The 61,299-nt window shown below is 37.6% G+C and overlaps 4 protein-coding genes across 5 annotated transcripts; 3 read left to right on the forward strand and 1 right to left on the reverse strand.

Moving 5' to 3' along the window:
- Positions 1 to 4,572: 4,572 nt before the first annotated feature.
- LOC136668016 (potassium channel subfamily K member 4) lies at positions 4,573 to 10,147 on the forward strand. Its single transcript, XM_066645262.1, has 6 exons — positions 4,573 to 4,773; positions 5,688 to 5,805; positions 5,952 to 6,112; positions 7,866 to 8,052; positions 8,905 to 9,047; positions 9,515 to 10,147. The coding sequence occupies exons 1-6, from the start codon at positions 4,573 to 4,575 to the stop codon at positions 10,145 to 10,147; spliced, it is 1,443 nt and encodes a 480-aa protein (XP_066501359.1).
- Positions 10,148 to 19,432: 9,285 nt separating this feature from the next.
- Positions 19,433 to 42,113, forward strand: esrra (estrogen-related receptor alpha). Of its 2 annotated transcripts, XM_066645597.1 has the most exons (8): positions 19,433 to 19,764; positions 23,584 to 23,681; positions 28,827 to 29,213; positions 32,693 to 32,809; positions 32,966 to 33,079; positions 33,878 to 34,045; positions 35,347 to 35,616; positions 37,522 to 42,113. In XM_066645597.1, the coding sequence occupies exons 3-8, from the start codon at positions 28,832 to 28,834 to the stop codon at positions 37,773 to 37,775; spliced, it is 1,305 nt and encodes a 434-aa protein (XP_066501694.1). In that variant the 5' UTR covers positions 19,433 to 19,764; positions 23,584 to 23,681; positions 28,827 to 28,831; the 3' UTR covers positions 37,776 to 42,113. The 2 variants fall into 2 exon arrangements, with proteins under 2 accessions (XP_066501694.1, XP_066501695.1); XM_066645598.1 differs by lacking the exons at positions 19,433 to 19,764; positions 23,584 to 23,681 and adding an exon at positions 24,014 to 24,178.
- Positions 42,114 to 45,858: 3,745 nt separating this feature from the next.
- On the forward strand, positions 45,859 to 49,934 carry prdx5 (peroxiredoxin 5). The gene is made up of 6 exons (XM_066645591.1): positions 45,859 to 46,138; positions 46,644 to 46,778; positions 47,378 to 47,509; positions 48,251 to 48,289; positions 48,451 to 48,515; positions 48,699 to 49,934. The coding sequence occupies exons 1-6, from the start codon at positions 46,046 to 46,048 to the stop codon at positions 48,805 to 48,807; spliced, it is 573 nt and encodes a 190-aa protein (XP_066501688.1). The 5' UTR covers positions 45,859 to 46,045; the 3' UTR covers positions 48,808 to 49,934.
- Positions 49,785 to 60,724, reverse strand: nxf1b (nuclear RNA export factor 1b). The gene is made up of 21 exons (XM_066645590.1): positions 60,466 to 60,724; positions 59,357 to 59,570; positions 58,875 to 59,046; positions 58,659 to 58,742; positions 57,281 to 57,385; positions 57,020 to 57,100; positions 56,804 to 56,873; positions 56,285 to 56,373; positions 55,980 to 56,087; positions 55,348 to 55,457; positions 52,676 to 52,712; positions 52,504 to 52,575; positions 52,360 to 52,415; positions 52,157 to 52,264; positions 51,760 to 51,818; positions 51,476 to 51,591; positions 51,347 to 51,389; positions 51,186 to 51,258; positions 50,887 to 51,069; positions 50,065 to 50,125; positions 49,785 to 49,977 (listed from the first exon to the last, which is right to left on the reverse strand). Exons 1-21 carry the CDS (start codon positions 60,497 to 60,499, stop codon positions 49,936 to 49,938), a joined length of 1,917 nt encoding a protein of 638 aa, XP_066501687.1. The 5' UTR covers positions 60,500 to 60,724; the 3' UTR covers positions 49,785 to 49,935.
- Positions 60,725 to 61,299: the final 575 nt, after the last annotated feature.

Raw genomic sequence — 61,299 nt, forward strand, 5'->3', positions numbered from 1 at the left:
CGGAACTAAGAGTGGAGGTGTAAAAGATGAAATCTTTATGTACAAGCCATTTAAAGGTGTACAGGTCATTTACAAGGTCTTTAACAGTTGTTAGGGGTCCTGATCTGTCTTATGAATTATCGACTAACTAGAAGTTAAATTACTGAGGGGTGGACCCAGATGTTTGCACAGTAAAACAATGTACAAGTGACCTTCAACTAAGGAAAGCAAATGAAACAAATTGTTGTTATATTAAAATTACAAAATAGATGCAGTTGAATAATCATTTTCAGATCAATGCATTCCTGCATTTTTGCAGACTTAATTATTACCTTTCTGAATGGGAAGGCTGAAGTTCAGGTCACTTCAGTTTAGTTCAGTCAACATTAACTTCAGTGTGTGAAACAGTTCATTCACTTTGCACAGTAGCTGCTGCTGAACCAGTGACTGCTCATACCATATGGTGAATGTACGTTGTACTAAGACAGGTGTTTTCCCCCACACAAAGCTGTTCCACAACATGGCTCTAAAAAGGTGTGCTGCACATGTCCTGCATGCTTAACTGACTCAGAGCTGCCAGGCTGACCACAAATTAAAAGGACAAAAATATACTTGTTTACTGTCAGTTTGGTATTCATGGCTGGATACTGAAAATTGTTTCCAGTGTATTGAAGTATGGTAAGCTGGAAACGTTTTAAATAGATTTGATACCAGGTAATGATATGGGGCTGATGTCAGCAGAAAAGGCTCTATCTGAAAAATTGAATGAATTTGATAGAATCCAGTAATTAATTAGTCTTGAATATCACACCTTCACATCTAGATAGGTAACAGTTTACTCAGGGGAAAATAAGGCTACGCAGCAGCTGCATATGCTTTTAATGCCCTAAAGACACACTTCGAGCTTCAACCACTGGCCGACTATTCATTCCCTCTTCTAATCTTTACAGCTTAGGTGACTGATCTAGCAGTGAAACCCACTGCCTGCTTTCAGGTCCCAACTTAAAACTCACCTTTTCTCGCTTGCATTCAAAGGGCAACACACACACTCACACATTCACTCACACTTCAACAATCAACACTTCACAAGGCAACACACACACTCACACCTACAGACACTTTTTGAGTCACCAATCCACCTACCAACGTGTGATTTTGGACTGTGGGAGGAAACCGGAGCACCCGGAGGAAACCCACGCAGACACGGGGAGAACACACCAACTCCTCACAGACAGTCACTCAGAGCGGGACTTAAACCGACAACCTCCAATGTCGCAGTCACACAGCTCCAGGATCCTGGGGTTGTGGGTTCAAGTCCCACTCCAGGTGATTGTCTGTTAGGAGTTTGGTGTGTTCTCCCCGTGTCTGTGTGGGTTTCCTCCGGGTGCTCCAGTTTTCTATCACGTTCCAAAAATACACGCTGGTAGGAGGATTGGCTGGAGGTGTGAGTGTGTGAGTGAATGTGTGTTGCCTTGTGAAGGACTGGCGCAACCTCCAGGGCGTGTTCCTGCCTTGCAGCCAGTAATTCTGGGCAGGCTCTGGACCCACCGCTACCCTGAACTGCATAAGCGGTCATAGTCAGTGAATGAAGGAATGATATCTAAACAAGTGTCAGTGGGCTTAACACTGGGTGTGGTGTAATGACAAAAGCATTCTTTATTATAGCGTACACCGTTTGGAATAAGCCTCATTAAATGATTGTTTAAGTTTATGTCAGTTAACATAGGTTCATGTTGCCATTAAAATGCTGCCTTTCAACAAGGTTGTACAGCTGTGTATATTTACCTCTGTGGAGAGTGTTTAGTCTAATTTTAGATCCTTATCTTAAGTAAAGTGCTTCAATTAAGTTTATAGCTTAGTTAATAAAATATTGTATAGGGACAGATGAACACCACTATTGTTTTTTATTGGACAAAAACTGACGCCTAAGCTTATATCCCAAATTCTGATACTGTCTTTTTATATTTGTGATTTCTACAGTACATGTGGAAAATTGATATTGGAAAGTCATTAAATTTTTAATATGGTTCCACAATCCACTTAGTAGAGTGAAATAACTCTGTATTATCAAGAGTTTCAAGAAGGTGCAGTCATATATTCTCATATGACTCTGTTTACCAGTTAATGTATGTGGAAGGAAATGTAGTTACTACACTGTACATTTACTTTTTAACATTAAAAACACATTAAATTTTTTCAAAATGGATATTCAGGTTTTTGCTTAAAAACGTGTAACAAATTATATTTATCAGTATATTAATGTCATATTTTATGAGATAATAAATATGGTATATCAGTACTTACCTTACTTATTTTGAATGTAATTTGCAAAATATTTTCACATGATTCAGGGGGTTCAATGATCATAACTCCTTTATATTCTGTATCATATAATATATTTTTAACCTATATCTGTGTCTTCAGTGCCTCCTCGTTCTGACTGTGAGGATCTACCAGTCAGATACGGCTCCAGGGACTCAATCCTCAGCCGCCGACACAGCTGGAAGTGTCGGAACAGAGGGAAGAGAGGAGAGAGGTACACAGAATAACACTCAATGCACATGGAGTTAGTCTGAATACAAAAAGTTCCTTGCATTTTATTTTCACAATGAATGAAAATGTAATGAGAGCTTCTGCTACAGTCCACTGTGAGATTGTATCAGAATAGTGCTATCTCTCTTATGAGTAAAAGAGGCATTTTTAAAAAGTATTCCAACATTTTGATTTTGTTTCTTGTGCTAAGATTAAAATGAAACACCTTGTTTTTGGCACCGTATTAAACTGGACATCTGGACACCTGAATGTTGCTTTGGATACATTATCATTGGAAGTGCTGAGAATACGATGATTTGCAAATCCTTTTTAACCTATATTCAATTGAATACACTACAAAGACAAGATATTTGATGTTCAAACAGATAAATTTTATTGTTTTTTTTTTGCAAATATTCATTCATTTTGAATTTGAGGCCTGCAACATGTTCCAAAAGAGTTGGGACAGGGGCAAGTTTACCACTGTGTTACATCACCTTTCTTTTTAACAACACTCAATAAGCATTTGGGAACTGAGGACACTAATTGGTGAAGCTTTATAGGTGGAATTCTTTCCCATTCTTGCTTGATGTACAACTTAAGTTGCTCCAGGGTCTCTGTTGTCGTATTTTGTGCTTTATAATTCACCACACATTTTCAATGGGAGACAGATCTAAACTGCAGGCAGGCCAGTCTAGTACCCACAATCTTTTACTACGAAGCCACGCTGTTGTAACACGTGCAGAATGTGGCTTGGCATTGTCTTGTTGAAATAAGCAGGGATGTCACTGGAAAAGACGTTCCTTGGATGGCAGCATATGTTGCTCCAAAACCTGTATGTACTTTTCAGGCTTTTGAACTTTGCGCTGATAACAATCCGGACAGTCCTTCTCCTCTTTGGCCCAGAGGACACAACGTCCATGATTTCCATAAACAACTTGAAATGTGGACTCATCAGACCACAGGACACTTTTCCACTTTGCGTCAGTCCATCTCTGATAAGATCAGGCCCTGAGAAGCCAGCAGAGTTTCTGGGTGTTGTTGATATATGGCTTTCACTTTGCATGGTAGAGTTTTAACTTGGACTTGTCACTGACAATGGTTTTCTGAAGTGTTCCTGAGCGCATGTAGTAATATCTGTTACAGAATAATGTCAGTTTTTACTGCAGTGCCGCCTGAGTGATCAAAGGTCACGGGTATTCAATAGTGGTTTTCGGTCTTGCCGCTTACTTGCAGAGATATTTCCAGATTCTCTGAATCTTTTGATGATATTATGGACAGTAGTACATTGAGAATTCCTCAACTTTCCCAGTCTTTTGTTGCCCCTGTCCCAACTCTTTTGGACCATGTTGCAGGCCTCAAATTCAAAATGAATGAATATTTGCAAAAAATAACAAACAAAAAAAACAATAATGTTTATCCATTTGAACATTAAATATCTTGTCTTTGTAGTGTATTCAGTTGAATATAAGTTGAAAAGGATTTGCAAATCATTGTGTTCTGTATTTATTTATGTTTTACACAACATCCCAACTTCATGGGAATTGGGGTTTAGATTAGATTTTATTTGTTATAAAACAATTCTTACATTAAACCTCATCTTGGAGTTTTTTCCCTGACCATGATTTTTTTATACTTTCTGTATGCTTTATACTGAAATATGAAAATCATGTTTTAGCTTTAAAATATTTGTAAGTTTTTCCTTTAAACAAAAGGGAAATACATACAAACCCTTGTAGTGTTTAGTGTTTGAGGGTAATATTGTAATATAAAAGACTAAGAATATATATTTCCAATGTGGTTTGGACCACCACAATACTAGGTGTCTTTGGGTAAGATTCCTAATGCTGTGGTAACAGCCACTGAGAGCAAATTTCAACTGTTCCATGCGAATTTGCATATGTGCTTGAAGATAACTCTGGATGAGAGAGTATGCCAAATGCCATAACCTGAATGTGTTGATTGCACTGTTATTTCTGGTGCAGTTTTGAAGCAGAGAGGTGCAGCACTGGCAGTGGAGGCAGGAAGAAGGCGGCCTCTGGCCTGACTGGAAGCGCATCCATGCGCTGCTCCACGTTGCTGGCCGTTCTAACGGCCGTGTTATTATACCTGGTGATGGGGGCTCTGGTGTTCAATGCACTGGAGGCCCCTGTGGAGGAGAATGAATACAAGGCTCTGGTCCAAAAGCTGGAGAACATACGCAGTGATTTCCTCTACAGTTATGCCTGCGTGAGCTACGAGAGCCTGCAGACATTCCTAGAGGTACAGTGAATTATAACTCAGGAAATACAAATACTATCTAGAAATATTATCACCTTTTGTTTTATTGAATATATTTGAATGAATTGCTGAATTTTTAAATGAAATTTCCAAAAGCTTATGCAAAATATACATTTCCATTTTACTATCTTTAACTTATAACCTATAAAATAAGGCACTAAATATGTGAGCTTTCTGTTAGTGAAGGACTGTGAGTGAATGAAAGCCAAGATTAATTGAATGACTGAGTTTTTTTTTACTTTTAACTGTAACTCTTAAAGGAACACTATTTTTACCTTAAAATTACAACTTGAAAATCATTGACATGCTCCACTGAGGTGTAATTGGGAGAATAGAGCCTCTGTCATTGCTACTCATGGCTCAGCACTGCAGAAACTGCACTATGTAACCACCACAACCCCAAATCCTCAATGATTTCAGTATAGTGCTATAAAAATAAATTTTAGAGGGAAGCCCCAGGAGGAAAATAAAACAAATCGTATGTACTGTTCCTTTAACATTCATAGAAAAAAGGGGAAAAAAGATTTTTCATTTCAGAGGAAGTATCAGACTTTTAGATTATTTTAAAACTCATACCCTGTGCTTTGTGTGAATATACAGGGCTATGATGAATAGACCAATAGAAATGGTCTGAAATTCCTTGGAAAGAAATTTTGTTAAAATCTTGTTGCCATTCCATAGATGAGATTTTGTTTAGGCCGTGATGAGGTTGTCTTGCTGTGAGCTTATAACACGCTAATAAAAGCACTTAACCCATGTAGTCTTTTTCATTCCTTAAATTCAGCATGTGATGTCTGCATAATCTGGTAAAACCAATGGTATCTTTGTAGTTTATTCCAGCCTGGTGTGTGCACGGTTGCTGTACAAAGATTCTCTGATTCTTTATGCCTGTGTAGAATGTTACAGAACCCATCGCGGGAGGGGTAGACCCCAAAAATCACAACAGTAATTTCAGCAGCAGCTGGGACCTGGCCAGTGCTTTCTTCTTCTCCGGAACCATCATCACTACCATTGGTATGGCATTCTCATATTGCTTGATGAGCCAGGCTCCATTTTAACCTCAGGGACATGGCCTGCATCCGGCATTCTGTGGATTGTTCACACTGCAAGTTCTCTATAAATATCCGGTCCTCCCATTGCATTTTCTTTCTGGCCTTCAGGTTATGGGAACATCTCTCCACAGACAGACTGGGGCAAGCTGTTCTGTATCTGCTATGCTTTGATGGGAATCCCCTTGTTTGGATTCCTCCTGGCTGGTGTAGGTGACCATCTGGGCACTGGTCTTAGGAAAGCCGTCGCTAAGATAGAGATGCTTTTCCTGGTGAGAGAGTTAGAGATAATGATTATGATGATAATGATGATGATGATGATGATTATGAAAACAAAAAATATTATATAATAATATAAATGTTAAAGTGCTGGAAAGGAGATCAACAAATGTTCTGTTCTTTGAACAATTATTTTAATAGATACTCTATGTTCATGGAATGTTTACTGTATGCAGTTCCAGGGAAATGTTTGGATACACCCACACATAGAAGAGTTTATAAAAACATATTTTATTAATTTTATTAACTGGTTTATGAAAAACAATCCTGAATGCCAAAAAAGTAGTGATTTTAGCTTTCTAAGAGAGAAAAAAATGACCTTCATAAAAAAATATCTCCCAAGTAGTTATCTTGCAAAATTCCTTTTTTTTGCACTGAATGATTTCTCCTCCAGTCCAATCAAAGAATGCTGTTATTATGAGTAGGCTTATCATGATTTTATCACATATGATTGCAATATGATGTTAAGCTTTCTATAAGTAACATTAGATTCCTTCTGCAGTTGCAAAATATACATTTCATATATTTACTTTTAGGGTTAAAACAGCAGTTGCAGTTTTCCATATGTTTTCCCTTTTTCAAGTTACATCATAGTTTTGATACTTTTTTTGTAATAAAAAATTTTGAATTATGTACTATCACCTTAAAATCATTGACTTGTAATAGGGAGAATAGAGCCGCTGTCGTTCCTACTCTGTGCTTAGCACTGCAGAAACTGCACTGTGTAACTTTTGGAAGAGGATAGGAAACTACACCCTTCTCTCCACCTTCCCCTCCCCTTTGATTTCAGTACACTAGAGGAGCCCCAGGGGGAAAAAATCCAAATCTTACTTACTAATGTGCCCTCTACTGCATCAGTAATACACCAATGCCAATATACACCAGTAAGCCATATCATTAATATTATCTACCATATCATCCAAGTTGCATAGGTTCCACTCGTGCTGCCAAATCTGACCTATCAAGGCATGGACACAACAAAACCTCTGAAGCTTTCCTGTGGTATCCGGCATAAAGATACTAGCAGCAGTGACATCAAGTCTTTGCTTCATGTCTTTTAAGTGCCAGAGTTTGCATGCATCGATTTTTCCAGCACATCCCCAGACAATCAATCAAATGGATATCTGGGGAATCCACAAGCCAAGTCAACACACCTCAAAATCCTTGTCATGTTCCACAAGCTACTCCTGAACTTATAGAACATTGCATGGAGCATTACACTACCTCTGTTGGCTTACTTTTTTCTGACATCCCTTCACCAGTTAGGTGACATACACACATCTTTCCAGGTTTATAAAAAAGAACAGACCACTTCCTTCCAGTGCTCCAAGGTCTCACATGTTCAATATAGGCACCTTAAACACTGGACAGGGGTCAGCATTGCCACTTTCACTGGATAGGCCTATACACAGCTGCAAAGCTCTGTGCCTTCTTACATCTGCCAGCACTATCTTTTTTTTCACAATTATGTTACAGTATATTTTCTGTGGAATCCAGGTTCCTTCTGTTTTTCCAGGTTCAAAAACACTCATTTCAAGAAATGACTGTTCACCTGCTGCCTAATAATTACCAACCTTTGACATGGGCCACTGTGATAAGACAGTTTTGTTCAATTTAAGTGCTAGATGTTTAAATCTTGTGGCTGATTGGTGTATATTTATAAACTTCAAACTGTAATGTTCATATATTTCACCTCAGTGTCATGATCTGATTTATTTTTCTGCTCTCTTCTTTTGATGCTCTCAGAAGTGGAAAGTGAGCCCCACTATTGTGCGTGTCATCTCAGCCCTGTTTTCTATCCTGTTGGGCCTTGTTCTCTTTGTCTTTTTGCCCACGCTGATTTTCCAAAGGGTGGAGAGTTGGAACCTGCTGGAATCTGCCTACTTTGTGGTTATCACCCTCACCACCGTGGGGTTTGGGGACTATGTGGCAGGTACTAGAGATAACCCAAGACAAAATGCCTTTTTATTCTTGTTTGGCTCTTGACTTTGGCTTTTGATTTTATGATTGCTGAGGCTCTTTGCACAAATAGTATTAGAGAACATAAACACTAGTTGGAGTGAAGTATAAAAAATTAAAACAGGAAAGTGAAGGAATATGATGTACCCAGGCAAACGCGTCACATTAACTGGCACTTATAGGTCCAAACATTTCTAGACATCTTCACATCCAGAACATTGTTTAAAAGAATGTATTAATAATTTCAACTATATTGAATTGTTCTCCATAACTCAAGAAATAAAAACACCTTGAGCTCCACAGACCCATGATTAAAAGCTTTTTTACTCACTTGCAGACACTTGGCATTGAGCAGAGTGTTTTTAGACTCCTTCAGACTCCTTTCTATGTACATTTTAAACATTGTGTAAGTGTGTAAATACCCTTGGGTCAACAATGCACCCCAATGCAGCTGATTTCATCCCTTATATGTAGTGTCTGCAGCACTACTTTTTGACAGAATGTACAAAATAACTCTTGAAATAATTATTGACCCTACACACAGTTTTCAAAGCCGCTCCTAGTATAGATTTTGTTAATATTTCCTCTGCCACTTCTACCAAGAAACAAGCACTCCTCACACATCTCGTTATTAAATTATTCATTGTGTTGTTGCTACATGTGCTGAGTTATTCATATTCACATTTAACCCCCTCTGGAGGACAGTGCAAAATCTGCAGTGGTGGAAGCCAAAGCTGAGTGTGAGGTCTGCTGTTGGTGTGATTAGTTCAATGATAGCCCCAGCATTTTAACTTTATCTGTATTACTTTCAAATCTTTTTGCACAGGTGATAGTGGGGCTGAGGGGACAGACCACTGGTACAAACCCCTGGTGTGGTTCTGGATCTTACTAGGTTTGGCTTACTTTGCCTCAGTCCTCACCATGATTGGGAACTGGCTACGGGTGCTGTCTAAAAAGACACGTGCTGAGGTAGGTAGACTGAAGAGATCTTTGCAGTGGTTTTCTCTGCTCTGTGTTGCATGTTCATTAGATATACACCATATACATTTGCTATATTCATAAACGCTTTAGTATCTGTATAGTCAGAATTATATACTGTAGCCTATAAAGTGTTCAGGATGTGTATGCAGCATTAAAAATATTTAGCAGTGCCTCAGTGTGTGACACAGGAACGAGTGTACAAAAGCCCAATGACAAGATGTACTGCTGGTAATAATATTGTCATATTTTTTGTTGTTTTCCTGTCTGTTATACACTTATATATAGGTCTCTTTAGTGACATGTTAATCCTATCATAACATATCTTTCTTTTCTTATTCTTCTTGCCTTCTCTCTTTTTCCACCTTCATTTTATCATTTACTCTATTTTCATTTGCTACCATCTTTCCATTCTGTTAAGGTAAATAATACATCATCTCTGTTGTCTGCTTTCTCAGATGGAAGAGCTGAGAGCACATGCCACTGACTGGACCCAGAACATCCAGAACATGTCTGTGGATTTCCACATTCCTGGAAAATTTGATGAATCTTTCAAGCGGCGGAGGCGGAAGAGGCGCCGTGGCCACCGCAGTCACGGGACCAGCCAGAGTGCCTCAGGAGCAGCCCCAGCAGACGGTGGAAAAGGGGAAAACGGACATCCTGAAAGCCAGTCAGGATCCAGATCTTCAGTCTCATACTCAACATCATCCAACGCATCAGACTCTGAGGAATCCGAGACAGGGTCAGATGCAACTGAAACGGAACGGATTCAGGATAAAGTGGAGAAGGAAGAGGGTCAGCTTCCTAAAATCCCAAAAGAGCCCATAATCTCCCAACCCTTGGATTACTTTGGGGAAAATCTAGCCTTTATTGATGAGTCTTCAGATGCTGTTAGTGGAAAGCTTCACCTGGATCCTTTGATGGACACGCACAAAACCAGGACGACAGCGCAGCACAAGGCCAAGAGGAGACGCCCCAGAAAACCAGCAAAGAAAACACCAAAAACTAGCCCCACCACTCAGGAGCACAAAGAACCCAATGGAGACATTCTGCCACCTAACAACCCCCCACCCCCTCCACCAAATCCTTAATCTGGAGGCCTATATTGTCTCTCAGAAGTGCATTACTTGGATTGTCCTCTACAGCAGCTGGCTGTTAAGGCACTACTGATTTGAGACTCAATTTGCAGTGCTGTTAACTGCAAATGTCTTTGTGCCTGATTTTGCACAAAAAAGGAAGCTTGAGACCTGTTTGTACAAACGCCAATTCCAGAAAATTTGGGACATTCTGTAAAATTTAATACAAAATAAGAATCTGTGATTTTGTTTTAATTATTTTGAATCTTTTACTAAACACACAGCAGTACAAAGAAAATATTTCCAATGTTTTCACTGACCAACTTTGTGTTTAAATATAAACACATCTGAAACATCAATTCAGCCAAATTTCAGGAGAGAATTCAAGTTCAAATAAAACATTTTTCAGTGCAAGATGGCCAAGTATTTAGGTCATCTATCACCTACTGTACATAATATTGTGAAATAATTCTGGAAATATGGAGAAATAGCTGTCCATACAGGGTAAGATTGTACACCTGTGTTGAATGAGCTTGATCATTGAGCCATCAGATGGCTCTGCATAAAGAACTGCCATGCTACAGGGATCAATAGTGCCATTTGGATTTGGGAGCACTTAAAAAATGTTGTCATCTAACATAGTCTGCCACTGCATCAATAAATGCAATCTGATATTCTATTATGTAAACAAAATCACTAATAAGTTCTCAGGGCCCACGCTCATTTCAGATGGTCAAATACACAATAGAAATGTGTGCTTTCGTTAAAGCAGTCCATGTTTCAACTTGTTTCTGCGCTAATGATGAAAAGGACCATCCAGACTGTTATCAGTGATAGGTGCAAAAATCAACAACTCTCATGGTATGTGGTGTGCATCGGTGACCACGGCACCTGGCATGTGAAAATTTTGCATTGATGTACAGGCAAACACTGGATTTTTAGAGAAACATTAGCTACCGTCAAGATGAAGTATTATCCTGGGAAGTCCATTGTTATTTCAGCAAGACAATGCCAGGTCTCATTCTGTGCATGCTACAACAAACATGATTTCTTAGACAGAGAATGTGTGCCCTTGACTGGCTTGTGTACAATCCATATCTGTCTTCTATGGAGCATAATGGAGTGGAGAATTAGGCAGCAGCGACCAAGGGCTGTTGGCCAAATTAAGTCTTGTATCAAGAAAGAATAGGCCACTTTTTGTCCTCAGTTCCCAAATGATCAATTAAAGGAAAGTTGATGTTACACAGTAGTAAACATACCTTTTTCCCAACTCTTTTTGGAGTTGGAAGCTTTCAATTATAAATGTGTTCATATTTACCAAATACCATCAAGAAACATCAGTGAAAACATTGGATACATTTTCTTTGTGCCACTGTCAGTTAAATAAAGATTTAAGAGAATGAGCAAATCACACATTCTGGGTTTGATTTTTATTTAATAAAATGTCCCATCAATTCTGGAAATGGGGTTAGGAATTGAGATAAATCAAGACTTTTACAAATGCAAGCACTCGGTGGTGGTTCAGTTACCAGCCAGTGTATGTTTGCATCAAGACTTCAAAGCTGAGCTTTTAGCTCCATCTACTGATTCTTCTTGGAGCTGGCGGTATCATTTTGGTCTGTTTAAAGTACAGCACACTTAGCTGCTGTCATGGATGGCCTTTAATCCATTTGCCTTTATGCAACTTTTACTGCTTTTACTGTTGTCGACCTGACTGTGCTACATGCCACATACACATACGCAGTGCTATATCTGACCCCTCTCAACTGAAGTTTGGTTTGGCAAATTTGCCATTGCATATTACACTTTGTCTTTTTTCGCCCTTCAAATCTCTCTTACTGGGACGTCGAACACATTTCAGGGGTTACATTTAGGAATTGATGCTATAATATGAATGTAAATTATGTGTGCATATAAAGTAGTGAGGGGTAAAGATAGAGAACATGAGTGAATAAGTGTGAATGTGTTTATATATGAGAAGTCACTGATTTTCATTCACCATTTCACATAAAGTAGTTGTTTCCAATCATACTCCCTGAGTCACCTTCCCTGCATATTTTGGCATTTTTCATGGAACATACTGCCATAAACCATTTATAGAATTATTTTAATATCTGTTTGCCACATCTGTGGAATATGGTAGATTACTATGAAGAATAATTTTGACAGGTTTCCTTGTACTTTGTAAAAGAACAGATATCTGCTGGACAGAAGCCTATAGGCAGTGGTTTAATGATTTGTTTATTTTATTTAATATATATACAGTACTGTGCAGAAGTATTAGGCACCTTAGATAATTATATATATTTAAACTAACACCTTCTCAGTAAGTGTGGTGCTTGTATAAATTATATATAATCAAAGTAAATACAAAAAAATAATAATATAAAACAATTAAGAATTTTTTTTCTATAAAGTACTGGGTCTGAGTGAGTTTGAAGAACAATGTTTTGTTCAGATTCTCCTTGATTGCATGAATTTGTTAAATCAACAGCACACATTATTTAAAATCATTGTTTATTAACCAGTAAAACTAAGTATTGGATGATAATCTCAAATAATACGGACTGCCACAAGGAGAGATTTGGAAAATGTTAAACAAACACATTCACACACAGAATATCACACTGGAATAATGTTATTTGGCTTTATTCTAATGTTGGGCGGTATTTGTTATTGTTTGTTTGTTCTTTAGCAAATAAACACTTACTGCTCAGATTAATAGCTTTTTAAATCTCATAATCTCTGGTGCCTAAAATTTTTGTACATATTTGTTTATTTATTTATTTATTTTGTCCATTTTCTAAGTACAAGGAAATAAATGTAAACTGTATTCTCTGGTAACCAAAGTTGGGCACTTTTTATACTTATAAATATATCATTTTATACTTTATTACTGTAATTTTTTAAGTTACCCTCTACTTTCTCACTGAAGAAAAAAGGTATGGTAGAGTTATATCATTAGTGACTCAAGGTACCATCCATATAAATGTACTTTTAAAGATACAACAGTGGTTTTAAACACAGGTTTTCTTCCCTAAAAGTACATTAAATGCTGCTCTCCAGAAGGAGTCGTGAATATTTATATAATTTAATTATAAAAGAAAAGAATAGTTCCTTAAATAAAGATACTGAATATGTACCCTTGTGTGTACCACAACAGTGACAGTTTTTCTGACAGTGTGGACGTAACTATTAAACAGTACAAGTAATGAAAACTAATGATTCTGACAGAATTGTTTAAAAAATAACACCTTTAAAAGACATGTGAGTTTCTCTAACCCAAAAAAACTGTGAAAAATGCATACTGAAATATTCAGTCATATTCTCTTTGGCTACTATATACACACTAAATATACGTAGATCATTACCAAAATCCATGTTATGCAGACAACTTGTTCAGATAATGTACCCCAGATAATGTATTCATGTGTTTCATGAGTAAAGAAAGTACAAATAATAATTGTAATAAGATTACAAGCATTTAAACTGTAACATGTGATTTTGAATCTAATTAAATATAAACACATTTATTAATGTTTAAAAATAATGCTAATAAAGATAGAATTAGATTATGTGAAAGTGCCTAATGACCTGATTGTGTTGAAGAACTATAAAGGTTTTTAAATGCCATTAAGTATGCGGCAGCATTCCTGTGATACATTATTCTTCTTTGTGACAGTAAGTGGTTGTTTTCATTACTGTAACACATTACTTTGATTTGTGGTAATTGACCATATACTACAGGTATAGCAAATTGAAATGGGAAAAACACTGCAGTATTCCTTTAACGCAGAAAACTCAGGGCTCTTTCCTCATTATCTAGTCACAATGCTCACAAAGTGCTGACCTAATGAAATCTCCTTTCTCAAAAACAAGCTTTTTCCAAGAAACATGTTTTAGATCATCAACACTCTCATGACTTGTGGTGGAAAGAAAAGAATTATTTCTTTAAAAACAGGGTTCTTTTGTGGGTTTCCACAAGGTTTTTTTTTATGTTTTTCATTGCAGAACAGGCTTCAGTAAAGACGCCACTGTGCCTCATTATTCTTATAAAAAAACAAACACATTGTCATATTAATTCCATTGACCTGCTGTTTTTTGTGTGTCCTTTTTTCCACACTACTCATCACCTGCTTGTTCAGAAGCATATGTGTTTACAGTATATACTTACTACACTGATAGAGCCTGCTGATCTTCTCAGGTCCGGTTTTGATCTCTTTTCTTTGTCCCCTGGGCACTGAGTAGCTAGCTATGGTTAAAATATGGTCTGTCGCATTATGTTGAATGATAGAAGCTCTATATATGAAAAATATAACAGTAGGCCACTGGTTTGAAGTGCTCGTTATGGGGAATGCACTTTATCTGCTGTAGTGAAGCATGGTTTCAAATTAAACAATGTGATGCTTTTTTTTTACGTTCCATAATGCATGACAGAACTGTAGATATAAAAGGTATTAATGTAATTGCTGGCTTTCTGCTGGAGGACATACATTGTTTCTGAGTGAAATGAAAGATCCAAATACCTTCTAGACATTTTCAATAGCTATAATAAAATCAGAATGTTTCATTTGGAAAATGACTGTTGGTGGTTTATAGTCCTCAAATATATATAAAGATTTGGTAGCAACATTTGGTGAGCACTGTAATTGATTTGCCATGCTTTATTTTCATTTAGTTTCCAAATCTGAGCATTAAATTGTATATTAAATATTTACCCACTTTTAACATTCACTCAGTAACTAATTCCTTCATTTTTTCCACATAAATAAATTACTTCAAAATCAAATCCAAACATGCACTATATTCCCTTAATGGATAATTCAGACTAAGAACAATGCTAACTATAAAGCTGAACAAATTCTACAGGATAAATGTGTATTTCATTTCATTTCTTTGTTCTCTCTATCTTTCCCTTCTTACGCTTTATCTAATTAAATAATTGTTGGCCTAACAGCAGTGTTTCAGTAGGCTATCTAAACTCACCGCACTTCAAAAACGTTTGACCTTGTGCTCAAGGACACCTCGTGTGACGTCATCTGTCGGCGGAACTGCACTCTGTCTCTAGAGGGCACTGTACTAGACTTCACAATAGAAAGTGCTCTTCCTGAATTTATTACCCTCCCTCTATTTATAGCTTAGAATTTATTGATGACTGTAGCGCTATTTACTGGGGAGACCTATACATTAAAATAAGACATAACAAGGGCAAACATCATATATGATTAAACCCTGAGAAACAATCTACATTCAAATGTAGATTACATATCCATTATAACAGTATTTTAAGACGCTGCTAGTTAAAAATCCACCCAGTCATTATCATCAGACCACGTATATGATGATAAAAGTCATTGTATGCACCCCTTAAAATATTCACATGTTTTTAACATAGGAACATGGTTAATGCTGTCATTACAGAATCATGGTTCAATTCAATCATTACTATATACTGATGAGATTAAAACGTTTTTTTTTTTTTTTCACTTTTGGCATGATCTGTGTTCCTTGTTCTGTGTGAAGTGTATACAATGAAATGCCATGATGTGGTACATTTTTTACATTAGCTTTCATTATACCTTGGTGAAGATATATGGATTTTGCATATATAACAAAATATACATGTTCTACAAACGTTAGGTGTCATTACCAGATCTCTCTACAGCCTTTATGTGACATCCAGTTGCATGTTGTGTTCCCATTTCTGTTTAGCCGATCCCACCTGTGCTAGGGTCATGACCCTGGGCAACATTCCAGCACAGCAGGACCTTCTGTGGCAAAGTCATAAACCACATTTACTCCCCACCTCAAAAAAGCCCACTCCCCCTCCTCATAGGAGAAAAGTGTTTTGCAGTTCTAAAGCTAGAGAACATTAGTGTTACTCTCTGTTGAGTTATTTTAAATATAAACATAACAAAGCTTTCATACAATGGTATTTTTAAAAATTATACATATAATAATTATTTAACCAGGGCATATTTGCTTATTTAGTTTGCATTGTAGTTACCAATGAAGTTCTTCAGTTTCAAATGTCTCCTTATTCCCTGAGTAGTTCATTATACAGGACATTAATTGAAAGGTTATGCACAAAATTATTTGTCAACAGAAGAAGCCATTTATATTCAGCCAGTCTAATATTATGTTCACTATTTAGGTCTAGACACCATAGTATCATGTCCTTTTCAGTCCACTGTGCAGGGTGTTCAGACACCAAAACCAACAAGTAATAATGAACTACAATTGAAACATTGGAATAACTGTGTAAATTTTGCTTTGTTCGGGTGAACAGTTACATTTCAATCCTTGTAAAGTCAGTGGGAGCCTACAGCCCCCAGCAGCTGAGCTGAAATGCTGTATGTGTGCTGTGACCTTGAATTCAAGGTCGCTTGTAGATTCTCAATGACACTAGCAGCACTAGCGTTGCCTGCTCCATATTAATCTCCTTTATGGCTTTATAGAGGTGAATCTTTTATGTTCTCATCAGGGTTGGGGGGAGTTTAATCACTTAGGCTGTGCTGTCATGTAGGTATTCTACCACAGTCTTCAGATGTTCATTCTTAGTGGCTAAATTGTGTGTTCCCACAGACATTAGCCTGCTAAGCTCCCTAAACACAAAGCTTCCAGAGCCTGAGCACTGTTTACCAGAGGGTCTTGTCTCCTGTCTTTCCTCTTCCCTCCTTTTCTTGTTTCTTCTTCTATTGCATTTCCTTATTCTTGTTGAGAGAATTCAAAGTTTAACCTAATTTAAGGCTTTACACTAATCTACAGAAGCATGTGCTTTTGTTTCCTTCCCACTAAGATCTAATTCCACTTATTATAAAAAACTACTTTAATCAATATGAAATTGATTAAATGTGATACACCAATCTTTACTATGGTATTTCTATCAAAACACTAACATCTAGTTTGTTTACCTTAGTTCCTGGTGTCATTAAAAAAACAACCACAGACAACAAACAAACAAAAAACCATTCAACATCAAGTCAAATTAATCCAGAAGAAATATATTTTAAAAGAGGGTAATTACTCTTCTCCTCTCCCCATTCTTCTCCTTCTTCACTCCTCCTCTCCTCTTTCCTCTGGCCCTGTGCCTGGAACTTTTTTCCCCACACCAGCTGACTCAGAGCACAGAGCCGGGCCCAGTGTCACAAGACAGAGAAGAGACTCTGAGTGAGGAGCATTTTTCCATGCCATCTAAAGCGATGTGTTACTTTACAGCTGCATGGCGGACTACAGGGCCAATGCACTGCATACACCACTCTGACCTTCCCTATTATATAAAATTAGAGCCGGAGAGATCTTCAGTGTGTCGTGTTTAAGGTTTATACACATAAGGTGTCACATTAGGTCTGACAAGTGGGGTGGGGGTCCAAAATAATGTCAAGAAGATACAGCTTATACAGATATCTCATAGCATATACATGAAAATATCAGTGTGTGTGACAGTTATACCATACAAATACTGTATAAAAATGTTCTCATTTACAGTGACATTATTTTTCTTTCGTTTGTCAGTAAATTTCTTAATGTGTTAAATATTTGTCCAAATGCTTTAGCATAATATTCCAGGGAGTAAAATGAACAGGAATATCTATAAATAACTGATATAATAAAAAACCATACAGTGGTAAATCAAAGCAGGTTAGTGCACTGGGTTTGACTGTAATGAAACAAAACTGTAATGGACTTTAAAAACTGTTGAAACTTAATTGAGAGTTATATTATGTCATCTAACAATTCAAATAAACAGTCTACCTTTTGGGGGCACGCTGAGGTACCTCTGTTCGCCTGAATTTGCACCCGTCTTTATAACATTACATAGATGCCTATCACTTATTACAATAAAGTAATAAAGGTGCTGAGAGAATCATGATCCCCGAAAGACCCTCTGTGTTATCCTGCCCACTCTCTGGTCCCACTGGCTCCTGTAACTCTGATCTGGACGTATCCTGTTGTTGCAATTTATCTGCAGACGAAGGCCACATGATTTCGTTAGTCACGAATCGTGACTAGTCATTTCATAACACTGATTTAAAACAAACTGCTTTAACAAGGGTCTGGGTCCGGTTCTGCTCTCCACCAGAGCCTCCAGCGTTTGATTTAGACCCTGAAAATAGTAGCAGGCCGGTCACAATCAATTTCCATGAAGACCTGCATGGGGACACATCAAACGGTCGTGAGGCAGGACGGACATTATTACAGTAGCGCGGTGACGTACACTGAAGGGTCGTATTCATTTTCCGCCCGTTTTCAGGTAGGCCGCGCCCCCTGCGCTGGGATTGGCCAGTAATTCCGTTTGCCCTTTCACTTATTTTACCCATAAATAAAGCAGTTATTATGAGCTTTTGGCCTCAAAGATAAAGAAAGAGAAAAGTTTTAGTAAATTAGAGACGCTTTGTGTTCTTAAATTTGGTCACTTTATTCATAAAGGTCAATTTCAACTATACAATATAAAATTATCAACAGTCTGCAATTCAGAAAAAAAGCCATTTATTTTTTTTCTACTTTTATATGTCATGTAAGCAATGAAAATATTCCAAAAAATTATGTTTTGCAGTAACATTTTTAAATTTCAGTGTTACTTGATCATTAATACCTGTTAGACTAATTGAGTCAATGCAAACTCTTCACATGTGAGCAGAGGTAACAATAACACGAACTATAGATTGATAGTATTATACAAAACTATTTTTAACATTTTAAATCAGTGTTGTTGTCCACTGCTAAACAAGCTAGTAAATCAGATAGTCCTCATGGCCGTGTAATTATTCTGCTGTCTTTGTGGAAGCAACAAATATTAGTGATTCTGTAGTGAGTATTTTGTCCTATGTAGGCCTAAATGTTTTCCTCACACAAACACTGAGGAATGGCTAAACAAAAACTAGAGAAACACTACAAAGACTAGATTATGACCACATAAAGTTTCCTCAAGGACTGCAGAACGACTACATAAAGAATGCAAAACAATTACAAAAAAGTCAGATTACTGAAAGACTACAGAAATACAACAGAATGACTACAACATTTTTTATTAAAAGTTCAGATTATGAGTGACCTCTGAAAGCCTGGACGACAGAACGACTTTCAGCCAATGGGAAACAGACTATTGTCCAATCGGGGGCAGGAGGCGGGGCTTGACTGAAAATGAGTGGGAAAACAACGACCGCGGTGTGGGAAGGACGTAACGGAGAAAAGAAGGAAAAGGGAGGAGAGGAAGAGGAGAGGGAGGGGAGAGACGGACTGTGCGTAACCACGGTCTCACTGGCAGCGGCGGAAGACAAGGATCGAGCTTCCAGTAGCAACAGAAACGGAAGAGCTGAAGCACACGGATTTAAATCCGTCTGTGGAACGTGCGACGGACAACAGAGTCACATTCGTGGAAACGGCGCAGTGTCCGTGAGTCTGGAGCCCCTTCAGAATCACCCTCTTCTTTCTCCCCCGCTCCGTCTCCAGTACTGCTCTGCATCTGCTCAGTTAACCGGACCGTGGGCTACGGTGGTCCACAACTCGTGACAGCTGCAGCATTGGATTCACTGTTGTGTTTCCCTTGTTCCCCCTCTGTCTGGGATTGGCTCCGCGGTTTCACCAGCTCTGTCTCTCATTCTGTCTCGAGGAGTCTTCCCACTCATTAGGTGAGTAGGGGATCAAGGGGTCCGCTCCAAAGCATTATAGACCACTTTTACTTTAGTGTCGTGGTTATGTGCTTTTGGGGAATGGGTTTACTCATACTAGACGTTTCAGTGCTAAATATAGTTATTATAATATTCCCTATTGTTTTCTTTTAAACAAATTGTATACAGAATTGCTAAAAAGTCACACACAGCATTTTGAGATTAAGCTTGTTCGATGTTGTAATCTACACCTTATCTGTCCTCTGATTGTGTGATTACTCCCAGTGTCACAACTCTTGCCAGTGAAAGTATAGGCTGGTGAACATTTCTGATGATGGCACCCAGTCCTTCTGGAGCAAATGCCTGCTAAGTATAGCTTAACTAACTTCTGTAAATTGGATAACGTGTGTTAATAGCTTGCTAGCTTAAACACCCCCCTCCCCACCAGGAAAGCTTGATTTATGAACGTCTGAGCTTCAGTCTATGAAGTTAAAGCCCAGCTGCATAACAACAGTCTATAGGGTGAAGGGTGAGGGCAGTTAGCCACACTCATTAAAGCGAGGAGGAAAGTCCGCAGTAGGCCAGCAGCACTTTGCTGATGCCTGACCTTGATCGTGTTGTCCTAATCCTGGTCCATAACATTGTGTCAGCGACTGAGTGGTTTTTTTTTCCAACTACATCAGTCATGTCGCATTTCCCATTGGCCTTCAGTTGCAGTCTTAAAATAAACCTCCACCACACGTCAGTTCATCAGAGGCTACTCAGGCACTCAGCCTTTCAGAACCGTAGTAGTTACCAACTGACTTGTTAAAAAAGTTTATTTCCAATTCTCTTAGGCATACTCGGTATCTCCTTTACTTGTGTTGGCCTGATTCAGTTACTAGGCTGATTTCAAAGCTCTTACTAGATAACCGAGGCTGCAATCACAGTTAATCTTTTATACACCAAAAATCCTAGGACTGTTCTGTCAGCAAAATTCTTATTGTACAAGAATAGAGGCATATAGAGGTCACAAGTCCAGAAGCTTTAACTTCTGCCCAGGAGATATCACCTCGGTATAATACCAAAATACTGCTTTAGTCTATTTATGTATTTCCATGATTGTCTCTAAAAACACATATCTGTCCATTCATTTCTGTAAATGTTTCAAACACACATCAGTTTAGCACAATAAAATCACTTTATAATAACTAACATTAAAAGTTAGGAACATGTTTAATTTGTCCTTTACAGTTATCATTTTGAAGACACATTTGTTAATTCATGGGCAGTAATGCAGTTCTCGGTGCACTGCATTTGCTTAAAGCCTCTACTAACTTAACTTTGCCATAAGACCTGTCACTGAACCACTGGTTCAGATCCAGTGAGAGGAGGTCACTGTGCTCCCCATAGAACTGGAACTGAGAAGGGAATCCCAGCTCTTAAGAAGTTGTAAGCCACTTTTACAAATTAACCTTTCACCGGTCAGGACTCACTTCACAAGGTCACCTTTTGAAGTCTGCTTTGGCAGTCTTTGCTACATGCTCACGTTGCATGTGTACTGTAGCCAAAATGCAAAGGCTAATAAACAGCACTTATCTTCCATTTCTCTCTGCTGGGAATCAGTTTTACAAACTGGGCTTCAGATAACACAATCAGTCGATCTCTAGGCCACTGTGCCTCTACTTCATGCATGGCGCCGTTGGACAAAGGGTTTTTTTTTGCTTTTGTTTATTTGTCTTTCTTTAAACAAGTGGTCTGAGAGGGAATCGTAGTATCATGTTTAGTTCTAAAGGTTTATGAGTTTGGGTCAGTGGATGATCAGTATTTTTGTCAGGGGTGAGTTGTATATATGCAGGTTGATTTGTATATTATTTTATTTATTCCACTGTTATATTCATGTCTTAAGTAAATTATTTTGTACTCAAATGAGCATTTCTTATGACTTGCATGTTTCCCCTACATTCTTTAAATAAAACAAAAGTCAAAATATATGGCCATATATTATTAAGGAATGTGCAAAAACAACACTCTAAGATCAGTCACTTTCTGGAGATCTCTCCTGAGAACTCTCACCTGTTCATTACTGTATATCAGTGAAGTTGAATAATTTAAGCCTCTTTCTTTAATTAGATTATATTCCAACACTGTGTAATCATGCTGCATATTGGATGATATTAACACAAGGTTTTTCAACTGAGTTAAACTTAAGTAAGTCAAGTTAAATCCACGGGTAATGGCAGCTCTTTAAGGTTATTTTTTCAACCAATTGCATGTCATATATTATCAAGCATCTGTAGGCATCCATATAAAATTGTGCAACAAACATTTACATATAGACGTAAAAGTCCAGATAAATGCTATAAAAAATGAATATTAATGAAAGAGTTAATTAATTCATGTGTTATTAGGGTTAATGTTTCTTAAGGTCTGGTCTTTTGTCTGTCATTCTAATTGTACTGTACGTCAGTGTTCTTTGTGTATCTCTTTAAACCTGGTAAATTATCACCCAGGTACATTTCTCCATGCGATAGAGAGTAACTGTGTCTGTCCTTCAAGCCCTCATGTGACTTTGACCTTTGGAATGTGTCAGAGAAGGGGGGGGTTGGTTTATTGTGTGCAGAAATGAAGTGAGAGCGTATGTCCTCGCTACGGGTGCAAAGATTGTGTGAATGACAGTGAGTGAAAACAGCAAATGTTTGCCTGTGAGAAAGACAAAGAAATATTTTCCCAATCTGTCAGCATTTTTTCCTAATGGCGTTGATGGGGAAGACACAGGCCTGGTAGAGTGTGATAGACAGAAAAGCAGAAAGGCAGGCAGCCTATTAATGGCTGAAAATCAGACAGCCACTGATTCTGCTTGCCATGAGGTATAGGGCCACAAACTGAATGGTACAACGCAGTGTTTATGTGGATACAGTGAGTAGATCAGTACATACTTAAAGATGGGTAATGCCATGAAAGAAACATACAGTAGTTTCTTGAAGAATATTTTTTATTGTATTTCCCTTGTCAATTGTATATAAATTATTTGAGAGTGAAGAATCAATTATAAGGGACCTTCAAGTAAAGTATAATTTCTTCATCAATTTAAAAGTTTTCCTAGAACCTTTACATGACACCAGCACATCTCAGCTACAAATACTGTCAGTTACAAAAACACTCTCATCTATTCAAGGTTTTATTGGGGAACTGAAAATGTTTCTGCATAATGCAAATAACTTTTCTTGTAAGGTTATTATTAAGTTTAGGAAACACAGCAATACATCCTCTGCCTAGGAATATAGGCTATATTTATTATTCATATGCATGTAAATATATACCCAAAAGATGGCAATTACCAGTCACCAGCTGATTGTCCAGTATGTTAAGGGGATTTCCTCAGTTTCCATGCATTAATAAATTTAAAATATTTTACTCTTACTGGCTTCTTTCTAGGGATGCATGACAATATTGGTGTCATATAGATATTACAATAAGTGTCAATAATTGTTTAAAAATATCAGCATATTTAGACGTCCACAGTATTTGACATTTGAATAAATAGTATTACTTCTGGAAGATCAGAACTGTAAGGCAATGCTCGGCTACTTTACTAACACACACACACACAAACATATATATATATATATCCTGAACTGGATAAGCGGTTACAGAAAATGAATGAATGAATGAATGAATTCATGTGTGTGTGTGTGTGTGCTTGTTAGTATGCAGTAAAATATCAGAAAATATTGACATTGGGCCAGATTTCCTATATCAGTGCATCCCTATACTTCAAATGTGTATACATATATGAAACATTATGCACTTTAATAGTGTTTGAAATTCGTTAATCATATATTCTCTGATATCTTACAGGGTTCTTGATGGGCAAAGTGAACTGACCCGTTGTGACATATTTGAAATCAAAAGGAAGTGAGAGGTTCACACGCGAGGCTGAAAGCAAAAGCAGAAAGGTAAGCAATTTCTTCAATTAACACACCAGCCTAAAATATTTTGGGATGGGTCCTGTTAGGAACAGACTGAAGTAGTGAACGACTCGTTCTCTATTGAGCAAGGTTTGTAATCTTATAGCAACCTACTTGAGTAAATCATGTCTTTTGTTGTAACTGAACTGTATTGAGTTCAGTGTTGTAAAGGGCTCCAGAAAAATGTTAATCCCGCTTGAACAAATGAGGCATATTTCATGAAAACTGATAATATCTGCTGCTCCACCTCTCCTCCCTCTTCAAGACAACCAATGACCAACGACGCGTTTTCGACTCCATGTGGGGGAAAAGTGAAGTTCAAAATGCACCCAACACAAGTACATTCCAAACGGCTTTAGGGCAGGCTTTAGTGGCTTAAAACAGTTCAGTTTTCGCTCTTTGAGAGTTTCATTGCCTCTGGAGAGTCTTCATAACGGCGAGAGTGAAGAAAATCGCTGAGCTGAGCTACCTTAAACAAGGTAGAGGTAAGTTCTGTAATGGATCTGGAGTTGGTTTCTTATTGGAAGTCGCAGTTCCACCTTAAATGCAACTGTGTCTCGGCAGTTACTCGTTGGCGCCTTATAGTAGCTACGGCACCATTTAAGGTGGAACAGAAAATTGCGTTTTAAACCCCGTGTCAGCCTCATGAGGCAAGTTAGCAACCATGGTGTGCTAAGCTAACTCGGCTAGTTCGAATGAGAATGGGGGCAGCCGGGTTAGATAGCTATCAGCTAGCACGTTTAAAACGTAGCGTCTCTGCGTTTCTGGACAAACTAAAAAGGAGGATTAGTAAATATGGGTTATTAGAAGATTCAGGACCTGGCTATAACCAGAAGTGAACGGAGTTACATTGGTAGGGTATGGTATTTGTCAAAACTATACACTGTGCTATCTATTATGAAAAACAGCACGTCCACCATTGAATATCAGAGTAAATAATCAGCCTTTTGTCAGTGGGCTTTGATCACCTGTTAGTGCAAGGGACCCTCTGTGCGTCTCCAGCTTGATCTCTTCAGGCGCTTAATACTCTGGACTGACACCTTTTTAAGCTTCCAGGTTTTGTATTTTGTAGAGTTTTTTCCGCAGATGTCAGTACACAGTATTAATGCAGCAGGATATAACAAAGATGACCACAGACCTGCATTTTAATAGCACATCTTCCTGTTTATGTCCTGTTGACGTGACCCAGCCCTTACCAAATATATCTGTGATGATGCAGAAACTGTAATGTGTCTACAGCGCTGAGCAATACTTAATACTGTAATAGTATGTAAGGTTTCATCATTTACAAATCTAGAATGTTTCATATTGTGTACTTAATACATAATATGCCTTGTATACTAGTATTACATTTCACAATATTTTGGTGTATAATTCAAAATGCATGTAAGAATTTAAACAATACATACTATAAAAATATTTGTTCTTGTGGGTGGGATTATGCTATGTTTAGAAGGGGATACTAAGTGTTCTCACATGCATTTTTGATAGTAATATGTAACACTCGGGTAATATGCTGTAATAAACTATACTAAGATACTTTAATCCTGTAGAAATTATATTACTAGAAATATTTTTCTCGGAGGGATGAAGGAATATGTAAAGACGTTCTCTCATGTTGCCTCCTTAAAACCTTGATAAGTCATGGACTTCAATAGAAAACATCGCTTGCACTCCACTTTGTTTGAGCTTATGTGCCTTCACAACAATAAATACTACTGTGTCATGTCCAGGTTGGGGTGTGAAAGGAGGGGGGATCAGGGTGTAATGTCAAAGTTCAGAACTTGCGCAAGCGATGGAGCACAGATTGTAGGCCAGAGTGTTCAACTGACTCAAAGCATTGGGCCATGGTTACACTTTGTACACTGCCCAGAGTTACACCATTTCACTAGAGATCAGGGGAAGAAGGGTACTAAAGATCTCTTTATTCTCCATGAACCTCTCTGCCCCCCAAAGTGTATCTCAGTCTCAGAGTGTATACTTCTACTCCAGATAACACTGGAGACACCTGTTGTCAATTCTTTTTGCTCATCAAATGCCTAGCCAGAGCACAGTGACCTCCAAATATCAGTTTTACTATTGGCTTCAATTCACATAGCCGTATAAATGATATATGGGCAGTTGTGGTGATCATGTTGTAAACATAAAAAGACTATGCCCCATGTAAGATCCTTCATTTGGTCCATCAGAAGATTACTCTAACCCAGTGGTTCCCAAAGAGGTGTGGGAGGGGGTGCAGCTGGGGCAGAGCAAGGCAAATGAATGAGGCTTGTGGGCACTAATAGCTCTGTGTGTCTGAGTGGGAGGGTTGAGAGTATTATCAAAAAAAGGGAATATTACAGAAAGTATTTGGGACCCACTGCCCTAACCTCACTCACGCATCCAATTAGAGGGCATGATTGTATGTTATATATTAGATTAAATAAAATATGTTTTCCCTTAAATATTTAATAATTGATATGAATATTTTAAAACACATCTCTTTTTTTAAAAAACATCCTGCAGTATTTTATATTGTTCATTTGCCTTTTTGCCGTCCACATTCCAAAGACAAAAAAAAACATTCACATTTCTACTTTAGATGTTTACCTTGCCTTCCATCTGAAATTTTTAGTAACTTGGAGTGTCCTTCCTTAGACTGTCCAGTCAACTTGAAAGGTTTTTGAAAAGACCCATTAGCCCATTTGAGTTTTTTTTTGATGTTTCAAATTTTCTGCTCATAGAAGTTATGATTGGTTCATCACAGAGGCATCCACATGATATTAAAAATATATTGTGCCGTCCTTTGAATTTTAACTTGAATGTTAACTTTGCAAACCGTGGAAAAATTTTAATATGTTTTGTTTTGTTTTGGTTTGGTTTATTTTTTTGTGGGTGGAGGGGTTTGTCACAGGATGGTTATTACTTTTAACATCACATCTATTGTTGGAAGAACCTTCTATTTTTAGTATGTGGGTAAAAGAGCAAGTTTATTGCTTTAGTACTTCAATGCCTTTGATGGCTAATAGTGGAAGTTAATGATGACAGACGTGCATTATTGAATGGCTGAATGTTAGAAGGGGCTGACCTCCATGGACTTTGAGAATAGTAGCCATGTGCCAAATTTACTACACTCCATTTTATGTGTCTTTAGCTGTCATTAGCAGGTGCTCTCGGTGCAGAACTCCGGTTGGAGACTTATTTATATTGCACAGTGTCATATTTGGTATTGTTTTGCTCTCAGTTTTGAAAGTGAAAGATCAGCTAGGGAGGATGAACTGCGGGTTTTTTAGAATCACTGGGAAACTGCCTGTCTCTGCTTGCCTTCTTCTTCTAGAGGTATAATTAGAGGATTGTCTCTCCTCTGCTTTGGATTAATGACCCTAATCTAGAATGGGCGGAGGCTAAGGTTTTGGGATTATGGGCAGAGTGTACAGAATTCAGTCTGTTCTGCATACGCAGAGATGGCTTGCTAGAATTACCCTGGTAATAATTTGAATGAATCTTAAATCTGTGTAATTTTTAATGGCAATTAAAGGAATACAATGTAAGATTTTGCGTTTTTGTCTCCTTAGCACCCACTACCTGCTGCTGAGTGTATTTCATGTTTACAGTACTGTCGTGACATCAAGTCTCACACACACCTCTCTCTCCCTCGCTCGCTTGCTCACTCACTTAAACACGGCTCACTCATAACTGGGTTATAACACTGTCCTCAACAAAGCTTGGGTTTCACCGACACAAAGTGTAACTTCAGTCATTTTATCCACATAGCAACCGGCAAACAGCATTCATTACCAAAATCAATGTCTAATGTGAAAAAGTGAGCTAATCCGGGTAAATTTAGCAGCTGCAAACCCTTGCTCACTGCTCAGCAATTCTCAAAAACTGATTATTACACTTTCGTCAACAAAACTATAACTAGCACATGAAAAAAGGGCAACAAATACTTACTGCTCCAACTTGTGTGCTCATGTCTGTTTCAGCTCACTCTAATATGTAAATTCAGTCCAGTATTGTACAGCGACTCTCTTTCTCTCGCTCTCTCTCTCTCACTCTCTTTGATTTAATGTCCATACAAGAAATATTGAGCTAGATTCTTCTTGTAGCTGTACAGCAAATTCACCAGTGTTAAATCAACACCATACGTGTAAAAATGTAAACTTGTCAACACTCTGTGTTAATTTAACACTAATAGTGTTGATTTAACACTGATGAATTTGCTGTGTAGGCTAACATTCATCTGTGAGCTATGTGCGGTTAAGCGTTACCCATTTCCAGCGAGAGTCCTCCATGCCGTGATTCAGAAGTTACTTAGTGCAGTAAACCAGAAGAGGACCCGGCATAGCCGCAACTGAGGCTGTATTCTCCCTATTACAGCTCCATGGAAGATTACAATAGTTTAAAAGTTGTATTTTTAAGGTAGAAATACTACATAGTGTTCCATTAATCATTGCTGTGTAAGCTACATTGTGCAGAAATGTGAATGATCTGCTCAGCATGAGCATTTATTTATTTATTTGGGAAAAGATATTTTATGTAGAATGTAACTCCCAAACCCTAAGGGTCTTTCTTTCTGTCTGTCTACTGTATCTGTCTGTCTCTACATAGTGTTTTAGGTTCTTAAAAAGAACTATAAAAATTAAATTTATTGTTGTTAGTAGTAGTTGTAGTAGTAGTAGTAGTTTTTCATCCCATTTTTGCTGAATATTCACCCAATCATTAATCTTCTCCAGTCAGTTTCATAAGCTGATTGCAGAACACCCTTCATGCGCAATGCCACCAATGTTGGCAATGTGAGGGCAAACTTGTGCTTTCTCCAAGACATGTGATGTCAATTACCACTTCTTTATGGACTGCCACTAATGCAACATCAGTGGACATCAGTCTCCCAGTGATAGGGCCAAAAGCTGGGCCACTCAGAAGTCCCATTTCATGATTAATTTATTAATTTTGTATAATTTACTGTAAGTAGAGTAATTGTAGTTACTTATAAGTCTAATGCTAACCTTATTTTTTATTTTATTTTATGTATTTATTTTTTTTATTTCATGAGAGATACCATTATGTGATTTTGGTGTAGATAAGTTTATTATACAAAGCTTTTGCCGCCTTGCCTTAATTTCCCTTGTTTCTCCTTCTGTCTCTCTAAAGGTGTCATGTCTTCCCGAGAACGGCGCTCTGATCTGCACATAAAAGCAGAGCCCAGCAGTCCGGAGGGTGGAGGTGGAGGGGGCAGAACCAGTCCAGGAGGTGCATCCTCAGATTCCTCACAGAGCGGTGGAGGAGGTGCACGGGGAGACGGTGCTGGACGCTACTCCTCACCAACATACAGCCCAGCTCTCCGCTGCCACTTCAAGGAGGATGGGGCTGACGCAGCGGACGAGGGTTCCACAGGCAGCGGGGGTGGACGCTGCAAATACACTCTCAGTACCCTCCCCAAAAGGCTGTGTCTGGTGTGTGGAGATGTAGCCTCAGGCTACCATTATGGAGTGGCCTCCTGTGAAGCCTGCAAGGCTTTCTTTAAGAGAACCATCCAGGGTGAGTACACCCTGCCGTCATATCATTTAACAAGCCTATTTAGTACAGGGGACCAAGCAAACACCGTTTTGGTTTAAGTTTAATCATTTTAAAAGTGTTTGATAAAGAGAATACTTGTTTAATACACAGATCAGCCTCAACATTAAACTCAGGTGAAGTGAATAACATTATCTTAATTACAATGTGACCTATCAAGGGGTGGGATGTTTTATGCAACGAGTCAAGAATCAGTTAGAGTTAATGTGTTGGAAAAGTTATTGAGTATAAGGATCTTTGCAACTTTGTCAGTGGCTAAATGGCAAGGGTTAAAGGAATGGATCTGAAAAACCCTGAGACATCAGGTCTTATGGGGTTTTCCTGGTATGCAGTTATTAGTACCTTAGTAGTTCAATTAAGGACAAACTTGTGAACTGGTGACAAGCTCATGATGCTTTAAGGCTGATGCACATGGGGAGAGAATGCTAGCCTGTCTGTTCTGATACCATAGAATAGCTAATGTAGCATCTATTGCTGAATAAGTTAATACTAGTTACGGCAGAAAGTTGTCAGAACAATGTGCAGTTAGCTGTTAATGGCACTCAGTTACTGCAGAATGGTCACATGTCTACGGAGTACATGAGAGCAGCAAAACTGAATCATGGAGCAGTGGGAGAAGGTGGTTTGGTAGGATGAAGCAGTGTCATGCTTGGGCTGTTTTGTTGGAAAACCTTAAATCTTGATATTCATATGGATTTTGTTTTTGCAAACTTTGTTTATTTTTTCAGACCAAGTACACCCCTTCAGAGCAAAGGTATTATCTAATGGCAGTGGCTGTTTTCAGCATGATAATGTGTCTTAAGACATGCTAGAAATTGTTTAAATGTTAAATGTATGTTTTTGAGAATTTGTGGAAATAAACTATTCTAATACATAGAGGCCCCACCTCCCAACTTGCAGGATTTAAAGGATCAGTATTAGGCAGGTGGTTTCATGTTATGGTTAATTGGTGTAAATACATATATTGTGTTTCCTGTCTTGCTGTTTACTGACAATTCTGACAAAAGCTATGTGGATACAAATTAGTGGGGTTAATTGTAAAAAGCTAAAATATTCAAGGTAAAGTTATTTAATCCTTGGGCCTTTCCGACCTGAATACTTATAGCAACCATGAATATATTGCTATATATAATGTGGAAAATCTACTGTTGAACACAAAATTCTAAGGGAAATGTCAACAAAAGAATTTTACTATATTTCATTTACATTAATCTGCTAACTATCATGACAATAAATCTGTATATTACAAATATTAAAAATGGGAAGACAAAGTCTTTTATTGCCTTCTTTCAGAGGGTTAGTTTTAATGCCTTGTTACAGATAAATTTTACAGTGTGGAAGTTGTATTTTAGGCTGGCTAACTCCCACAGTGGGTTGTGTACATGCTCAAATGGTGCTACAATTAAGCCACAAAGAAGGTGAAAAAATAATATAGGAGTGAATTCTATTTAACTGATTCTGCTTAGTTTAACTACACAATTACAAAAACCCTTATAATAAAATTATTTTATGGCTTAAACTGGTGAAATGTATAGGGGCTAAAGAAAATGTATAGGTATTGAATGGGCAGAGAAATATAGATATTTCTACATTTACAGATGAAGCTGCCTATGGTTATATAAAAACGTGATTAAAAGCATATTAGACTTAAACCTTTTTAAATATGTTAAATATCTAAATTACATTTTACCTCATGTTAGTTTGTAAATCAGTCTTCCTATTTGTATTGTTTCTGTGTTTCATCTGCCTTGGTCTTTGCAAATTTGTACATAAAAATAAATAAATAAATGCAGTTAGGCTTTAACATTAAATAGAATTTCTCATTATTCACCTGCATCATACTTTATTAACACGTCTTGACACACACTTAACAAGTGGTGCACAGTATACGATACTAGAAAAGTATCTCAATACTTTGTCATTAAAAACGGTACAATACCCCATATAATAAGTACTGGTACATTTAAGGAGTGTTTTAAAATAAGATAGGTATTTCCTACGAGTGCCACAGGGGGGGCAGTGCGCCCACAGAGCTTTGCCTCCTCGCCCTCACTTAATGATTTTGCCGCTACTTTTAGCTACTGTTCAGACCTTCTAGTGAGTTATTTAAAAAACAAAAAACAGACTAGCACCAGCGAGTTTCTGTACAAACCTTAACTACTACTTAGAGAGAAATGCTGGTAGCACAACTCATTAGAGCACAGGGACTGACCGTGAGCAGGAGAGACAGCTTCCTCTCTGTGGCTTCTCTGCTCCAGAGAAGGAGCAGCATAGTCACAGAGATCAGTGTGATTTGACGGCTGAAAGCTTCTGTATACATTGTTGTTTATTGTGACTTCTTGCTCTTTCTTTTTAGTTTGGCTTTCACCCTGCAGTTGAATATATTCAAATGCCATATTGAACTTGTAAGAGAGCAGACTACTTACGGACTGGATTGGGAGTGAAATAGCTGTGTTCTTCTGTGCTAAACAGAGGAGAATATAAATGCTGCTTTTTATTTAATTTATTAGTGTTTTATATAAGTTCTGGACTAATGGGATGACTTGTTATTTTTATATATACACTGTAGTAGTCTGCATATTGACACACAAGTTTTAGTTTACTGTGGTTTCCTCTCAGAGTCCAAAAACACACGTTAGTAGATGGACTGACGACTCAAAAGTGTCCGTAGGTGTGAGTGTGTGTGTTGCCTTGTGAAGGACTGGCGCTCCCTCCAGGGTGTATTCCCGCCTTGTGCCCAATGATTCCAGGTAGGCTCTGGACCCACCGTGACCCTGAACTGGATAAGCGGTTACAGATAATGAATGAATCAAAATAAGTGCCAAGGAGGGCTTGGGAGAAAATGTTTGAATACCTCTGTTGTAGAGAAAGTACATAAATTATCCTGATGTTTTAGGTTTTTGCCATGATATTGTTTCAGTATTGGTATCGAGATATTTAGGCAGGTATTGTATTGAAAGTCAGAATTTTGGTATTGTGACAACACTACATATAGCGTTAAAAACTATAACAATATAATTCTTCATTTACACCATTCTCTAGTTATTCCCTGTTCTTTGTTTTGACCTGGTGATGACCAGAATGCAAGAAGGGTCCCAAATTTAGTCTTCTTTAGGCTTCTTTCAAGGGTCCATACTCATGCTCAAAAATGTACTTTCCCTGATATCGTCATCTGGGCTTGCTCATTTCGGGCTAGGAATCAGAATTCTGTAACGCTGTATTGTGACATGTCAGTTGTATAAAATCACTCATTATGTAACGTTTATTTGAATTGAATAAAATGATTAGGTCAGCTTATCTTGGAGGTTTTATCTCTAATATCTATTTACTGCTGTGACAAGTGTGCTTATGAGTAGGACCTGAGAGAAAGAGACGAACCTAAGTCTTTGTACTTTGGTGTTTATATTTATCCTTGCTCCCTGTGTCTGCCGTCCACTTTTCAGGCAACATTGAATACAGCTGTCCAGCATCTAACGTATGTGAGATCACCAAGAGACGCAGGAAGGCCTGCCAGGCGTGCCGCTTCACTAAGTGCCTCAAAGTGGGCATGCTCAAAGAAGGTAATAGGAAATTACAAAGCCCTTTGTCCAGTAGCTGTGCTGTATGACAAACTGGCTATAAACTTGGAGCAGTCTTAAAGTCAAAACTTATTTGCAGAGACATATACTACTTGAATGTTTTGTGTAAAATAAATGTTTCGCATGCTGTGTCTGCAGGGGTACGTCTGGACCGGGTAAGAGGAGGGAGGCAGAAGTATAAGAGACGGCCAGAAGTAGAGAATGCCACATATCAGAGTACTCCAATACCTATAAAGAAAGAGGGAGAGAGAGGTAGAGTATCCCAAACTATTTTACAGCGGTGAAAATATTAATAGGTTTAATGTCTCAGTGAAATATCATGTCGAATGATTCAAGCTGTCTGAACATCGAAATGTGAACAAAGTCATTTACAGTAGTTTGATGGTTGAAACATAGTGACATACATAAACGAACTGTAAATTGTATATTGTATTTGTATTTATAAGGTCATACAATAACTGTTTAAACATATCTTTAGCTAGGGTGACCAGACGTCCTCTTTTTCCCGGACATGTCCTCTTTTTCCCGGACATGTCCTCTTTTTTAGAGTTAAAAATATGTCCAGGCGGAATTTCACAAATCTCCGGGACTTTGTTTTTCTAGAGCTTACATAGAACTTCGAGAAGCGTTTCGTTCACAAACTACTCCGTTTGGTTCGCTTGAGTGAGAAGCCCCCCCCAGAGACATGTCCTCTTTTTCACCATCTAAGATCTGGTCACCCTACTTTATTGGCATAAAATTTTTAGATATCTGGTTCATGTCCCGCCACTTTGAACAATACACAAATAATTCGGAATGAATAACCAATTTTATACCGCATGTAACAGTCAAGACATGTTTACTGGCTGAAAGTTTTATAGTCTCTAAATAATTTGTGAGGTCAATAATCTCAAAAAGACATACTTAAGTGGTTTGCGACTTGGTATGACCTGTTGGTAATTGTCTATACAAGCAGTATTAGTCATGTTGAGCATCTGAATAACATTTTCCAGACTATTTCTATATTACGTGCCTTTATAGAAGTCTCCTGTGTTTGTATGTGGTTTATAGGCTCTCCTAGCATCATAGTATCCCACCTTCTGGTGGCGGAACCAGAAAAACTGTTTGCTATGCCGGACCCTCTGCAACCAGATACAGCCCAGCGCACCCTCACCACCTTATGTGACCTGGCTGACCGTGAACTTGTTGTCATCATTGGCTGGGCCAAGCACGTTCCTGGTGAGAGAGGAAAACTAAGGCAGGAGGGAGGGACAGTCTGAGAGAGGAATAGAGTCGTAAAAAGAATTAAGTTACCACTTCCTGAAATTGTTAAAAGGTTAGCTGGCAAAAGCAGTGGAGGTCTTGTGAATTCTTATGTTTTGATGGCCCTCTGCTCTCCACATTGTTGAGAGAACCTGTGAACCTATATGTGGAGGAACAGGTGACTGAAGAAAAGAGGCTGTATAATTGACAGGAGGTTTCACAGAGAGAGTCCTTTCCCAGAGGACTGAGCTCACAGATTTTGTTTCAGGCTATTTTGTAGAGTGTTCTAAACTTACGCAATAATACACTTGAAGTTCATGCTATAACGTGAGATATTGGCACTGGTGTCTCATCTCATGTTATAGCACGAACCTCGAGTGTATTATTGCAATTATACCACAGTTCATTTTTGCCGTTAGGCTTTATTAGGCTATAAGACGATCGTAGATCGTAGTGATATATATCACACATTAAACAATGCCAAGTTTTCTCTGTTAAAAGTGAGGGTTTTAGAGTATCTCTCCAAAGCTGTGCTGGGGAGCAGGCGAACGAGAGCAACGGAGAAAAAGAGGCGCCTCGACTCGAGTTAAACACAATCAGAGAAACCACACAGACATAGCAATTTACTGTTTTATATATACATATAAAAATAAATTTTCAATGTTCTTTTGTTTACAAATCAGAAAGCAGAATCCACTGCACCATGCTCTGTTACTCTGTACAAAATACGGTGCATGAACGAAAAATTAACCTGTTCCTCGTTGGGTGAAAAAGTCCAGGCACAGCTTTGTCTTGTAAGCGCTGGCATTGTTGCTAGGTTACATGCATTTTGCAGAGTGATACCTGAAGTGCTTCAGTCAGAGGGCCATTATCGTGTAATATTGGCACTCCTAGAACATTTCTCAGCCAATCACATTGCAGGGTCGGAACTAACTGTGGTATAATATGGAGTACTATTGTTGCCCGGCCTTCCAAGTCCCACATGCTTCTAGACCTTACATGTTTATCCTCAAATTTTATTTAATTTGGCTGTTTTTCGTTTTTCCCTTGACCTCTCTCTCAGACTGTGTACTTATCTAACATTTGGATATCAATTATTTATTTATATATTTATTTTTAACTTGTCAGGATTGAAGTTTCGCATCATTAATTATGTTCAATTTTATTTTGGCATTTTAATAGAAAGATTTTCTTACAGTATATTTTAATAGACATTTTCAAGCTGTATTGATGTAATGAAGATGTCCAATTGCTCTCTGTCTCTTTGTGCCATTCAGGATTCCTCTCTCTGTCACTGGCCGACCAGATGTCGGTGCTGCAGTCTGTATGGCTGGAGGTGCTGGTGCTTGGGGTGGCCTACCGTTCTCTAGGCTGTGAGGATGAGGTGGTGTTTGCTGAGGACTTTGTGCTGGATGAGGAAATGTCACGTGTAGCTGGTCTTACTGAACTCAATGCTGCCATCTGTCAGCTTGCACGGCGCTTCAGGGCCCTGCAGCTTGACCGTGAAGAGTTTGTCATGCTTAAGGCTATTGCACTCACTAACTCAGGTGAGCAGCTTTATCTTTACATATTTGGACCAGCAGGCATGATTGTTCCAAAATAGAGAGTGCTGATTGGTTACCTATTGCATTATATAAGCCTGAAATTAATTCTTGTTTAGTCTGCAGTCCATTCCTCTGTAACTATTTCGACTATTCATAGCTCACACTCTATTTTTGGCTGTTTATTTCAGACTGTTAGCTTTAAAACACAATATAGAAATCTTTCAGGAGTCTAATTTAATTTTATACTATTGCATCAGTATCAAAATTGGCAAAATAATTCAAATCATGCAACTGGATTGAACCCAATATTATATTCAAAAAGTTACAAATTAATTAACTTGTATTTATATTTACCTATATCATGATGAAAAGAAAAGTTGGTGTACATATAATATTTCACTTAGTAAAAGATACAGTATTTTAATTGTTTAAAACGCTGTAATTGTTTAAAAAAAAACCTGTACATTCAATATATCCAAAAGAAAAACATTGAGTACAGTTGACCTCCAGGGTTCTGACCTCACATTTTGGAAAGATCAAGAATGATTCCTGTTTAGTAATGGGTTTGATTTAAACTGCTCATTGACATTCACACTATCAACTGGTAGTTTGAGTGTGAGAGCCCCAGGAAATTGTCGATTACTGTAAACAGTAAACTCTATCCCTACCAGTGCTTAGCCCAAAGCCACATTATTTGTTATGCAAATACTAGGAGTTGTATGTTATTGTTCTCTATATAGTTAAGAACCTATGAGTCCCCACAGACCCTGTGTGCACACAAAACAGCAGCTTCCTTTTCCCTATGAACGGTTTGTTTCTATGGGAATAAACCCCACCTGACCCTCCAAGTTCCAGGCGTTTTCCATTTCTGATAATGTAACATTTATTCTTACATTTGTATTTGTCTCTTTCTCATAGAGAGCATTTCTGTAAGTTAAGAATAATAGAGTGCGAATATGAACACTTTGAGGCATGTATTCAGTAGTGATGTGCGATATATTAGCAGCTGATATATTATTTGCCGATATGTGGATTTTTTTAGTTATTGTTATTGGTCTGATATTGGAATTTTATACTATGATATTACAATTGATAACTTGGTGCCTTTTTTGAGCTTGCACATATTCACTGGTGCCTGTAAATACACAGCTATGTCTGCCATGTGGATGTTTTTCACAGTTTCTGCAGAACACTCACATTTCTCTGTGGTGAAAACTAATTTAAAATATCAGTGACACCCAGTACACGCACAAACAGCAGGTTAAACCACAGAAAGTCACTCTCAATCACCACAGTGCAGGAGCCATTTTTATATAAAACATATCTTTGATAAAAAATATAAATGAACTACAACTAATAAACTTAAAAGATAAAATTTAAAAGTACAGAAATTTACAAATACGGAATAAAAGGCTTGTACTATGATAAAAATAATTTGTTTTGCTTTAATCCAATGTGAATTTGCTTTAAATACAAAACAAGAAAATGATCAGCTATTCACATTGGTATTCAATGTTATGCAGATGATTACACGCCACAGTTTAAAAATAAATAAATAAATAAATAGAAGACATTTTAGCTCCTTGTCATTTTGACCCAAAGATTGCTATAGTTTTTCTACATTCGCCTTATATTTATGGCATTTGGCAGACATTTTATCCAGAGAGATTTACAGTTCTAATTATGTTACAGCTACTGTAAGCTAATACAGCATTAGGAGTCTTACTAAAGCATTTTATTGATATATTGTTTCTCTGCCCAAACTGGGAACTGAACCCTAGACTTAAGACAGCTGTGTTATGCCATACACTGATCATCTCCTACACTGTACCAAATGTACATGAGTACACCAGAGTAATTTATTTTATTGGCATGATTAACATCTGTCTCTCTGTCTCTCTCTTTCAGACTCAGTCTACATTGAGGATATAGAAGCTGTTCAGAAATTAAGGGATCTTCTCCACCAAGCTCTGCTGGAGCTGGAAATGCAGCAGCGTCCAGATGACCCACAACGAGCCGGTCGACTCCTCCTCACATTGCCCCTCCTTCGACAGACAGCCAACCGTGCCCTCACCACCTTCTACAGCATCAAAACCCGAGGAGGAGTGCCCATGCACAAACTTTTTCTGGAGATGTTGGAGGCCATGATGGACTCACCGTAGCGAGGAGAAAAATGAACAGGAAAGAACAGATGAGCAAAATTGCAAAGAAGAGACTCAGCAGTAGATGGCATGACTAGTCGTTGTAATAAGATGAAGAAGTTTTTGTTAAAAGAACAGGAAAGGCTAAATGACATATCGCTTTCATAGAAAAACAGAAGCCTCTTCAAAAATGATTCATGTGTGAAATTTGTAGCTTTGAGGGTCATACATAACTTGAGGTACTTACACTGAATGGTCAGCCATGGATGGATTCTTGGATTTTTGTTTTTATATTGAAGGATATATTGGACTGGATTCTTAAACCACACTTGTTTGATACTGGATTGTGGTCATTTGTAGGATAAAATATACTTAAAGTTGAAGCTAGTTGAACTGGATAGCATTGTTAGTAATTGCCCTTAACATACAGCTCCCTTTAGATTATATAGACGAATTTATATAGAACCTTCCATCACTTTTGCTTTAGGAGCAGTCATGTGTTTAAGAATGAATTTAAGAGGAAGGAAGCAACCTTCTCAGCCTCTTTTTATAATTAATGTAGAATGGCTGATTACAAGAAAGTCAGTTGGCCATGAAGAGCTCCCGCTCCTGGCACTATAGTTAAGCCATAGAAAAACTCACCTAACTGCAAATAGTCATTGTTGCAGGCATCTGTGTAAAAAGAGCCATTTTTAACCTATTTAAAGGCCTGCTCTTATCCTTCTTCAGCGGTAGCCAGATTAATGCGCAGCAGTTTGTATGTGCTTGCACACACATGCTATTTAAATTCACACAGCAACATTGTTATGTGGTTTGAAATATATAAGACATGTTAAGGAATATCAACACAGTGGTCAGAGACAGTGTGCCGACAGAGGAGTGTTGATTAAAATATGCTTTCAGCTGTAAGAAATCTGAAGTGGACAAAACTGAGTACACTGGCACTACCAGAAATATCGTATGTGTTCTAACATGCAATATATTTTGAAGCAATATGTATAATTTCACTCAGCAAAGTGCAACAAGTCATCTATTTGTCTCTGCAGAAGGGGCGTTGCCAAGCCTTGTGTTCAGTTGAAGTGTAATAGTGTAGGTGCACAGAAAAGGCAAGGGTTACACAAAGGGAAAGAACACAGATCCTAGACTACAAAATAATGCACTCTCTTGAAGTTTTCTGAATTTGTTCTATAGATTAACTGTCAGAACATCTTTGTATGTGTGTGTGGGTGTTTGTTTCTGCACAGGGTGTGTGCTGTGTCACAGTTAATTGATGATGGTGCATTTAGATCAGGGTAAAAAAGCAACCTCAGCCCCTGTAGACCAGCTGGTTCCATGCTTCAAGCCTCCTGCTGGGGAGAGCGATTTCTTTCCTTTTTTTTGTAATCCACTTGAAAGGACAAAATAAGAATTTATCCTCAAATTGAAAGTTCAAGGTTAGACTTTATGTTCTTCAGGTGACCAATACTGCATTACACTGGCCACAAGCGCAGGGGACAGCATTGAGACTTCTCAAAGCCTAGCCACGAGCTAATGCTGTGTGAGTAATTTCACTAATACTCTAGTAAGACCTCTGCATCCGGAATCCCTGGAGAGACTTGAGAAGGAATGGAACTGTTTTTTCTAGAAGAAACAAACTTGAACCCTCACAACAGATGTGGATGCAATAGATGGCCATCAGTGGTCAGTTTGAACTAGGAGGGAGTGTACTGTGCGAATGAACTGCTAGCCTCATTGGCTGAGAGCAACATTTGATACAACATGAAGAGCCTCGCATGGTCAAAAAGGAGCCCTCTCAGCCTGAGACCATTTTTTAAAATTTTGGTTGGTTTCACTGATGTTTTAGAGCCGTTCTCAGATTGTTTGCGGACGTTTGTCTCGTATTATATGCAATCGCATTCAGAGCCCTACAACTCTGCTACCTTTTTTATTTATTGTTTGCATTTGAAAACTCAAGAGGAGGAAGAAAAGCCAATTGCTGTCCAGGCCAAGGCAGAATAAATAATAAAAATTTAACCACTTATCAATAGTTTTCAGGCTTCTGTGAGATTATAATGTGTCTTCAGGTTGCTTTTCACTGTATGTTTGTAGTAATGATTGTGTGTGTTCATTAAGAATGGTACGAATTACACTTACTGCAGGTATAAAGGAAGTGGCATCCTGTACACAGATAGTTTTCTAATAATGGGCAGCAATTGGAACGTTCATTAGAAAATCTCTATTAACATAACCCATGTCAATGTCAGCTATAAACTTAAATCTTGTTCTGAGAATAACCAGCCCATGGGAAATGGTGTAATAGGTGCTTGAAATTTTGATCCTCTATCATGAGCTGCTTTTCTCATTTGTGTTTTGTTATGTGTTAGCTGACTTGAACATAAATTTTCCATATAATGTTACACTCAGCCTCAGGTTTGGTACTGAAATAAAGCAATTTGTTTGGTTGAATATTACAAAAGTTTATTTTTCTGTTGAATTTGCTTTTCTTAGTTTCTTTCCTTTTTTGTAATTTTATTAACAAAGCTTTGCTTTTGTCTGGGAGTTTAAATGAACTAAATAAAATAAAAAGCCAGGGAAAGATAATGTCTTTTTATGTGAGAATAAAACAGTTTTGTGGATTTCAGGCCCTAAGCAGTGTTGAACACTATTCAGTTTTCTATTTCTATTCTATAAGACATCATCACTTCTGCTAACAGTTAACATTGGCTTGAATTTAGTACCTTGTTTTATTTCAAGTTGTTTCCAGTCCAAGACGACAACCCAGTAATCAACACTAATATGCTCTGTAATTTGTTTAACAAGATGTCTTTTTCTTATTCTTTCTTCCCCTCTCCTCTGCTGTACACTGAGATAAATGTGTGTCTCTCTGTCAGTGGTTCTTGGGATGTCACAGAATGTGTACATAACCATGTCTGGGTCCATTTTTCAAAGAACGTTGTAAAAAATGTCAATGTTTGTGTCAATAATTATAACAGTAATAATAGCAACTATAATAATTATATTGCATTAGTGTTTTCATAAGGATCAGCATTATATGATGCCATTTGTCACTCAACTTTAGAAGAGATTTTGGAGCATCATATAATTTAGAGATCATTTAAGCTCATGGGTAGTTGTTAGTGTGTCTGTGTATATTTATGTAAATGAGCAATACAAGAATTTACCAAAACTATGTTTTCACATTTTTCTGTATAGTGACATACTGTAAATCGAACCTCAGCAGTAAAAACAGTGGTAACAATCCATATGAATAATGAAGCTTATAATAAGGTAAAGAACAAATCAATGTTTGTATTTTAAATATATTGTATTTAAAAGATTAAATTCTATTTTTTACTGAATTTGCTGATGTTTATTAATATTATTTTGTTTTTTCTTTTTGTGTGTGGGTTTCAGTCTAATGATTGTGAATGTCTGTGTGCTTTTTTTTTTTTTTTTTTTTTTTAAGCTTAATAGTTCCATGCTAGTGACTATATTACAGTAATTTGTTCATATTGAATCACTGTGATGAAAAGGCAACAAACACTAAACACCACAGGAATATAGGGGTATTTTAAGAAATTGTAGGTGTCTTGTGTTTTGTAATAAATTAACACGTCAGTATTTGCCATTTGCTCTGTCCTTTGTAATGGTCTTGTGGGTTTGTTTTGTGTTTTATGTGTAAAGTGCAGTACATGGTGTCAAAACATATTTCTGACAGTCATTATGAAACGCTATGAAGAGCTACTTTTCCAAAAGTGTTGTGCAAGAAAGGTTATTTTTGAAAAAATGACTTAATGTAATTGCATATGCTACCAGTATTAGCCCTTATAATTAATTCTTTTTAATCTGTGGTTAGTTTTTCTCAATTCAGGAACTCTTAAAGACTGTACAGTGATATCGAATATATATCAACACCTCCCACAATTCCACTGTGATGGTCTTGTAACTGCTAACTTTGTTCCTCTGTGTGGTCCTCCCTGTTAAAAAAAGCCCGTTCTGCCACTTGATGAAAATAAAACATATGCAAAGTCATAATAATGAGTTACTAAGTAATTATGAGATAATAAGCCATAAAAATCAGTAAGTCAGTTGAGATACTAAGACATAACGAGATACTAAGTTATAGTAAGTCATAATTGTGAGATGCTGATAGCAAGGAGACAGGGAACCATGGATCGTCCAGAGATGGACATGGTCCATTTGGGGTTTTGCAGTGTTTTCAAGGGCAGACCACCAGTCCTTTAACAAAGAGAGTGTTAGACAAAATGTCATACTTTAGTACATTTTCATTCACACCCAAATTTACTGAATTTCCCATTACTTTTTGTTTTTCTTCGTAAATTATTTTTAGTAAACGATTTTAACCCAGCAGTGTTAATATTTTCAACTTAATCATTTAATATATCAGGCCTACTCAATGTATCTTTCATAGTGGTTGGCAATATTTGTATTAGTTCATTTTCCAGAATAAAAATCTCTGTTTATTTAAAGTCGGTTTGAGGAGATTAAAAACTAGTTAGATCTTGTACACAGGAAAGTATTCTGAAAAGTATAGTTAGTGGTGTGCTGATTTTATTAAGCCTGTGGAACTTTTGTATCCTTGCTGACTGGGGTGCTAATTCATAATTATGAACAGGTCAGCAGAAACTATTATTATTATGAATTTTGATAGTTAATGACATTAAATCACAAAATCAAAAGAGATTGCATATCTAATTAATTATGAACACATTGAAAATGCATGCAAATGAGACTGTGGTTATTTTATTTCTTTTGCCTTCAATGTTTTATTTCCTGCTGAACGGTCATACGTGATTTGATTTTTTCTTTTTCAACTAATGTAGGTCCTGATGACTTCATACCAAATAATAAATGAAAGATTAAAGACTTTGTATTTCATTTTTATGACTTACTATATCATTATTATCACTCTCATAATTATGGCTATATCATTATTAATTCTTACTATCATTATTATAACTTAATATTTCATAATTATGATTTAGCATGGGTGGCGCAGCAGGTAGTGTCGCAGTCACACAGCTCCAGAAGCCTGGAGGTTGTGGGTTCGATTCCCGCTCCGGGTGTCTGTGAGGAGTTGGTGTGTTCTCCCTGTGTCTGCGTGGGTTTCCTCCGGGTGCTCCGGTTTCCTCCCACAGTCCAAAAACACACATTGGTAGGTGGATTGGCGACTCAAAAAGTGTCTTTAGGTGTGAGTGTGTGAGTGAATGTGTCGCCCTGTGGAGGACTGGCGGCCCCTCCAGGGTATGTTCCCGCCTTGCGCCCAGTGATTCCAGGTAGTCTCCTGACCCACCATGATGGGTGATAGCAAGGAGACAGGGAACCATGGATGGTCCACAGATGGACAAGGTCCATTTGGGGTTTTGCAGAGTTTTCAAGGGTAGACCACCAGTCGGAATACTCCGGAGCAGTGGCACATGGCACCATGCTCAGTGCCAAGCATTGGCTTGATAAGCTGTTTCAGACAATGAATGCATGAATGAATGATTTAGCATCTCATAATTATGACTTAGCATTTGGCCATTTTTGTTTGCTTCAAGTTGTGGAAATGGGCTTAACCTGTGATCTAGTATGAGTTCTTGCTGGGCTGTCTACCACATCTGACTAGATACTGCACCAATATGCATTGTCCAGCTTGTATAATCTCCTAATAGCCTGAAATGAAATTAAACAACATGGAATACTCTGGAGCAGTGGCACATGGCACCATGCTCAGTGCCAAACATTGGCTTGATGGGTAAATAGCCATTCAACACTGGATATGGGAACAGTGAAACTGCATTCCCTGGTGTAACACATTTCCATTTAATGTCTTTTGAATAAGCGTGAGTGGAGTTGTGATCTATAGCTAATCATGTGATATCAGTTGTTCTCACTTATGTAGCTGAATGACAACATGTCCTCTCAGCAAAGTTCCAATAAGCAATGTAAAGCCTTCCCAGGACAGTAAAGCCTATGTATTTAATTTCAGGGGGAAAATGTTGGATAAACTGGTATCCACAAATTTCTGGACATGTAGTGACATATTATTGTTAGTTTGTTTTTTGCTAATCCACTAGTGAGGTCATCATCAGGTAAATGGTAATACTCCCATCCTGTACATTAGGAGACTTTGTAACATTGGTGTGCGGCACGATGGCGCAGCAGGGATGGAGGGGTGGATCATTAATCAAGACACAATTACTATTTGGTATTTTACCTTTTTAAATGCTAAGCTTATTTGCAGTTTATTATCTTGCTATTTTAATGGAGGTTTTTTGTGCCCATTTGACATTTGGCTGACTATCTGGCCTTTTGACTAGTGCAGGTCTCTCTTTATGTTTTAGGGCACTATTTACGCAACTCAGTGTTCCATCAGAAATCAGGAAGTTGAAATTGTGGTGTCTGCAGTTTGGCTTACTGCCTCATATTAGGTGGCCATTGATAATTAATGATATTTCAATCACAGAAGTAAAGAGGATGGAAAGGGTTAGGAACAAGGCCATAAGAAAGTGTCTAGGGGTGCCGCAGTGTTTAAGTAGCATAGCATGGTATAGGAGAGAGGTACTGGAGTTACCACTCCCAAGTTTAGTTGAGGAATTTGAATGTTCAAAGGTGAGTGAAATTATTTTGTCAGGACTGAAAGATGCAGTGATAATAGCAGCAGCGCCAGTCACAAAAACAGGAAGGAATTGGAATCCGAAAGTGGCCATGCAGGTAGCCAGGAGCTAAGGAGATGTAGAGCTAAGGGATGTAACTGGCCAAGTACAATGTGGAAGGCCACTTCACCAGAGAGAAGGCATAATGACTAATGATGACTAGTTTTATTTGCGAGCAGGAAGAGGAGGCAAGGTGCAAAACAGCTGCGTCACAAGCAAAACAAGGCAAGTGGCTTTGATGGGAAAATCAAAGAAGTGGAGGATTTTCTGGCAAGAGTTCTGGGCGATGGAAGCAAGTCATATTAAGTTTTTGCTGGGAGCAACTTATGACGTCCTTCCAAAATCTTGGACAGTGGGTAGGTGAAGACCCTAGTTGTGTATTATGTACAGGGGTTGGCATGCTGAAGAAGCATATTCTATCAGCTTGTAAAGCTACATCGTCACAGGGTCAGTATACATAGGGACCTAATCAGGATAATCAGGTGCTAAGGGTTTTAGCATGTTTATTGTACAGCAAAAGGCTAGAGGTTAATGCATTGACAAGTGGCTGTAATAATAAAATAGTTAGGTTTGTTCGGGGGGGTTTAAAGAACGTGCAAAGGATTTCAAAAACAAATAAGACAAGACAAATAGCCATGAAAACTGAAATATGATCAAAGTATATGGGAGAAAATATTTTACACATTATTTTACACATTAACATACAGATTAGCAAATATGCAAATCTTTTCTATGCCTTTACATTTTCTGATACAAGTGTGTAAATGTGTTTTGCCCCATATTCACCACTGCAACTTGAATTTAAAAATTTGTTTTTTTTTAGGGAGGAAACGTTTGTAACTATTAAAGTGATTTTCTCTATGACTTCAAAGTTACTGATACACTATTTTCTACAACTACAAATTCCACTGAGGATCTAATTGGCTGTTGTTCTACTTTGTCAAGTTGTCAAGTTTGTCATCTGACCGGCTGTTGGTTCACTGTTTATCTGATGATCGTTTGGCTATTGCTCTAGTTGTCAGGTTGACTGTTTTTTTTTTTTATTATCTGGCTGTTGTGGTTGTCAGGTTGACTGCTTATCTGACGATCTGATTGGTTGTTCTGGTTGTCAGGTTGACTGCTTATCTGGCGATCTGATTGGTTATTGCTCTGGTTGCCAGGTTCACTGTTTATCTGATGATTTGATTGACTTTTGTTCTGGTTGTTAGGTTAACTGTATATGATCTGATTGGCTGTTGCTCTAGTTGTCAGGTTGACTGTTTTTTCGATTATCTGGCTGTTGTGGTTGTCGGGTTGACTGCTTATCTGGCGATCTGATTGGTTGTTCTGGTTGTCGGGTTGACTGCTTATCTGATCTGACGATCTGATTGGTTGTTCTGGTTGTCAGGTTGACTGCTTATCTGATGCTCTGATTGGTTATTGCTCTGGTTGCCAGGTTCACTGTTTATCTGATGATTTGATTGACTTTTGTTCTGGTTGTTAGGTTAACTGTATATGATTTGATTGGCTGTTGCTCTAGTTGTCAGGTTGACTGTTTTTTCGATTATCTGGCTGTTGTGGTTGTCGGGTTGACTGCTTATCTGGCGATCTGATTGGCTGTTCTGGTAGTGTCATATTGTTCCGGTGTATTGTTTACTGGTAATATAAAGGGAGATGATCGGTAGTATATCTTTACTCAGAAGAAGCCAAGCAGTCAGTTGTATTAGACTACTTCACTCCACACTCACTGCGAACATGCCCATCAAGGTAGGAGGAACTCTTAAAATACACCATAAAATATCCGTGGTTTCTTGGTCAGGTCGTCGTTATTAAAGTGCCTGTTTATTCCAGTTTTGACTGTTCGCTGATAGACGCAAAGACCCTAGCAATGCTGTGTGTGTAACGCATTTGTCGCGCTTTAATATTTCAAAATGTTTTATGGAGACAGCGCAGCACACAAATGACGTTTGTTACAGTTTTATTGAATGCAGAATGATGGTTTCATTTGTGTGGACTGTTAATCCTGCCATACCTGTGACCTACATACGTCTTATTCAATTATTTTTAGTCGAACGTGCTAGTTTTGGTGTAATAAATAGACCACATTTAAAATAAATATGTCTACAGTAGTGGACATCCGATGTCTCTGTTATGGTTAAGACGCATGTGCTTTCACAGCATTTTAGCCTGGAAAGATGACTCTCGTCTGAGCGTTTTTCCCCTGAAGTTAAGGGTTCTCAGTTTGTAGAGATGACCATGTTTTCTGTGTTAGGTTGGAGAGAGTCTCCCAGCCGTGGAGGTCCAGGAGGGAAGCCCAGACCAGAAAGTATCCATGGACCAAGTCTTCAAGGGCAAAAAGGGAGTTCTTTTTGCAGTGCCAGGGGCTTTTACTCCTGGATGCTCTAAGGTAACTATTCCAGTATCACCAGGACACGCCTCGCATCAGATAACACAATTTTCTCTTGGGTATAAAATATTCAGGTTCTCTGCTTTATTGCTCAGACTTCACATGATATTAAAGCTAGTATACCTATCCAACACTGGTAGGAAACACACACACACACACCTCCACAGAAAAGGTAAGTTCTGGAGCAGCTGCACATGAGGGCACCATTCCATCTGAATAAGGTTATATATCTCTTAGATACAAGTCCTAGAGAATTGGGCTGTGGAATAGTGGGACTCCATTCTCTGGAGAAACTCTACAGTCAGTAAGTGCAGGATGAGCTTGATTGACGTTGTTTAAGTTGTATTTACTATACTTCTGTATTCTAGCCTCAGAGGGCCGACACCACCAGGGAACAAACCAAGGATCTCGAGATGATAGGTCCAGTGCTGGGCCTCTAGGGAGTGAATTAAAAACTATTTATAAATATGTTTACAGACTTTTGAACAGTGTTTATTACTTTAGAAACCTAATGTGCTAACATAGCAGTGTCGTAGGCTGTAAGGTTTGGTTTGCATTTACTCTTTGGTCATTGACATGACCTTGTGTCTTTGATTTAGACTCATCTACCAGGGTTTGTGGAGGAGGCAGATAAGCTGCACAGTAAAGGTGTGCAGGAAGTGGTTTGCATCTCTGTGAACGACGCTTTTGTCATGGCTGCATGGGGCAAGGAACATGGCACAGGTGGTAAGGTGAGCTAAGAACTCATGTTTTAAACCCTGGAAATATTATTCTCAAGTTTAAAATCCTGGTTCAGTTTTTTCCAGAGGCATTCTTAATTATTTAGCAGAGTGCAATTATGTTTTTACTGTCAATGTCTTGTAAAGAAACAAGTATCTGCTCATAAGGAAATAAGACAGTGGACTAACGTGAGACACTTGACAGGTTTCACAGCAATTGTTCAGTTGTCAGTTGGTTAGGTAACTGCACTGTCATACTTTTTAGCAAATGATTTCCTTGTAGGAAGCCCTTCTTTTCCTTGTAGAATTTCCTCTTTTGTTACTTTCAGAAGCTTGCAAGGTGCGAGTAAATATGAAGTCTTATGTTGCAAATAAACTGCCTGTGCATCACTTGAGCACTTAAAAGATTATCAGTATAACCTGTATAAAAGTGTACAGTCATGTTAGTTATATTACAGAGTAAGGGTTCAATGTTTAAAAACAGCATTGCTGTTCCACACTTGTACGGTCACAGCACTAACATCCTTTGCTGGGAGCACTGTTGTGAATGGTCTACCATTCACTAGGGGTATATGGGCTACAATTATTAATTTAAAAAAAAATCTGCACCTTGCCGCTATAAAATAGTTATACATGTTGACAGAGCCAATGAGTGCAAGAAGTATAAGGTAAAAGTATTAGCAAGCTGGCAACTTGTTGTTGGTGCGCCTCCTTTTATTTATATATTTTTTAAATATTCCAATTTCATCACAGGTGCGAATGCTGGCAGATCCCACTGGAGCATTCACTGCGGTAAGACTCCATGAGATTAACGTTTCCACAACCTCCAGTTCTCATTAAACAGTTGAGCAAAAAGCTTTTGGAGTTTCCTGTGTATAAACAATAACTTCTACAACAGAACAGTATACCACAATGTGCATTGGCAAGTTGTAACAAGAGCCTACACATTTCAGGCAGTTGATCTGTTTCTGGAAAAAGAAGAACTCATTCAGGTGTTGGGTAACAAGAGATCAAAGAGGTGAGAATCTCTTTTTCATGGGTCAGTGTTTGTTGTTGACTAAATGTGTGAGATAATCTTAACGTGTCTACAGGTGAAAGTGAAACGCTAAGGTTCTTAAATTCCCAATACTTAAGTTTGTAAAATGTTGTAGTACTTCCTGTTAAGCTCCTACTTCATGCAGCATTGCTCTCCTTTGTACAGATATGCCATGCTGGTTGAGGATGGTGTGGTGAAGAAACTCAATGTGGAGCCCGATGGCACTGGCCTCACCTGCAGCTTAGCATCCAATATTCTCTCTGAATTGGTCTAAAGCAGACCCTCGAATATACACTAACCCTTAGTTTAAACTGTTACAACATTCCTTATCTGTATTTCTAGTTCAGAAAAGCCATTTAAGTAGTAATGCACTCAAAGCTTATAAGCAATTACAGCAATAAGCATTAAGTAACACTGCGTTAAGACAATCTCAGTTAGTTCAGAGAATGGTTCAGGATATTTGGCTCTTTTTAAGAGTTCTTAAAGGGCTTATATAGGAATATACTAAATTTCAGTCCAAGCACACAATGTAAAATCCAGGCTAAAAATCAGAAATATATCAGAGCTGAACACACTGGCTTCATGAAACAAATTATATGAATTTATTTGAATTAATGGCTTATTTTCCAAAATGTTCAGGATTTTGGATTCAAAAAAGTAACTTTGCTGTACCTCCTCAGACTTTGTGGAATTATGCTTTGTCGTGTACCCATATTTAAAAATTTTACATATTTTCTATAGAGATTAAGACTTCTTCTTAAAACAGTTTTATAATCTTTAATCAGTTGGCTACAATGGATCAGCACTGTGCATGTTCCTGCCTAGCACCCAATTGCAGGTATTAAAAATCTATAACCATATAACAATCAAATAAGGTAATTTGTTTAAGGCAAGTTTCATGAAGCCAGAATGTTCCATTAGACAAGAGACTTGAGTTATATCTGTAATTTGTTTATTTTGCTATTGAGTAAAAATAGTCTAAGTGTGATGATTACGTGGTTTTTGCCATTGGGTAGTAAATTTAGATAAAACGCACAAACCTAATGAAAACTGCACTGTAAAACACTTTCAATAAAGATAAACCCTTCTGACACTTCTGTGGATTTGCCATGCAACATTATCATAAATATAGTTTGGTATCTGTTAGAACAGATTTTGAGAAAGGATTGAGTCAAAATGAAGTGTTTACATTATGACTTAATGCATGATTTTCATTTTTACATTTTTAATTAAGTAGCTAATCACAAACAAATGTACAATGCATATAATTAATAAATGGTTCAAGAGGAAAAACAGCACCAAATATAATTCAATCTGTAGTTTAATAATTACATAAGCTAAGTCAAAGCAATGTTCTTAAGCTCACAAAACATTAAAAAAAAAAAAAAAAAAAAAAAAAAACTTAGGACTTTATGAAAGCAACATCTGGGATCTTCCCTTGGACCTTGTGGAGAGGGGAGAAAAAAAAAATTAGTAAAGCAGAACAAGTTTACAAGACCTTGGCAAATACACAAAGTGAACTTGAAAATACCTTAAGTTCTGTGAAGATCTGGGCAGCTCTGTCAAAATCCCAATCATTGTCTTGGAGACACCTGCAGTAACAAGAAAATCGTTCACTGATAAAATTTGGAATTGTAATCGTTTGCACCACACACTGATAAATATACATGCTTCAAATTCATGTTTTGTTCAACACTTTCTTTAAAGCATACAAACTCTTATCCAGTAAAATTAATTAAAATCATGAATCTGTGATCTTAAGATTCTCTAGAAAGTTTCTTTAACTGACAAAAGCACAAAGACTTCCACTGATTTCACACTGTATTCTATAATGACTCATTTGAGAACTGAAGATAATAATTGTTAAATTATTCCAAGTTGAATTTTTGCTCATTCTGACTTGAAAGATCTGAATGATCACTTTTCATAAGCACAGAAAACATGAGGCATGTTTTTCATGAAACAAGCTGAAATAAATGGACCCCTCTGACCACAGCACATGTTCCTACTGTGTATAAGACCATCTGAGATTAGTTTGGGCCCAGATAACTTGTTAGAAGTTCCACAAAGAACTGATGAAGTATTGTCTTTGTGTAATGCTTCATGAAGATAATTGCCATATACTCCCCTTATGATCCTGGGAGTTTCATTAAAGGCAAACCGTCACAGTGAACTGTTTGTAACTCATTCACAATTTTAACAAAATGCTCCACAAAAAAACCACTACTCTGTACTGTGCATTACTGACACTGTGGTATTGTCAGATTTATAAAATAACATGAAATTAAGTGAACCCTACTGTACATCTGGGCCCTATTCCTGGCTGTGTTGGTTAAGCACCACCTACACTTACTTCTGAGACCATTCCAGGTTCATGCCAGACTTTAGGGAAAAAGCAGAGAGCATTTCCTGTTGTGTTGCAGACAGCGTTGGCACAGGGCTGCTGGAGGGCGTTGGGGCTGGTGCAACAAACGCTCGCCGAATCTCCTCCGTTGTGGCATTCCGGATAAACATCTCATCATTCACAATACAAAGGCTAAGGACAAAGGACATGGTTTGCATCAGTAACAGCACAAGCCAAGGTCATATTTAGTTCTTGCCTTCAAATAATATAAACATCTTCATATCAAAAACACAATAGAAGTGCCTTACGTTCCATTTCCAGGAGACACTGCAATGAACACTCGTGAGAACGCTCGGTATGAGTCTCGAGATTTACCATCAACTTGAGGAAAGAAAGACTCAGATGTCATACATGAATACACAAAATAGACTACAATAGAGTCCATGTTAATTACTTAAAAAACACCCACCTTCTTTGAAAACTCCACTGACCGTGAATGACAATAGTGTGCTCTACGGCAGAGAAAGTAAATGTGAATCATTAGGTGAAATTAACACTGGTGACTTTCTATGTCTTTAATACAGTAAAATTTACTCACAGTATAGGTGTTCACATCAACATTAAAAGAGGCAATGTCATGTTGTGTCTTGGGAAGCTCATTTAGAAATGCAACCACATTCAATCGTGTGTGCTTCAGTAAGCGAAACCGTGTAGCTGAAGGGACAGAGTAATAGGATTTTGTTTAGAAATGCTGTACAATTACAGATTTACTCAGTAATAAGCTTCAGAGTATTTAAAATGACTGTAAAGGCCAAAAACACTGTGATCCAATAACAAATGATTTATTTCAGAATATCTCTGCAGTATCTGCAGACAACTTACTTGAATCTCTGACTCGTTTTATGTTGCGACTGTCCTTCTGATACTCTCCCAAACTGCATCTACAATATAAAAGAGAAAGAAATGTTTAAATATAGTAAATTATTGTGATTAAAACCGGCAGTTAACAGCAAGGGATACAAATATTTAGGACGGGTATAGTTTATTTCAGGAGTCTTCAAACCCAGAGCTTAGATTTAGGCACTAGCCGAGAATTTTAAAATGGTTTGCCAGTATGACATTATATGGGGCTAATCAGGTACATTAGCAGTTGCAGCTCTAGTGTCATACCACCTCATATCAAAATCACAGTTTGGAACCTGAATCCAAGGGCTGGATTTTAAGACCTCTGGTGTAGTTGAATGGATTATTCATAGGTAGAGTAACAAGTGCACTGTACTTTGAAGGGTTCTGCATGGAGAAGGGCGTGATGAGTGAGAAAGTCGCTCCATCGTGATAGGCATCAAGCAGTGGCTGTCTGTCCGCTGAGTCGTATATAGTGTAATATCTGGGTGAGACAAGACAATGTATTAAAAAAAAGCTTCAGTCACTACTGCATTTAAATTTATACCTAGAATACAGACATAAATGAAAGAAACTTACTGCTGCAAGAAGCAAGGGATGAGGCTTTTGAGATCTTCAGAGCCAAAGTAACTTGGCTGGGTTGTAAAAAAACATTACAAAAGATTAGAAATCATGCATTGAACATAAAAAAGACGCTGAACATAGTGTGTAGTCAGTCATTACCTTGCATTGGGGTAAAACCGGTGGACCAACCTCCAGGTCAAAGCCAATGGGGGGAGGAAGAGCATGTCCGTCCTGAGATGAAGAGATGAAGTGAAACAATAGAAAGATGAGCACTTTTGCAAGCACAAATATATTAGATGTATTCTGATGAATAGAGACGTATAGGGCATACCAATTTGAGCAGTCTGGGAAACCTCTCCCGTACGGCACTGTCCAACAATTACAAAAGACAGAAGGAAAGAAAAGAAAATGTCAGTTATGAACACAGAACACTAGAGAGCAGCAACTCTCCCACTTCCCAAACACAACCTTATGAACCCCATTACATTCACCTCTTGAACATCAAGTCTGGTCTATAAAATTAAATTCAGTTTTACATTAAAAAAATGATGATTCCCAGTTAAAGCTCAGGTGCTTATCAATGTCAAATGGTCTTTACCTGAAGATTTATAAACTTACCATCGCTGAACATAATTATTTTTTGAAACAGTAGGAATTTTGAAATAATACAAACATCTGACAAGAATTTGGTACTTACCCCTTCACAATACTCACCACTGGCCCCACTACATGATGAAACACACTGACACACGCAGGCTCTGAGGGGTAGGGGTGAGGGGAAAGGGAGTGTGTGGGGCAGTGTTGGTGGTTGTATGTGAACACTCACACCAGCAAGACTCAGTCAGTACTTTCAGGCACATAAGGATTGGACTGGACTCTGGGGCCGTGGTGAGCTCAGTTTGGCATGCCATTACTACATGATCATTTCAGGTCACTGTAAACTGCTGCCTTTGGCAAGCATTGGTACAACAATAGTATTATTTGCCGTGTTGGATACTTGCAGTTCAACTTGGACAAAAATATATAAACTATATTCACTTAAGAGTTGATTAATTATGGTCTATTGTATCTCACACTACCAACCAAATGTTTGCAGTGTGGAAGCTTTATGTAATAAGACCTATACTGCACAATATATTGGACAAATATTTTATAATGTTTTCCTGAGGCCCAACATTCATATGTCAGGTTCAGAGAGGTCATTAGAAGCAGGGGATGGAAATGAAAATTTAAGTTTTATAGAGAAAAGCAAAAGACCAGCAAAGAAAGAAAAAAGGTGGAGATGACATTTGAAAAATAAGAGTTAATAAGAAAAGAAAGCAATGTTTGATGTTTCTATACAGAATACTGCAAATGATAACATAATTGCAAACAAAATACGAGCCCACAAAAAGGCAACAGAGTTTCTCGTGCAAACCTAGGACATTTAGACCCTACCATTAAATTTAAAGATGGTAGGATTTTCATTCAAGTAAGAGATTGAAACTACAGTTTTAACGATGCCTACCTAGATGCTAACCTATGTTTTTTGGAATTTGAAATGTTGGTTACTGTAATTTTCCAAACATTGATACTTAAAGCTTATATTCACCAATGTTCCTCAGTTAAGAAACAGCCCAGAAAGAGAACAATTTGCTCTTTTTGAACATTCATGTTGTTCTACACAGTTGACAAGGAGTTGTTCTTTCTGCATTATGCAACCAACCTCACAGTGAGGCTTTTAAGGTCAATGTTGCTGAGCACTGCATGGCCTGAAGGCTTGTTTTAAAACCTTGCTCACTCTCCTCCAACACTCAAGAGCTTTTCTCCTGGAAATGAGAGAAATGTGCAGCATCCTCCTCTTCTTTTCTTCTCTTCTGTAGACATTCATCTTTTTTGATTGTCTACTTTGTGAGCTGTGGCCAGTTTTGCGGCTGTGCCTGCCTTAGGTTGTCCCTGGTTTGAGGTGGGATCTTACCCGTCTTTGGCTAACCAGCCTTCGTCACTGGCCAATCAGCAAACTCTGAAATTTAAGCCCAGCTTAATGGTGTGGAGGGAGGAATGAAGTGGCATCATCAAAGTGGAGGAGTACATGAGCAATTCAGGCTGCATTCTCTTCTGACAGGATCCTCTGTTATTCCACTATATTGGGCTAAGGCCCTACATTCAAGGTAGCGAGTCATTGGAACTTCTGAGCAGTCCAGGGCTTCCTAGCTGCTTACAAAGTCAGATTGTTTGGATACAAATTAGAGTCTTCAAAAGAACTAAAAGTTTTCTATGGCACTACAACTATGTTTATATGCAGTAAACTGTACAGAAAGCAACAAGCTCAACTGCACTGCTGAACACAGTGAGAACTGGAAAAAGTGAAAAGTGAAAAGTGAGCACAGAAAATTAAACTGGGACCTCATTTATCTTTACCTTACGATCATATATATATATATATATATATATATATATATATATATATATATATAAAAAAGGGGGGGGGGTGACTGAAATATCACATTAAATGTAAATCTGCAGTCAGCTAAAGAATATCAGAAAAATAAAAACGTATTAAATCCTAGTGCTAAAATTGTGTTTAGGAAAACAAATATCTCAAAAATTAAGTTTGAGATATTTAAGAAGCTATTCTCCCAGAGAGGCACTTGCCTTAAATTTGTAATATGTAGACTTAATTTTGCATTTATAGAATTACTTAAATGTTGTGTAAATAAGTATTATGAAGCCCTAAGACACTTTAAAAACTTTAACAATGGTTCTGGGACACTCCTGAGTTAACACTTCAGTTCTGGAGCCATGAGAGGGAAGAAACTGGGACATTAACTCCAATTCCTTTTACTTTTAAAATCAGGCTCTTACTGCCTTCTGTGTAATGTTAGCATTGGTGTTTGTGTTGGACAGAATTATTTCACCTCTAGGGAGGTGAATAAAAATGTGCACACACACAGACACTCACCCAAAATATGCACTCAGCCTTTCTCACATGAACTCAGACAAAAAGACAGAATGAGAACAAACCTAATGTATTCAGCCTGGTCCTTAAAATTTTCACACAGGGGGTTCCTTTCCAGTGACAACTCTGCCAGCTTCAGGCCCTTCAATTTGTCTAGCTCTCTCACCACCTTCAACTGCAGAGGACAGAAAACAAAATAAAGTGAACTTTTATTACGCTATGTTACACAGCAGGTAAAAGTGGCCTAGTCTTATTTTGTGATCAAATCTGATTTGGTTGTTCTGCTGTTCAAAATTGCCTATATAATGTGACCTGACATCAGACTGATATCTAACATCAGTCTGAACATAACATGCTCCTAAACTGATCCACATGCACAAAAGAATGATGCTTTGGGTATTATTAAATTTTTAATAAATGAAAATGCTCCAATCTCAACAGATGAAGTGTAGTAAAATTAAATACCAATCATACTGAGTTGCACTGCCGGATATGGATCCGATTTAAATACCACAAAAAAAAAAAGTGGCTCAAATCTGATATAAAATAGCAATATAAAATGCAATTTTTGATGTTTACACAGCCACACAAACAACACATCTGTGTTACATATTTTTCCTGCTGTGTGAATGTAGCCTAAAAGACACTCAAATAGAGAAAGGAAAAATATTGAAGCTTTTAACTATTGGCTCCATACCTCATTGTGTGAGAGATTCAAAATCTTCAGATTGGGAACTTTGGTGACAATATCAGCAAGGTCATCAAGCTTGTACAACCTGTTATTGCTTAGGTTTAAACAAACCAGCTGTAGCAACAGAACGACAAAGGGCTTAAATTAGAATAGTGTGGATTTCTGTATGAATCGTACATAGTATGAACACCTAGATATGCTTTTAAATATACATTATCATCGCTTTATTTATATATTTATATATATATATATATATATATATATATATATATATATATATATATATATATATATATAAAAAAGCTTTGTACCTCAGGGATGTTATCTTCAATGATTTTGATAACTGCTTGCATAGAATTTTTTCTGTTCAATGTGACCTCAATATTCTGAGAAACCAAATCTGAAACAGATAAAAATGCCAAAAAGCAAATCAAGAAACATTTAGTTCAGGATGCCTGTAAATAATGTTTTAGTAAGCATTCAACACTTTGCATGGTACTGTATGTGATAGTTTGGAGCAACTGTTAAACATGAGTATGGCAGAAGCTTCCGTAAAATAACATCCAACTAAATACAGAATATGAATAATATTTACAGGCTCTTGTATTAATGAAATATTTTGCATACACAATGTATTCATGTCTTCTTTACATATCCTGTCATATAATTAGCTGGCAGCTACATAAGCAGCCACTTAGACTGACAGCATGCAACTTGTCATCAACAACATAAAAATTCTACTAAAATTAGACTCACGTACATTTGTAATATACTATACCAATTTTGTAATGTGATAGACTTTTATAAAATTCTATTATGAAAAGGCCTACCTGGATCAACTCTTATGTTGTTCAAATCGAGGGCCTGATGAGAGCCATCAAAGCGTTTAGACATGCATTGCTGTAAAAGGAGGAAAGTGTGGGGTTTAATATAATCAATTCAAAGGGGTTTTATATATCTTCTGAATAACAAATAAAGCTGCGGATGTCTAATCCAGTTTAAATTATTTAGAAATTAGTGTTTTTATGCATTCCAATCTCACTCACTTTCAGGTGCTCAAGGTCTTCTTGCTTCAAGTCTTGCTGGATTAAGTTGGGTGGTGGGCAGGGATTCATTACAACTGTTACCTAAATAATTGATCATATTAAAGAGAAAAATTAAGTGAAACATCTTTAGTTTACATGTTAAGGTATTAGCCCTGTAATGAGAACACAATCAACTAATGCATTAATTAACTTTTATAAAAGTATTCTGACTTAATAATATACTAATTTATGAAACAATAATAATAATAACAATTCAAGTACCTTATATCCATCTTTGTCTGTGATCTTTCTTGAAACTTTGAGCAAAGCATTTGCTGTGGTGCTATCATCAACATAGAATTGTGCTCTGTTGCCATCTGTATGGTACTGAAGAAAAAAAAAAAAAAAAAAAAGTACAGCCTCTGATTTACAAAAAAAAAATCTCTGTCATCTACAATTCAAAAAATAGATTTTGCCTTCTCATTAAAAAAGATATTTGCAAGTGATCTGGAAACAAACTAGCCTTACAGTAAACTATATGACTGACTATGTATGAATAATGGGTAGAATATAAAATGTGGTAGAAAAGAGAACAGTAACCTGTTAGTATGAAGCAAATGGTGAGACGACACATTACATAACCATTCATTCATTGTCTGTAACCACTTATCCAGTTCAGGGTCACGGTATACATAGCCATATGTTTTATAATATATTGATATTTCTACATTCATTGTTGATAAGCTTCTCATATATACTCAGTTTGTTGTTCTACCATTACAGAATGTAATCCATCTGTGTCTGTGCATACTATCAGTCACATCAAACCCCCCAAGACCAAGTAATATTTGAGTTGTGGATCAATCTGAGCACTGTACTTTGACACTGGTGGTAATGTGTATGTGTGCTACACTGGTATGAATGGATTAGACACCGCAGTGCTACTGGAGTTTTTATAACATGATCCACCACCCAAATAATACCTGCTCTGAGGTTTTCTTCTGTTGGTTGTGACCACTCGAAGAACAAGGTAAACAGGGCTAACAAAGTATGCAGTTTCATAGTAAAATGCACATTTTTACAGTGCACCTACATGGTAAGTACAGCTGTCAAAGACATACCCTCCCCCCCCTTAAAAAAAAAACTTTTGTAACATTACGTATGTATGTATTTGCCCCCAACAGTGAAGTTATGAGCTTAGTTTCAATGTGGACTGCTTTTTGAAGAAGAAGAAAATGCTGGCAATATAATTTTTACATAAATCAGTTTTAAGAGAGAGTAAAGTAGCAGAGAGGAATGGTACTGATTAGTGGAATGGGAGGCTTTCCAGTGGAGGATGGGGAGCGCAAATGGCCACAGGATCTTTCAGAACAGTTTGTGACATAGAAGATATGTAAACCCTGAAACTGTAATGCTACTTGTTATTGATGTTTGGCATCAATACGTCATACCCATGTTTATAAAAACATGGATAAAAAAAATCCCAAATGACGTGTTAAAAATCCAAAGACATTCACTGTGCCAACCATGTTGCAAAGGAATCAGAACAGAATATCTAGATAAAAATGGACAGTGAATGTATAAACAAGAACACGTCTTTAATTTTATGGCTGATCAGTGTACATATTGCTGACAGTTAATACAAACAAAGCTTACTTACATGTACAGCATGGAATGGCATTGAGCAGATTCTCTGGAGTGCTGGGAGAAGCCACTGCTTGTCATATTTCTTTCCATGGGGTATCTGAAGTAAGAATAATCAAAAGAAATAAATCTTAGTGCAAACAAAATGTACTGCAACCATACAAAACGGATATGAAGAGGAACATTTAATGCAGACATTATGTGAAGAGGAAAAAAATAAATAAATACTCACAGTTATCTTGAACCAACCCTTATGACCTCCACCTCCGTCTCCACCACCACCTCCTCCTCCTCCTCCTCTTCCTCCTCGCCCCCGGTGGTTTCCACCATCTCCTCCTCCTCCTCCTCCATCCCTTCCTCCTCTACGACCATCACGTCGATTCTGTGGTCGCCCATAAGGATTACTAGCCAGGGACAGAATATTAAGTTATGTACACATTTCTGATATTCACACTTCACTTTTGTATATATTTACACTTTAAATTAGAAGTAAAACAGTTAACACAAGCTTTATTTCCAGAAAGGTAGAGACAACATTTTTTATTTAATATAATGAGAATCTGTTGTTTATTAATAATTTTGTGTTATTAAATCACTTGAACTTTAAGTAATAAATGTTGAATATGCATTAGTTCCTTTTCCTAGGTATGTGACAAATAAAAATTTATTTGAAATGGGGTTTGTAAAATGTAGGCACAATAGAAAATTTCTCACAATCTTCTTTGCTGCCCCCCATCATGAGTGTCATCTGCCATGGATACATCTCCATCTTCATCCTCAAATCTTGCTCTAGGGCCAGCTCCTCCACCACCTCCATTCCCTCCTCGATGTCTTGGCCTTGAGATCTGGTCACTGTACAGAGGTGCTCTAAAAGGCCCCCTGCCTTTCCTATGGCGATGCTTGGGTCCACTGACACGGTCATCATGTTCTGAAAAAAAAAGGTAGCATTAATGGACCCAACTGGCCAAGCTCAACATGATAGGTAAAATTTCTGGACAAACTGATTTAGGTTATAAAGAAAGAAAATTCCATCGGTCACAAATTGTGACAGCAGCTCAGTCTTTATATGTCAAAATGCTATTTTTGGTCTAAAATCCCAAATTTAAGAGGTTTTGATTTACTTGTTTGATATAATTGTTTATGATTTTACATTAATATTGTGTTTAGCAGCAAAACATATAATAAAAATTCTATATGCACCATAGGCCCTACAAAATGCACCTTAACATCTTTAGACAAAACAGGTGGCTCCTAATCCATTGTTTTAAATTCGGTGATATAGCATAATTAGCTAGTAATATTACACTACAAGCCTAAATAAATTCTCACTTGGTTTACACGTGGGTTTTTTCTTTATGTAAAAATCTCACACAACTGGAAGCTACTGAAAATGAAAGCATTTAAAGCTGGAAAATCTGGGTTTTCCCTTGGGGACCAACTGCCTTAGCAACGTGAACAAGTCACGTTTAACTTCACGCACCACACACAGATAACCAGCCGAACACCTCTAGTAAGAAATTAACTAAAGCAGAATAAGCACTGGGGTAAAAACGGACTTAGAATGTAATCACCGTCGCTAAAAGTCAGTTTCTAAACGCTGGGACGACGAAGTGGCAACGTAGCAATTAGCTAGCTAGCTAGCTAGGCTAACACCTAGTGTTACACCTAACAACTACGGTCACATTTGTGCTTTAGGGTACGAATAACTGGGAAAACGGCACTCACGTATAAACTGGCTACACATGAAGATTAAAAAAATCAATGAAATGGATCAGGATCTACTGAAATAAAAAAAAATATGGTAAATCTGCGAAAGTACTCACCGTTGTAGTATCGCGGTTCGTCCGCTGTCGCCATTTTACAATAGTTAAATAAGTACCAACTTAGGCTCTAGATTACCTTTTATTACAGGCCAGCGAAAAGGGCCTTTGTAGTATTTTCGCGAACTAATGTTGCTGATGGGAAGTAGTGCTAAAATAAATAAACTATAAAAGGTTCAAATCTTAAACACAGAATCTCGACGTCGCTTTGTTTTCTACCAGTCTTTTTATTTTTTTTTTCCCCAAAACGTAACTCATGGCGCATGTGCGATGCAGGACCCTTGCTGTTTTCACAGCGCCGCCCTCAGACGTACCACAGGGAGAAGGCGGCAGCTGTTATTCAACGATGAGGACTAGATTTGTTTTGTTGAACTTTCTTTACAAGTCGTCTGGTCTCACAAGAACCAAATCGGAGAATGCCTTTAAAAGATTGTATTGGATTGCTGCGTATTTTCTAAAGCTGCTACAGGAGAAGCGTAATTTTCACAGATTTTCACAGGTTCATATTAGATTTATTGTGATACACAGATATCCCTAGCAATGCCTGGTGCAAAATGCTATACCAATAATAATTATATTTCCATTGTGCATTACAAATTACAAATGCATTTTTGGGTTCTTGAAAAGCGTTATATAAGTACAAATTATTATTATTATTATTATTATTATTATTAGTCCTTCCTTGTGCAAGACTCCAAAACACAGAATTTATCTTTAACACGATTAAAATGTATGTTGCTCTGGATATGAGCATCTGCAACAAAACCAAGGTTAAACCATTTAGTTAGGACAAATGCAGTGTCAGTTCATCCACACAGTCAAATAATAATTTGCATT

Source organism: Hoplias malabaricus, chromosome 15 (assembly GCF_029633855.1).
Source record: "Hoplias malabaricus isolate fHopMal1 chromosome 15, fHopMal1.hap1, whole genome shotgun sequence".
Taxonomy (NCBI): domain Eukaryota; kingdom Metazoa; phylum Chordata; class Actinopteri; order Characiformes; family Erythrinidae; genus Hoplias; species Hoplias malabaricus.

Bases quoted from the DNA above. Each gene is read 5' to 3' on its own strand.
- esrra (XM_066645597.1), top strand. From the start codon at position 28,832: ATGTCTTCCCGAGAACGGCGCTCTGATCTGCACATAAAAGCAGAGCCC. The intron at 29,214-32,692 runs GTGAGTACACCC...TCCACTTTTCAG, and splicing joins CTTTAAGAGAACCATCCAGG to GCAACATTGAATACAGCTGT. The intron at 33,080-33,877 runs GTAGAGTATCCC...TGTGGTTTATAG, and splicing joins AAAGAAAGAGGGAGAGAGAG to GCTCTCCTAGCATCATAGTA.
- nxf1b (XM_066645590.1), bottom strand. From the start codon at position 60,499: ATGGCGACAGCGGACGAACCGCGATACTACAACG. The intron at 57,101-57,280 runs GTACTTGAATTG...TCAATTATTTAG, and splicing joins CAGACAAAGATGGATATAAG to GTAACAGTTGTAATGAATCC. The intron at 56,374-56,803 runs GTAGGCCTTTTC...TATCTGTTTCAG, and splicing joins CAACATAAGAGTTGATCCAG to ATTTGGTTTCTCAGAATATT.
- LOC136668016 (XM_066645262.1), top strand. From the start codon at position 4,573: ATGCGCTGCTCCACGTTGCTGGCCGTTCTAACGGCCGTGTTATTATAC. The intron at 4,774-5,687 runs GTACAGTGAATT...ATGCCTGTGTAG, and splicing joins GCCTGCAGACATTCCTAGAG to AATGTTACAGAACCCATCGC. The intron at 9,048-9,514 runs GTAGGTAGACTG...CTGCTTTCTCAG, and splicing joins CTAAAAAGACACGTGCTGAG to ATGGAAGAGCTGAGAGCACA.
- prdx5 (XM_066645591.1), top strand. From the start codon at position 46,046: ATGATCGGTAGTATATCTTTACTCAGAAGAAGCCAAGCAGTCAGTTGT. The intron at 47,510-48,250 runs GTGAGCTAAGAA...ATTTCATCACAG, and splicing joins AACATGGCACAGGTGGTAAG to GTGCGAATGCTGGCAGATCC. The intron at 48,516-48,698 runs GTGAGAATCTCT...TCCTTTGTACAG, and splicing joins GGTAACAAGAGATCAAAGAG to ATATGCCATGCTGGTTGAGG.